We start from the raw sequence: 72,089 nt of genomic DNA, 5'->3' as shown, positions 1-72,089 counted from the left end.
TCTACATATCTAAACATTCAGTCGGGCTATTGGGGTAGAAACGCACAACAATAAAGCCGATAGCAGTGTCTCCGTCCAAGCGAAGGAAGGGTCACATGGCCTCCGTTCTGGAAAGTACGCCGCATTGACAACACGTGTATATCCTTTGGCGAACTCATCTTTTGTTTATCGTTTCGCCCAAACCTAGATGCAGACGTCTGTTCGGTTTATGCATAATTGTATCCGCCGAAAAATCCTTTCGATTACCGAATATGCCGTCTGATTAGTACATTCACAACAGCATTTTAATATGTATTCAACCCAAAGAAAAAGCAGATATAGAAAAGCGATTTTTTTCTCCACATTCGACGCACTTTGTATGAAAACATCATGGTTTTTTCTCGACCCATTTCAGTCTGAGGTGCAAAACGACCATACACCAACTGTCTATTGATTATACCTTGTGCAGTTGCGTTCTAAACTTTTGACAAAGTCAGACAAGAACAATGCATGATTGCTTCGCCATCAACCTATCCCCTGGATACAGTTTACTTCTCCTGTCTTATCGCAAACCTTTAGTGTATCCCGTTTTCTCGTTCATGTCATGCTTTTTGACCAATATGGTCGAGGAGTATGACAGCTTTTGGTGATCAGCAACAGAAAGCTAACCCATACCAGGACGATAAAAAAAGCGTTCAGTGCCCATTCACACAAGACAAAAGCGAGAGAAAAATCAGTGGAAATTCTTCCAAACCAGTCGTCTAGTTGCACCTGTTCATCGATAAAGCACTTTATGACAATGGTAAAGAATCGTATTAGAATGACACTGTTACACATGTGTTAGACAACACCTTGGTGTAGGGGAGTTATCACAACGTACTCTGCCTTCATAGTCAGTGGTACCAAGTACACAGATTGTCTTGCCCCAGTAGTGAAAATTCTCTATAAGAATTCGTAAAAGGAAGAGGAATAAGAAACTATTTTTAATCAAACCAAGTGCTGAAACTGGATACGAATGTCACCACGGAGTTCTTGATAGTTGAGGTGTAATTCTTGGCCAAATCAATCGCTGACTCATTCACGAAATTCGGGTAGTCAGACTGTTCTGGTTGAACAGTTGTTGCTCTTCTTGAGAACCTACAACTACCAGACCATTTGACTCCATCAACCAAGCAATGAACCTAAATTTCAGGAATATCTGATTATTTTTTCATTATAACCAAACAAACGGTCCATTCATTCAGGCCGAGATGGCTCACTAGTTAAAGTGCGAATTCACTGACCGAAAGGTCCTTGGTTCGAACCCAGCCTATGTATCGCGACTACTCCTGTCTAGGCTTTGGAAACCTGGCCATATCTCAGCCCTCGTTATTCCCTCGGGTGGTATAACAGCTAGACATTGTTATCTTATATTAAAAATAAAAGTGGTTCCAACGAATAAGGTGAAATGAAAACCGGTGATCTATAAAATAGGGCGAGGAAAGATTTCAACACTTTTTTGCATTAATATTTTAGCTTTTCGTAGTTGAAGATGCTTAGATTGAAGGTATTTTACCACAGATATGATATCTAGTGAACGAAACAGAAAAAAACTCTCGGGTGCGATCGGCGTAAGTGGTTACCTTTGTGTGTACTAGGCTACAGTAAGGGTTACGTCGTGGGTGGGTTCGGCCGTAAGCTGTCGAAGAGTTTTCAGCTACCTTACGAGTAGTATTCCTTAAGTTTCTAACTCTCCGCAACCCACGAATTCCTATTCTGTGGAATTCCTGACTATTTTTTCAAGTGAATCAACCAATTGGCGTACAAAGCTTGGTCGTTTCCGGAGTTGTCTTGCCTCGAATAACTCTGGGACATGAATTCACGTCATTTTCGCTTAAGCAACCGAGAAAGTCGGACCATCAACTGTGCAATTCACGATATTTTTGTCCAAATGTTCGCCATGGAAACGTAGACGGACAACAGGCTAAGAGTAAGAGGATATTTGAGCAATACGCAGCCAAATTAATACTCATTCAAGACTTATGGAATGGTGGGTACAACGGGTTTGTTACCTGAATGTTAGCGGAATGGTAATATATCCCATCGTGGCCAACCACGGGGTACCAAAAATGATCCCAACTGATTAGGGGCCTTGTTTCGAGAGCGAAGAGTTTAGGAATTGCTTGCAGAAGCTGCGCATCAGACGACTAAGGACGGCACCATACCATCCACAAACAAATAGTCCAACAGAACGTAATAACCAAACGATCAAGGAGTAGCTGGCAGCCAAAGGTGACCGGGAAGTGAACCTGCCAATGGTGTTGCTAGCTCACACAGAAAGTCCCTGTTCATGCTGATGTACGGTCGACATCCGCGCCTTCCGGTTGATCAGGAAGTCGGGTTGTGGCCGGCAACACACTTGTCTCCGGAGTAGCTATAGGAAGAAAGGAGAGAGCTCGAGAAAAGTTGACCGCCGTTCAGGAAAGGACAAAAAAGAGAAAACGGCAAGTGGGAAGGCACGAACATTCCCGATTGGCGCGAATGTCAAGTGGAAGGATCATCAGAATCCTGGAAGGAGTGGACTGAGGTCGCGGAGGCTGGGCAGTCGATGGCAAGATCTGTTTGTCGTTATCGACCACCGGCGGAACGTTCATACAATTCAAGACGGTCGGGGAGCAAAAAGAGTTAATGGGACGCAGCTTCATAAGTGGCATGGTACACCCGCAGAGCAGCCGAACAGCTCCCCTGCTGGAGCCAACCTGATGGAGGTAAATGAAAATCGGTGGCATGCGAGCGACCTTTAAATGGGGAAGGTTTGTAACGGTGGATACTACTTATGAGACATGCGACTAGTACGGTTTCTCGTAAATCCTCTTTGCGTCTCTTGAAAAGTGAGAACTATTACGGAATTTGTGGAGTCGCTTTTGTAGCATTTGCTTGCATTTGAGTAACAGTCAATGAATATCCAGTAAAGTTCAGGAAGACGCTTTCAAAGAGAAGATGAATATTCACTTTTGTAAAGAAACATGAGAGTTTTGCTTCCCTGTCCAATAGTCTGTAACTGTTCAGTTGGTGTTTTCTGATAAACCACTCCGCGGTGAAGGCCTTCTTCTCCTTGTAGAAAACGTGGCACCCCCTACCCTGAACTTCAAATTGCATCCCGCAAAGCCTACTCTTTTTTCGGATGTATGGTAATTTTAAAAAAATTTTGCTGAGGTGACAGACAGCGTCTTCCAAATGGTGTCGGTTAATTTATCATCTACAATAAGCTCTAGTTCATGGATTCAGAACCTTCTCACCTCTGGTGGACGGCACCTGATCTAGGGAATGCTCATAAGTCTTCATGAACAGTCGAACGATAACGCTTTGAATTTTGAACTGCGCCGTGCCAGTCACTGACAAACTTGTACATTTGTTGGCGCGCCGAACGTGAACAAGCCAGGTTTGTTGGATAATTTTGATTAATTTTGTATAAATGATACCGTAGGCCTTGAGACCTTGTTTGTTCCTTTGATATCTGAGCTACGCTTTACTCTAGGTTCCGCATAGGTAACCTCATCAGCAGGTACGTTATTAGTCGCACCATCGAAGCGATGTCCCAGTAAAGTAATTGCACTATACTGTTGCGTTGGGCGCTAGCAAACCTGTCATCAAACGAAAGACGCAGGTATGGAGGTGGCCAATCTTTTTCAAAAGTGCCATCTGTGGACCAGATTTACACGGTTTATCCGATCGCTTTTGGCTGACCAAAGTTTCCGGCATCCGTTCGGTGAACACGAAGATTTGGATGAACTGATGTATTCAGCTAAGACATTTTGCACGTACAGGCTTGTGCACTATCAGAAGGTACACATTAATGACTGGTTCACAATTGGTGCCCTGTTAATCTCAGTGTTAATCTGTTAATCTCTGTGTTGTGATGCCCCCATTTGAGATTATATTTGTTTGATCTGTGTGACGATGTGGATCATGAGCACAAAGCTTAGGTCACTGACCATTTTCGCAGGTCAAGTGACGGTAGGTGGGTCCGTGTGCAGTCACATCAGCCGAGTCAAATCTGACTGTCGCTAGTGGCAGCCCAGTCCTGCGTAGTTTTTTGCGACAGTGCTTGGGCAACAAGTCAGTCAAATGTAGTTGGGATGTCATCTCCCCGACCAAGCTCGCTTACTCAATTATCGATGGCGTTAACGCTAGTTGCAGCTCCAGCGAATCGGTATTTACCAGAAACAGTATGCGTAAATCCACGAAAACAAAATTGAGTGACGTGTTGCCAAAATAAAATCACTGTGGATGGAAGCGATAAACTTCAGTTCCTAATGTAATGGAACGTTAGTCGCGGGGTCCTGTGAACGACACTGGGCTGACTTAGACATGTAAGCTCCGTAGTCCTAACACAAGACAAATGACTAATGGAACAGGCCATTCTTAGTGACAGTAGAACAAATTTATAAAACCCTGATCAGTCTATGAAATTCCTTGCAGGATGGGAAAAGTGGATTTACCGGAACCCACTAATTTGTGAATTGCACCGGCGCTCATGAGAGACTCTAGTGAGTCCCTTGTATATGATAACAATAATAATGATTGGTCATTCAGCTATAACACCCCTTTGGTGCCTAGCTGCCATGCCACGCGAAGGAAGCACGAGGTAGCCCAGACAAGGGAAGTCCAGAGGAAGAGGTCAGGTTCGAACCACGAACTTTCCGGCCGGTGAATTCACGCTCTAACTAGCGTGCTATTTTGCCCGGTAGTACATGATATTCCTCAACTGAATACAGCCCGTTCTGTCTTTCACTCAACACGATATATGAGATATGGCGGCTGAATACACCCGTTGTAGTCATGAGAACGAAGAAGGTAGCGAACGAAGCTTGTTTTCTGTGATTGTTCCTCTTGGCTAATACATCACAAATTTATATGGTAGCAGAAATCACGTGGAGAAGGTTAAGATCGGGGCTACATACACTTTAGAGAAATAGAAGTCAAAGGAAGGGAGGTCGTGTGAGAGGGATTCAATGGGTCACGGAGTCAAGTAAGTGACGTCAGTGCCAGACAGACTTGTGGGACCAGATGTTTCGTGGGCCAGTTCAAGTTCAGAGGTCGCACAAGTTTCTTTTGGATGCAAAGTTGTGGATCCAGCAGTCGGATTCCTATCGCTTCTGCGATCGATAGTAGTTTGGATCGTACCAGTCGTGGTCCGTTCAGAGGTACCCGGTATATGATGGTGAAGGCTTGCTCCTTGTCTATGATATGACAGGTTTCGGCCAAGTGTGCTGCAATCGCGCTTGAGCCTGGTTTCTTTCCACTAACACTCAGAGATACGGGATTGTGTTCTCGAATTCTGTCCGACAAATGCCTTGTCGTACAACCAACGTATGATGCTCGGCACGAGCATACGAATGAGTACACACAAAAGCTGGTGGTAGAACGTGGCAATTTGTCTTTCAAGCAGAATCTGATAGTGGGGCTGGAGTTGAAGCTCAAACATAGATTAGCGGCCAAGTATGTCGTATCAACGGAGTTTCTAAGCCTTCTGGTGATTAGTTCAGCAACCGAGTCACCTTTGAATGGAAGCCTCATGTATACGGGCTTCTTTCTAACAGAAAATTCCGTAGGTTTGGGTTTAACGGCTTCCATAGTCTTCAGTACGAACCTTTCAGGATATCCGTTCTGCAGGAATGTGCGTCCCAAGAACTTTAGTTCCTCTTCTAAGCATTCGGGTGAGCATATCTTCATTGCTCTCTCGGTCAGGCATCTAATTAGGTTGCGTTTTTGTTGCAACGGAACGAAGCTATCAAAGTGAATATACTGTCCTTTCCACGTTTGCTTTCTGTGGACCTTGCGTTCTATGGTCCCGTCGGTCTTCTTTTTAACATTGACATCGAGGAAGCTTAACTGTCCATTTTGTTCTGACTGAATTGAAACTGCTTAGTACGTCTGTTGTGCTGATGGTTTCATCGGCAAGAACGAAAATGTCGTCCACGTAGCGGCGACATAATGTTAACCGTCCAATGAGTGCATCTAATTTTTGAGTCTCTAGCTTGGTTATGAAAAAATCTGCCAATATGGGACCTAGGGGAGACCCCATCGCGACCCGTTCTTCTGCCGATAAATTTGATTGTTGAAAGTAAACTGAACATTGTAGGTAAAAAGGAGCAGGAGTTCCTTAAGATCCGAAATGGGAATTCCAATATCCTTACCGTTGCACACAGTCAAGTCACAAACATAGTCTATTGTCTCGGTGAGTGGTATGTTGGTAAACAATGACTCGACGTCCAGGGAGAACATGGAGTGTTTATCAACCTTAAAATCTCTAATCTCTAATCTTAAACTGTGTGTCGACACTTCTCTCCCGATTGGTTCTAACAGACTGACCAGTCATCTGGCCAAAGCATGATAAGGAGAATTAGACATATCGAGTGTATGGTAGTATATGGTAGTATATTTTCCTTCAGCAACCTTGCAAGTAGTATGTTATGTCGAGAAGACCGCAGATTTATGATGTTTCTGTCACAAATCGACAAATATTGTCTTCTGATGGACCCCGGTACGACCAAAATTACAGGAAGAACTCATTCAACTGCGGAGTCGTCCGGCAACCAAAACAACCTGATTAGTTGAAAGATATCAGACACGAACTAAAAGCGTCATTTGCACAGTTTTTAAGGAGTAAACATCTTCAAGCTTCCCCTGGAACTTAACTGCAACTTGCATGAATATTAAACAATAATGGACGTACAGTGGCGTTTCAATTATTTCCATATCAATCTTCCATCAAATGTGGGGACGACACTTCAACACTTAACCAGACACCACTCCCATGTCTCATCAGTAGTATACACCGTTACACCAACAGCTCCAATGCGCCGCGAAGATATACACCAGCTCCGAGTGCGCACTAAAGTGAAAGACAGACCTAGTGAACAAGAATTTTGATCTCTGATAACATCATATGAATGATATACGACCGATCTAACATTTTCTTCTGGGTTACCGCCTCAGTTATTTACAAAGCTCCTTTTGTCAGCAAAGAGGGGTTACGCAGTGATACACTTCAACAGTATTCTGGTCGGTCTGTCGATGTGTCGCGCTCCACATAAGCAAGCCAGTTGGTATATACACATGGAGATGGCTAGACAGGCAAACTGGTCTTTCAGCAGTTATCTTAAAATCTGGTGACTAGTAAAGGTTAGACGTATTTGCGCCACGTCGGATGTGCATTTTAACAGACTGTCGAGTTTCTGACTCGACAGCTCGGTAGCTGCATCACTTTTAAAGGGCAGCCTCAAGTAAACTGATTCGTGTGGCAATTCTGTGGTGACAGGACTCTGGGTGATCGGTCCAAAGTTCCTTTCTAAGCTTATTTTCTCGTCTCGCCCTATGGCCAAGTGACCAGTAGTAAAAGCTTCGGTTATGGTCACGCAAAATTTTGATATTCAGATATTATCAGAGTGTCGCCGATGCATCTAAAACTAATTTCTAACAAAGGTATTTCTTCTCACAGCACCTTGTTCTCCACTTTGGCAGACCAGCACCAGACCTCAAGAAGGTATAAAGGGGATAAACGACGAGAATTATGCCACAAAATGGAACGCATCTAGGGCAAACAAGCTGGTACTAATATTCACATACTCATGGTAAATAACACTTCAGTGTGGTCTTATTACCCGTTGGACTATATGGGCGGAGTGGATTACAGTAATCTCAAAGGGTACCTAAGTTTGGACTGAAAAAGATACATGTGTATCTTGCACAAAACGTTTGGCCTGAGGGTGATCTGCATGTGGGAGCTCGTCTATAAATACATGGTGGCAGACCGTAACACCCTTCATCAAAGGGACGTTTTGGGCTTATGGTCAGACTTCGCATAGCCATTAAGGACACTACTGTGGGCCGGTCATGGACAGTTAAACACAGGCCAATGAAGAGAAGAAGGTCCTCTTTAAAAGGCTGGTATGTGTTTGTGCAGAACCATGCTATGTGAGTGTGTTCAAAAGGATTTCCTGTCTGTCTGACTTCATGATTATAAGGTCTGTTTAGATTTGACTTATGTGAGCCGATATAAGTAGGCTTTATTCCGGAAAATAGAGACTGCAGGCTCAGCAGTTTTGCGAGATTCTTTAGTGAGGTGTGCAAAGTGTAAGAAAAATAAGTGATACACCATCAGTTCTTCAGGAAGGCAATGACAGCACACCGGTCGGAAATTTCTCCATCACTTTCGGCTCCAGCATTCACCACGTGCAGAGGAAACTGAGAAGAATGAAGAGACTATCTTCTTTTCTGATGGGAAGCTTTTCGAATGCAAACGGCTGGTTGACTAATAGAGGCAAACACCTAAAAGAAAATAATACTAAGTGTTCAGCACTATCATCCTGTTGGTGCCTCACTGCCACGCCACCTGAGTGATGCATGGGAACCCAGATACCACGAGGTTGCCCAAGCCTTAACAGGAAGCAAAACCTCCACGATTTGACAAACGTTAGATCGACGATTTTTCGGCTAAGAAAAAAGACAGCACCAACTCCCGGAACTTTTGGGCTTGACAAAAATCTGAAGAAGTTAATGGTAAATCGGGAAATCTGAGTATGCAGACCTAAACAGTGGCCCTTTTCAGAAACACTCCAATCACCAGTGGATCTCTGCAGAGGGAATTTGTGAAGTTGAAAAGTTGAATGGAAAACATGGATGTTGCGGACATCAATAGTTTCAAAACAGTGTTCAGAATTTGGCTGATTCCGATGAGTGAAAGCCACATACCCTCTACTTCGTAGAGTTGGGATGCTTACTGAACTCATTGTGTATTGGGTTGATTTCTGGCTCTGGAAATAAGTTTATGATGTTTCGGGATGGTTTAGCAAATAACCGGTGAATTAAAATCAAGACATCATCCTGTAGAAAAGTCGACAACGGTGCTGCTGCTGTGTCATCCCTGTTGAGAGTCATTAAAGCAAGCCTCACGGATATGCATCGATCAGCAAATTCCAAGTGGCTAAGAATGGAATATAATCCACAAGTTGATGAACCTTCCATCTGAACAGTCATCACTCGAGGAACCAGTCAGTACATGACCACGTGATGTGAGTTCTCTGAATGAAGCATGAGTGGTGCTATATGCTGTCTAAGTAAGATCGGTCACGCTACTAATCAACTGCGAATCTGAGCGGTATGGTTTCGACCTATTGGCCGAGAAGACGCGTGTTCGAATCTCCCTGTAAACTCATGATACGTGCACTGTTGAACAGAGATGAAACAAATTTACAGTGCCTCTAATCTCATCTTCAGAGGCTGATCTTGCCGACAGAAGGAAATCACGTTATCAATAAATCTGTGAGTTTATTCCCCTGCGACGTGAACACAATACTAGGCTGATCAAGTTTTAACTCAAACGAAGTACGATTCAGGAAGATCTCATTCGAATAGCGTGTGAAATCAGTTTTGACTGTCGTTTGAAATTTCAGGCCAACAAAATCTTTTAGCCGACATTCAACAGATTTATTATGATAGCCGAAATAGATCCTAATGAGTCGTACTCCGTCTGCTTTGGAAGGTCACCAACCTGATAACCTACTCATTTGGGTTGAAGACGCTGTTTGTCAAAAACGGAGCTTTGCCCGTCAGTGTACATCCATATCGTTTACCTAACCTTTCCGGAAACGTTCTTCAGAGTTAACGGAGCCACATGCCTTTGGATATACCGAAGATTCACCTCTTTGTTTGGTCTCTGAATTCCCTCACAGTAAAGTGTGCGAGCTATCAGTCCGTGAGTAAGCGAGTTACAGACAACCCCGTAAATTCAGAGACGGATTCGCCAGTGAATTACTTGGAACTAAATTTGAAAGATTAGTCTTCTCCTTCACATTCTGTTAGATGGCAAGAAATTATCTAGAACTTGAGGAAGTATATTCGTGCACCACCCGGCCATGCAACGAACCTTCATTTGGTTTCTGACAAGCACACTGCAAACGGGTCATTCAAGATATCTTACTAGGCGCGTGGGTCAAGGTATATTCTCCACACTTCCCTATAAAGAACCCTTCCGATTACAAATCGGGCACCAATGTGGTGAAATCTGACCGATAGCCCAAATGGAATTAGTAGGGTGAACAAAAATGTTTGAATTGTGAAACAAGCCAAAGAAAACCAACCATCCGCTTTGAAGAAAGTCTATTCAGGTAGGCAGGATTTGCTCGTGACATATTACATCATCCATCTGCCTCACTCACGTAGCATCTCTGCGCAACCCTTGTTCACAATTGTGATGCTCGTTCAGACGAGCCTTTTATGTTCCAGCACTCTCTTCTTGTTGTTACATATTACTAAATTTGAGAATCGATTGACTGTCCCATCAGGATTGACGGCTTTTGGTAGTTGACAAATATGTATCTTGTTCACAAACGAAGGACAACATCATTTATTGAACACTGATCTGGTACCGCTTCAATTATACTGTCGTACACTTCGAGTGAAACAGAAAACTTCTGGACCAAAGTTTTTCAGAATAAAACTTCAAACAAAAATTGCGGTGCATGAGGGAATTCGTCCGAAAAAAAGATATTTGCACATATTTTATTGGACGCCGAAAAAAAGATATTTGCACATATTTTATTGGACGCCGGTATGAACGTCAAAATTTGAACCATAAATTAAGGCCGCAACAAAAGGTGTTAACAAAGGTTAAGGGTCTGAACAAAAGGACGAACTAGTTTGGCATTTGAAGAGTGAAAGCAAAAATTCCACATTTTTTTAATTAAACAAAGTTTTACTGACCGCATAATATTGAATAGTACGACCAGCTCATGCATGGAACTCCTTGCTCGCCACACAAAAAAAACGTGTCGACTAAGGTAGATTGGAGATCATCTGAATTGGTCTTGGTGATGCGTGGGTTGCGGAGTTTCAGTTGACGTATCTTGAAAGTGAGAGTCAAAGAGCCGTTTTATCCTTATTGGGAATCATTGGCAGATCATGTGTGACCTGGGCGTTGACCTCAAAATCAGTGAAACAGCAGTTCGGTGTTCCTTGGCTTTTTAGCGTAGACCGGTTCGTTCGCAGGATGAAGCCTAATTTGTCTGAGCGTTCTGCACAACGCTTGCTCAGTTCTCATACGCCCTGCCTTCATCTATTAGAGCCGCGGTTTTGTTCTACTCTTGTGCTCAACACCTCCAAACTGAATGCTGTGTTTCAGGTTTCGTAGTAGTGTTCCTAAGCACATGTTGTGAATGGGACTTTTCGATTTTATAGTGCTACAATCGACCACTTGTAGTACCTTTTCAGGGGTGATCTAGCCCAAAGTAAGCAGGCGGACAGATTATCTTAATCTTTTCGTATCGATACTACATTTCGTCGGCTCCAACCTTCACTTCTGATGACTGGAATTTCTAGGAAAAAGTGTGTGCATTGTATGCAAATAACTGTGAGGATAGCAGAAAGGTCAGTTGTCATCCTCATCCACTAAGCATGACATTGCTCGCCGGTTGGCCCAGAGAATTTCAAACGATTTGGCTCAAACGAAGGCGTAGTAACAGCTGTACCTAATATGGTTTTTAGTAGTTGCAACAACATTTCAGCATCTTACGGAGCTCAAGAAACCGACAAATTTGGTCCAACAAACAAAACGTCTTGTTGGAAGGGGCAAAGCCGAGAAAGCCGAAAGTGGAAATTGAACGTGTCTACATCCTGATAGGACGAGAAGCAGAAGGCTATCGGCCTGCGGGTGCGTGTAACGTAGGAAATGCAACAGAATTCAGCAGACCCATTCGTAGATAAGAGACAACGTTATGAAATCGAAGAGGAGACTGAAGGTTCCGCTGATCTTGTACAATATTGAGGTACAACTAATGATTGGTGCGTGACGAACACATAACTCTGCTTGTTGGTCACAGGGCTACAAACAATAGGGCTGAATTCCAGAGTAGGGAAATTTTAGTTAAGTGTAAATGAACCAATCTGCTGCTGACGCTAGTGGAGGAGCTTGATAAATCCAGGCCATTGTCGGCAAGTTTGACTGGATGGCATATTGGAACAGCCGAGTGGACGCCCTGAAAAAGTCAACCTGAAGAGGCTTTCTGTCCCGACGAAACAATAAGCCTATTTATCAGTAGTCAAACTGCCCGATTCGTCGTCGAGCTTGGCAGGGTTGAGTGGGTTGAGTGGACCCATTCAACCCTGCACTGACGATATCACCTCGATTGGTGATGAAACGTTTTCGATCCGACTGCCAAGCTCGGCGAACAGGCTAACAACCAAGCAGCGCACCCGAGCCACTTACATTCCAGAACATGACCCTAAAGTTGTTAATCTTGTACACAACGCAGTGTTTTTGTGACTACAATCCAGTAATTTGGTGAAAAAGCAGTTGATAGGTTGAGGGTTGCAGCACCTAACAAATGGATGAGTAAAAAGCCCTTTACATTTGTAGTTCGCAACAAACAAATGGAAGAAGTAATTTTACATGCTGTTCTGGGAAAAAGCTCTCAAAGAGTGTGCCTCTGACCACTTGTGTATTTCACCAAAGGGTCAGTTCGACTACATTTCTATCTGAAAAATTTGCTAGTCAGGCGGATATGAACCGTTCCCGAGTGCCATGCACGGAGTACTTCCAAATTCAGGAAACATTACGACAAAAACACTACTCTCCTGTGATGTTTTAGCGAGAGTGCTTTCTGATTTGTATTAGGCGAGTTTATATAAAAAATAATGTCCTTGATAATCTGAGCAGACTCGGGAATTTGTCACTAGAGATTTCGTTCTGAAAGTGAGGTATATCTGTGCCGAAAACCGAGAAGCACCGTTTAGCACAGTACATAGCACAATACGGAGGAACTTAAGGTTGATAAAAAATCGGCGACCACACCCATCTGATCAATCCAAAGAAGTGTGAAACCGATAATGGCTATTGATAAGTTTTTAGCAAACTTATGAGCAGTGTTCTTCCAAGAAAATACATTTTAAATGTTTCACTCTTTTAGGATTCATCGGCGTAATGTACCCGACTCAAGACAAAGTGGTCACAGCATGGCGCGACCCAGGATGTGCGATGGAAGGGTCGAACAGCAGTTTACGTTCAAGTTAAAACCAGAAATAGCTGTAGGCACAAAACGGAAGCAACCGTACGAGGAATCCCGTCGTACAGAATAAACATACAAGAGAAGAATCAGCAGTTTTAAGATATCTGTGCCATCTGCTGCTTTATTGCAATGTGCAATTCTCGGGCTTCTGCAAACAGGACACATGCTATCTTTCCGATTCGATGATACAGCGTCACCAGTTTATCATTGATCAAAACGACATAGTTGATCGGATCGTGAAGATCTATCCACACAAAGACTTTAGTCCTCATTGGGGCATATCAGGTGGGCGTGACTTTGTGGCAAACCGATTCGTTCTTTTACCCTCCGGAGCATGAACAAACCGACTGGAGTTCACGGTTGACTAACATGAATTAGGGCGTAATCCTGAGTCTAAGCAGTCGACGATTCATCCGGAAAGCCGACTGCTTGCCAATACTCAGTCTAAGCTCTGTATCCGGAAACGCTTTCCACAGACATCCTGTATGAAGAGGCCAAGTCTAGTCTTCCGACTTTGCGCAACACAAAAACCGTGTACCGATGCAACATTCGTGGTCTATTCAAAACATGGGGCGAAATTCGTGACAGTGGAAGACGTTGTTCTTATTCAACAACAATGTTAACTAACAACCATTTCAAAAGGTTATGGAATGATTATAAGCGCAATTTGAGGTTAGAAATTCCGGATCATCCCAGCTGCAGACATGAATATATATAACAATACAGTAGTATAATATAACAATATCCAATAATATATGTTAAGAATATATAATATAGAAAATGATTACGAACACGGCTGTCACCCATTTTTCGTTTAATTTTGGTTGCCAATCATTTAGACTGAGTGAACAGTCTATTTGACTTATCTCCAACATGGTTTTGAAAAATATCACCCTAAAAATGCCAACAAGATAAATAATTTAAAACAGAACAGTCAGTCCGAATTTCTGTCAAACTTTTGATCTAGCTCAACCCAGTTCGTATGAAATTCGCGATACACACTCACTTGCACGCTAATTTGGTTTTAACAGTTGCATTGAAACTAACCTGACGACATGGTAACCCCCCAGTTAGTCTGTCCACCCCGCCCGTGTAATTTTGATGATCACCGCTTTTGGGCCTTCGTACCTGCCAGTCACCTGGCATACTAACCTGTGTCTGAGTTGCTGGTCTTCATCCTCCCTCCACTGCGTCTGCTGTAACGTGACCTGCCCTGATTTCCGTGTGATCTCATCGTTAACTAGAGTTGGAAGGGACGACCGCAGCACAGATCACCGATCCAACACCCCGTTCGTCGTTGTCTGGTCTGCGGACGCTTTCACTGCACTGTGCAGGTCGGCAACAGTGTTTTGCGCGTTTTGACGTCACAAACCTTGATAACTTGTATAGTTTCGCTTAATTTGGTGTCAACAGTACCGCAGACTTTGTAACCCAATTCTTCTTTTGTTATTCAGAATCGTCAGACAGCGTGACGCAGAGTTACCTATCGGGAATCTCAACAGGCGGACTCAGCTGCACATTTCGTTTGTGAAATTTTTCATCTGAATATGCCGCATAAACGCCGCCTCATGTTTTAATTGGTACAACGTTAGAGACATCCTATGATATTTTTTGAAGGAAACTACTCATGCAGTTGCTGAAAATCCGTCGACAGGTCGTGAACGGTTACAACCCTCATGGGGCGGATTTCGTGTGATTTACGTTCGAGCTGAACATCAGGTTGACGGAATCTCGGGGATTGTGCTGATATGATGAACCTGACGTGGAGCGTCGGAACCTATCTTGAACTGTCGAGAAGCCTCCAGCAAATTTTGGTGCAGTTTCCCTCAAGGCTGATCAGGCTGAATCCAAGTTTGACCCTGATGGCTAACGTCTGTCACAGGAGCACGATTTAGAGCTGCTAGCTGATGAACTGAAAGTTATTCACTTGTTTCTTCGGAATGCTTGGGAAGTACTCTGCCAAAATTCGGCGAAGATTTTCGGGTCAGCGTGTCAGTAAGGATGGTACACAAATGTGGTCCTTATTGATGGACATAAACTGCTTCCGGTGTGTTAATACTGTGTGACTGTCTGGTGCTGATATGTTGGACAACCATGAGAGTTGTGGCGTTTTTCATTCAGTATTCCATGTCTACAAAATGTGTTGAGAACAAGCCTTCAGTGGCCCTTGTAATCCGTCTAACTAGTCGAGATGAAATCAGTCCCACTGCACATTCAAGCTTCTATCGACGTGGCATGCACCAATCACCGAATTAAAGGAACCAGGTGGTTAGATTAGCAAACTCGCTTTTCAGTTCTTTGAAACTTGGGAGAACCGATGCAAGTTACCTGTAGTCCAGCTGAGAAGAAAATGCATTTATCTGATTGTTTTCCTTGTTTCTTCTCTGGTTTAGCAGTTCCAAGACTAAATCGTCCTCGAAGTTGCAGCAGATTAAATGATTCCCGCTGCATAAACACTTCTGTGCAATTTTGTGACTGGATCTCGCGTCAGTTTTTAACTATCGAGCAGGATAACCGTTGCTGCGCTGTTTCAATGATGTTTTTGATTGTTAGAGATGTGTCCGGTCTGAAAATCTTCAATGTATTGTCAACAATAACTTACAACTCACTATCTTACTATAGAAACAGGTCGTCTGAAGCCAAGAGCGTGGGAGTATACTCGTAGAATTCTTGTACGACAGATCAATAAGTTGGTGACCAGTCAGTTCATTACTGAAGCGGTCAATCACGGTATTCAGAGAATCAATGGGAGGATAATACGGGCGAGAAATGTAGAGAAGCTCTCGAAGAATGTCCGGAGGAACAGCACAGCCCAAAAATATCGGCATCACTTTTGTTGATCGAAAGGTATTCGAAAGCATTTGTGGAAGCTGATCACATAGGTTTCAGAACAAGCATTTGATGGCGAGTTAAATTGTAAGCTGCTGATGAGACTACTTCCAATAAGACCCCTCTAGCTACCATATGCAACTTTGGGCTTAGTGCTAATCCACATGGATCGGGCAGTGCACATACTGGCTTTGTCACACTCAGAATCAGAGGAATATTACTTGTATAGCAAAGTCAAAAATATATGTTCCGGCTGATGAAATCAGACCACTCCTGAATAAGACTGGGAACGCGGATACCCATAAGAATTTCCAGAGAAACAGTTAACCCAGATGTTTCAAAAGTCTGCCCAGGAAACTAGCATATTTTTACCTGTCTTTCGGATATAATCCAGTCAATAAAGCACTTGACGTTTGTTCAGATCTTTGAAAGGATCTATCATTCGGCCGGAATGAGGATTTCCTTATCATTAGCCCCTTTACTACTCAGATTTGAGTGAAATGCTTTCTCTGCGGATCAGAACATGTGTTCATCAGTTTTTCCCACCTCGGCGGGTACAAAATTTTTTGGTGAACAAGTCAGTTACCTGTTTCCGTGTCCGAAAAAATTTCAGGGAGCTTTTAGAAAACAAAACCACCAGATAAATTTACTTGTTTAGATTAATTACGCGGTAACTCTAGGGACCTTAAGCTGTGGAAAAAAGTGTAAAAGTGTTTTGAAGGTAAGTGAAGAGAATTTTTGGTCCTCACATCATCATCTCGGTGTGAAAATCTCCAGATGGTTCGCACTAAGCAAACCGCCCGGAACTCCACTGGTGGGAAGGCCCCGAGGAAGCAGCTCGCAACAAAGGCCGCTCGCAAGAGCGCGCCAGTGACTGGTGGTGTGAAGAAGCCTCATCGGTACAGGCCCGGCACTGTCGCACTGCGCGAAATTCGTCGTAACCAGAAGAGCACTGAGCTCCTGATCCGTATAGTGCCTTCCCAACGCCTGGTGAGTGAAATCGCTCAAGACTTCAAGACCGACCTGAGGTTCCAGAGCTCGGCTGTCTCAGCTCTACAGGAAGTCAGCGAGGCATACTTGGTTGGTCTGTTCGAGGACACTAAACTGCGTACTATTCATGCCAAGCGGGTCACCGTAATGCCCAAGGACATCCAGCTTGCACGCCGCATCCGTGGTGAACCCTTAAATAGCTGGTTACAAGCTATACGACATAACTGAGATTTTTCTCATTATGTTGCTGACGGAATAAACGGTTACGGTAGATGAGCATCCTAATCCACGATCATCCAAAATACACGAGATTTGTACACGAAGCGTTCTCATAAGATGAAATGGGGTTTTTGACTACTTTGCTGCGATACCATCATTGCTTATACTCAGTCCAAACCTGACATTACTGATTGGATTCATTGTACGTCAGCACTGGATGACGAGAAAATATGAGCAGTAACAAATGCTTTACAAAGCTGTGTTACACTTGAAATATCGAATAGGCCTCTAAAGGAATATGAATTTGCTTTCTACTGTTCCATCTCGGAATAGAATCCACGGAATGTAACGATGAGAGGAGAACAGGAAAGCTCGGCTCTTTACGTGGTGCCTTAGAAGTTTCACTTGAAGTTTCAATCAAGATTCGGGATGGGTTACACTCAAAATTTATTCTCACATTTCATCCAATGCAGGGGATTCACAGAATTATTTCTATTGAATGTTTTACTGGTCGAATGATACTTTGACATTCCGTGAACTGTTTCTCGCTTATCCAGGACTCTAATCATGCACTATCGAAACACACACATTAGGAGCTTTTCGCTTCGAGCAGACCGACGTTTATGCACTTTCGCCGATGACGCTGTTATAGGCATTATATGCTCGGTTTCACAGACCGTGTGGACTATGCAGTCGTACACTAGCCATTTACACTAGGGCTCTATACCCGCAAACTTTGAAGTACCTATGATGTGCGAATGCGGCATTCTTCAGACATCCCTTGCAACCCACATATCGTAAGCAATGAATCTATAGGTTCGCGACTAGAGGTAACCCCACCCCTATTTTTAATTTATCTTGGAACAAACTTGTCATAAGCCACTCACATTTTATATCTGAAAGTGAGCACAACTTGGTTCACAGACTTATTCGTTGTTTGTTACCATTTGGAAATGTCGAACAACGTGACAAGTGGCGCGTGTATGCGATTTCTCACTTGTTCCCATTTATCATACGGCACACATTTTACCGCAACGATGCACTTGTTATCTGTATAGTGTGTGAGATCATGCGGCCCCATTAACTGATTAATAATAGCTTCACAAAACTACTCCGACCACCAATGTCCTGGCCGACCACTGGTTGCTTTTGGAGACAATTTCACACCATTTGTAAACATATAGACCGGTCAAAATGAGATTCAAATGTAATTTAAGTATGGTAGAAAAAAGAAAGTTGGAGAGGGTCACAAAATTTCATCCAAATCTTGAAGCATTAAACGAATTAGTCCAGTATTAAGCGAAGTTGAATACCCTATAGGACAGTCTGGTTGTTCCCCCTTGAAGGTCAAACGTGTGATATTAACCGTCCCCGTTTTGCCCAACATCTTGAGACAAGCGACATGCCTAACGATTGAATTTACGCTGTGCAGTCGTCCATGTTCCATTCTGTTCCATTCTTCACCTCCACCAAAGGAATTCAAAATTATCGCCCTTTCCGGATTCAAGTGACATCCACATCTGATCCACTTCGGAAACCACACAAGAGACTCACTGATGGCTCTGGAATAAAACCGAGTTACTATCTTGGACAAAAGCACGAGGAAGCAGTATGGAACCCAAGTGCGCACGTATGACACGGGTTGTTGTATACAGTAGTTCATTTAATAGATCAACCGCCCGGTAATTAGAAGGTCACAGGTTAGAGCGCACTTGGCTCCGTACTCAGGTCACAGAATTCCTACGCCATCCACCGCAGCGAACCCTCATGGATGTGACTTCCTACCACACAGGCTTCACTCCCGCCCGATAGAACGGTATTAGAGTTACAGTTATGTGACTCCCAAGTATGTGAAGAAGAATAGTCCGTCCCGTAGTAAATGATAAACTGCTGCAAAAATATCGAAACAGTGACCGCCGAAATTTTCTCTCATTTATAGGTAATAAAAGATATCCTTCTTCTTCTCCTCTGTCATTATCATCATCATCGTCGTCATCATCATCATCATTCTCATCATCATCACTATCATCGTCATCATCACCATCAGCAGCAGCATCAATTGTTCAAGGTCTATAAGTTCTCTCTCCCATCAGCATCATCTTCAACATGATTATCATCGCAGAACTAGTACCCGGAGATAATAGTCAGTGTTTCATGAACGAGCCTAGCAAGTGACTCTAAGAGTGTCGTTTGGATTGGATTTCCGCTGAGGGCTATTATTATTTTCTGCATGCACGCGGTGTGTGATAAGTGTGCGATGGAGTAAAGTGCCAAGATTTATGTGCCGTAGCCATCAACGCAAAGTGGCGAACGATAGGTCCAGCGAAATCGTTCGAATTTTGGGGATGAAATGTAACCTCTAGACAGAAATCCGTTAATCTGCTATCACTAAATGGCAGTCCTTGTCAGCGCACTCGTCAGCCAGTTGCTTTCCGATAGTGTTTCTCTGACATTATGACCTTTGAAGAATTCCCTCCCAGAATCCTCGTGGCTACTGCAGGATGCATCTGTGACCTTTTGAAACAGTCAACTAAGAGTGATTGTTCCTCGTCTAGTCTGGCCCTTCAGCGCGTATGATTTATTTTACGTGCTTACTTGTTCGAGGAATTTCTTTTGTTCTCAGCACGCTGCACCAAAAAGTTTGACGCAGCCGACAGAATAAGAAATATGGTTACTCAGCTGTTGCAATTGATTACTGGTCACATCATCAACATCTGTTTCTGAGGCTGAATATGGAGTTGCCAATAAGGTAGTATGTAAGGGCCTCTGTGTAGTAAATTTTTCAAGAATCAAACTTTAATCTAAGGCATTTATCAGGTCTTTTCTACGGCAGCGCTCCCGAAGCCCACCTAAGACTGAATACTTCCTCCTTTCTGTTAATAGGATAGTCAAAAGTTGTCTTTTCTTGTTGAAATATTGTTGTTTCTGATCAGAACTGCTATTGAGAAGAGTCTAGACGAAATCAGACGGTTTTGCAGCTCAGACATTTGAAATCACATGAGCGGATTGGATGCTGCTGAAAAACGTCGCGGTCGTGGGATAAAATTCAGAGGAGTGTCCTGTATCAGATAGGTAGTACGTCTTCCAGTCGAACGTTTCTGAAATGAATGCGTGCGGTAAACTTTATCTGTCAGGTGAGAATCGGTTAACTCCATTAACAACGAAAAGATACCTTTTTGTAGTGCACTACTCATAAGGTTGCTGAAAACTCCTCGACAGTGCACGACTAGTTTCGCCCTTCTTCGGGCCCATCAGATAAGCGCAGTTCCCGAGTTTCCGTCAACCTTATGTTCTACTTGAAACCAAATTGCACGAACTTAGCAAAATACCCTCATTTGCAAACTACTTTGGTTTTTCGAGAGACTCACCTGGAACCCAGCTGAATCTCTGGGTTTTGATGTTTACAGGAAACTTTTCTTTGGTGTAAGAAAGGATGTGTGCGCAGTTAAAAACAGTCAGCTGCTCAGTAGGAGTTCAAAAGTTGATCCAATAATAATATCGACACATGGGTTTTGGGCTTTTAATTACGTCAGTATTATTTAAGTAGTACTTCTCTTTTGTCGGCAGGTTATTCAGATGAGTTGACACTTATAGACTAATTCCTGAATTTCAAGCTCCCTCCTACGAGCGCATATCAGTAGTTTGTCTCTTCCGTTATGCCGAGCTGCGAACTTCGAACATATCATACCTGAGACGAACGTGCTGCTCTTTCTCCAACACCAGTATCAAACTTTCTCTCCTGTTAACCCCCTGATCTGCATGGTCAACTCAGGTAATACGTTGTACTTTCGGACTATCAAAGTGGCATTTCTATGATTTTTTTACTGAGGGGATTCGACATGATTGGATCTCGATATCAGAGATTCTAGATAGACTGAACGGTAAATATCAAACTTTGCATCCAGCAGTGCTGGGCCACACACACATACGAACTGTCACGAGTTTGTCCAGTGAAATTTGATGCACGTTCCGTTCCTTTGCGTAAGTTGACCATTTCACAAATCCAAGTGCGTGAAGCGTTCGTGACAAACTCTCCGGCCAATCCCACTTGTTCTGTTTACTCACCGCTGATAAACGGTGCTTGGATTAGTCTACGCCAACTTGGCATAACCTGGTACGCACGACCATCGTAGCTGCAAACAATTCCCACTGTCTTGGAGACAGTTAGCTTAAAAAGCACCACGGTGCCCCATTCAGCTAATAAACTGTATCAAGAGTGGGGTCATATCAAAGAAACAATCATAAAATGCGCCTTGTTGCTTTGGTGATTACCACAGAATAGCAATCATTTATGTGCCATTATCTCCCAAAATATTTGGACTTTACCGAAGGGAATATATCTTGAAGACTGCACTCTCCTGGTTAGCCGCTGTGATAATGTTTTCAAAATAGCTTAGTCGTAGGGAACTTCTATGAGTCTAAGGATAGCCTGTTTTAGAAATGGCAAATGCCCAGGATCTCATCGGTATTCAATTGTATGCGATTGCTGAGCTGGAACAGCCCTCAGACAGCCAGGTGCGATTATTCCAATTTGGTCTCCTCAAAAGGAGAAACTCTGATGAGCCCCCGCAAAGGAGAAGCAAGTTGCGGGATGTCGGAGTGTTTTCAACAGCTTTATGATTATCCGTAATGCACTACTCATAAAGTTGCCGAAAATTCGTCGACGAATTCTCAGCAACCCTCCTTCTAGAAAGACTCACCTCCATATTGGAACTCAAGAGAGATCGTATCTTTCATCGAACTAGATATCAAACTCTAGTCTTCCAACAAGAAACCGTGTGGCACTTCGTCATTAATTTGTCAGTACGAACCTTTTGTAACCCCATAATCACATTAGTTAGACAGAACGCAACCATATCGAAGCGTTCCTTTGGTCTGCCAACACTTGATGATGCTTCAGTATCAGTTCTTCAACTATGTACGACAATAAGAACGTCGAAAACAACCGTCTAGAACACTTCACTATTCTACGAGCACATACGACGTGGTCAAAATCCAGGCAAAATAAAGTTGAATATTCGTGACTCATAAAATGTGCCAGGATTACTAAGAAATTCTCCGTCAAAGCCGATTTGTGTTATGGACTGGTTTCGATGGATACGTAGGCCAACCTTATTCAATCACCGCATAGTGATAAGCCGGTTGGATGGCAAAAACTTCCCCGATTTCAGCCAAGACAAAGCGGATCGAGAATCCCGTTTACATGCTGTTTTTACATCTCCCCGTGGCTTTTAGTGGTGACAACAAGGATGAGAGCGAGAACGAGGGGATAAAGGGTACCGGAATCACACGACTAACGGTTGTTTAAGCTGTGCTAAATCACCTGGTGACAAGTTTTACTAGGTCAGACTTTCACTTGTAAGGCGCCCATTACAGCTCTCTTTCCNTCACTTGTAAGGCGCCCATTACATCTCTATTTCCCTCTACAATGAACTGATTTATCGGTGTGAATATGCGTCAAAAACACGTTCGAGGGACGCATGCGTAACACTGAGCTTGTGGTCGTCATCACACTAACATGGTCATTGTAATGGGAACCGAGACAGACGAGCGTGTATCGTGATCAGGGCGCCTGATTTCTGGAAATCCACTGACAGTAAGGCTTCTACTACTTTTCAGTGAATGGGAAAGAGAGAGCATGGTCACAGCGTTGAACAGTGTTTAATTGGAGTACGGTCCAGTGGAATGGTATTAGCGCTGCAGAACATTGGTTAACGTTCACTACAAACTGCGGGGAGAAAGATGCTTTCGAACCGTCGTCTTGAGATTGCCTATATATCTTCAGCGCTTCAGAGACTGTTCCACCGATCAAAGGGAACAAACTACAAAGGCAGCGAAGGCGGTGCATTTTGAATCCCGCTCGTACACATACTTTCGCAACATTTGTCCCAGAGGACATGAGTCTCATTATTCAGCTAAATTCATTGGATCACATCGAATGTCTTCCAGGCCCATCATTCAAGAAAATAGCTTGACTCCACTTCTGATTATTTGCTTTCAGTCTTTTATAACTTGCATAGTCTACCTGTTGGTTACGAAACAAGAACACCAATTTGTTTTTGGACATCCGCATTTTTCTAAGAGCCCGTTCCCAGTCTCGTTTGCCCGGCATCATCAAACTTGTGATGAATCGCATCATAACTGCACCAAAGACAACTAAATGGTGCTTAAGATCTGTTCGTTACCGTTGCGCAACCATTCCGGTCACTTTGAACAATTACAGGGCAGTGTATTTCGAGGGGCGGTAAGTGGACAAAAGTCCCTCCTATACCGGGCACAAACGGACATAAAAGAAAGCGCTTATCACGAATATTTGCAGCAAACAGTTGACGAGAATATGGAGGGAATGCTGGTAAATAGTTTGTCTTGACGTGTAAAATTGTTGACGGTGCAGAGTTTTGGACAGACAATGAAAGCCACAGTCCATATTATGTCAATTTTCCCTTCTGCGGGTGATCTGCAGCTGACAATCTTACTTTCGGTCAGCAAAACATTTTGATATTTAGGAAAAAATATGATACAATTACTGTCACAATGTGCACTTAGCGATCGGAAATGATGTTTTTTATTTGAACCGTGATTTGTTTCATCGACGAGGAGAACTATTGTATCCGATTTCACTGATGCAGCCCCCGCTTTATATGTCCAACCAATAAGAAGTTCTCATCCTTTATGAACATACAGTTCGATAAATGACGGATAAAAAACTAGAGACTTAGTTTGACATTTATGGTAGGTGACTGTCCGAAGACGCTGAGGCGCAGCTACGCTGAAATATCTTGTGATCTGGTACTCCCCCCTGGCGAGTGATTTTCATCTGATGATGGTGATGATGATGATGACGATGATGGGTAATGGTGGACATACCATTGCTCGGGATCCGATCTGCGTCGTATCCGTTCGACGGTACACGTTGAGTATTTTAAACCGGACCTACTTGACTGTTAAGGAGCAAGTCATCAACAGTTACACGCATCCGTACTCCTCTCAGCGTGTTTTCCGAACATCGACCACAACGAATTGACAAAAATGCTGGACAAAAACTTTAGTCAGATGCAAAAAATTCCGTTTTTCAAGGAGATGTTGTAATTAATGTGAAAATGTCCATCGAAACTTTGCTTCTTCCTGCTGGTTCCCAATATCGGTGTATTGCACATGGTAAAAAAGCCGGGATAACGCACAAACAAAACTATTTTGGGTCGTTGGATTATTCATTACTGACTGCCCAGCTGTTGGTTCGTGCATTCATCTTGGTGCTATATCCGTGCTATATCCGTGCCCAGTTATTTGTCCCACATACAGAAATACGCAATTTGGGCGTAAAAGCCGTACTGTTTGTTCTTTCACTGGGGCAAAAACAGCCACCAGCTAGCTGTTCTGTTAAACTGGACCTGCGTGTCTTGAAAACTTTGAACGCATAACCGTCACCTGGATACGTTTGTTTGCATATCCATTATCTCCTGTGTCAGTGGTTGCAGGTGCAATGACCTCTCATATATGCGCGTTCTCTACCATCACTCTCAGATACCAGGCGCCTCAAACTTCACGTCAAATCCCGATACAATCGATATTCGATTGGTTTGAACCGTTGAACCTCATTCATTTGCAGTGACACAGTGAGATTGACTAGAGTAGTTAGATTCAGCATAGGCGTTTGTCAGTGAAAGCTGCTACGTGTCAACAAAAAGCACGATGCTTCAACAAGGACAGTGCTCCTCCGTGGGGCAGTTGACTAATAAGAACCGAATCACACCATTCGTTAATGAAATGTCACTTTTATTCTGGTTTTTGAGACAACCTTGTGGATGTGCGAAAGAAAATTTCGCTTTGTCTGGAATCATACTCAAATGCTCAGTACACAACGTCATGTGTTTAATGTCGACATTCAAGTGAAAAGTCATGACCCTGTGGAGTTTGCGCCAAGCACATGTAATACCGGATTCCAGGAACCTGAATTTTGCCTAGTGCCCCAATGTGAATCACGAGGCAAAATAACTTGTTGCAAAGATGTTTTGCATAGCATGAGGAAAAACAGTGGTAATTACTGGTAACTGGGAGGGTTAGTATTCACGTTGCCATCACCTGAACATTAGCCATTCCACCCAGGCGCAGTTATTCTGGTTAAGCCACACCACATCACTCTAGTTTTGTCTTAATTAACTCTCTCCAACAGCCTATATCTTTGGTCGACTGTTGAATGTCCAGCCTGTGGGGCAAGTGTGCTATTGTAGATCTAACAGACCTAGTCAGACCTTGGTTATCGCATTCGAATGGACGAACGTATTTCGCTGTAACTGATCGATGCTTTTGCCTTATATCTCTCCAAGTGTTTTCGAAACAACATTCTGAGTGCTATCTGTGCGATAAAACTAAGTTTTGCCATTGCAGTAGTTCCTGTATGCACGGAGTAATTACATGGACTGTCAACAATCCAAGGGTTGAAGTTTACAAGAGTGAGGCAGCCCGGATGGTCACCCAAGTCTTGCCTGTTTAAAATTCCTCCCTACTTCCGGATGTCGGTATGCTGATGAGTCGATGCTAAAAGAAGACATACTGGACCCCAGTTTTGCGTTCACTAAAGCCATTCTAGGGTGATTCTCCTGGTGCCACATCGCTTCAACAGGACCGTTATCTGGGTGATTCCAGAACTATATGACCGGCTCACTGGAGTTCACATTCCGGTACTTTTAAGAAAATCGATTGCTGAAGACCTAGACTAGCAGCCACATGCGGGGTCTGTGCTTCCATTCTTTCAGTTCGAGGTTATCTGAGTTCTCAGGCCTGGAATGTAGGGGATTTTCTGAAACTACTTAACGCAGTAATACATTACTTCAGTTCAACAATATACTTGAAAGTGACCAGAGACCTATAAAGCGTTTTCATTGCCAGATCACATCAATGTGTGTTTGATACAAATCGATGACCAACTTGTCTAAGATGACAAATAGAGGCATAAACCCCCAGTTTGCGAAGAAAGAAATGCTGCTGTCGTGGGCTACCTCCATATAAGGATCGTTTATTGAGTTCCTTTAGGTTATCAAATAGGGGAAGATGTGCACTTTGATGCTAGCCTATAATCCGTTGACAGATGAACTAAACAAGCACCTCAGTTCCGTTTAGTTTGAAACCGCAGCCAAGACGACCACTGAGATGGACCGTGCCCTCTTGATGTTCGATTTTTCTTCAGGATTCCATAATCCTGAAACACGAAACATGATGGCGATCAGCTTTTTCTATCGAAAAGCCACATTCAGGTACATTCAGGCTTGAATATTTGAACTGAGCTAGTGAGTGCACCGGAGTTACCAAAAGTAGATAAATATTTGTGAATAGCGTTGTAGATGCAATCCAGAACCTGTCACACCTGCTCCGTACTGATGAACTTCGTACTCAGTTTGCAGGGAGTATAAATATCATGCACCACATGAGTACACGGAGGCATAAAAACTGCTTCATCAGTCAATACTCAGTCGACCGATTTCTAGTGGAACTATGCTTGTCCTCAGATTTCAACCCTGAATACTGCGGTGATAAGTGATAAGTGATATCGCACAGCTTGAGGATAATTTTTTTGGTGTTAAAGTTTCAGGAGTCGGAAGCAGTGTGATTCCCTTTTTTATTTACCTTCGTAGCTGAGATTATAAGAAACCCCACAGAAAATGAAGACCTTACTGCCATATCGTGACATAAAAGATGTTTGTAGAACTGTCCAGCGAACACAGGATCGAAGTATTGGTAGCTCGGATGAGTTTATTAAGTGTTGATTGTTCGCCGAAGATGTTTGTAGAACTGTCCAGCGAACACAGGATCGAAGTATTGGTAGCTCGGATGAGTTTATTAAGTGTTGATCTGTTCGCCGAGCTTGGCAAACGACTTGCAAACGTCTCGTCACCATAAGAGGAGACATCACCAGTGCGCACTGGTCAAATGATCAATCACGCTGGGGGCTCGAGCAGTGCACTTATTCAAGCTTTCATGTCTAGCGTTCGGATGTTCACGGAAAATCAATAAAATCCCGACAAATTTAACACGCCTGATGCCATAAAACCGAATTATCATCACTCGCAAGAAGGTGAATCAATGGTGCCCAGATCAGTCTTGTTTGAATAACTCCCGTTGCTGCGAGTAATCCAGTTATTGCACATCAAAGAGAACAAACAGCGAACTGAAGTTTAGTTCTTGTTTGGGTTTATTATAAAGTATGTCCTCAACCATGCAGGAGGTTGAACTAAAGACTTCTAGCATGGAAGACGAGCGTGTTAGGGTTAGCTCACCGTTGCAATGTGATTGTTTTAAACGCTGAAATTCACCGTCTCTACATGCGCGCAATTTTACATCAGGCATCCATAAATCAAAAATGGAACTGGAGTTCAAGGGCGGTATAATTAGCCCCGCAAACCCTCCAACGCTGAACTTACCGGATTCGATAACCTAGAGAGCATAAATCCGTGCAAACCATTTCCCCACCCTTCGACGATAAAAAAGGTCACTCTATTCCTAATGAAATGAGAGGGTTCGTAAGGTGGCCTGACTGGCAATGGATATCCCCCGGGAAAATGCATAAGGCCCAATTGATTTGGACAACTACCTTGGAAGAGACTCGATTAACCACACATAACTCACAAGGCATCTGGTTGTCTGTCTTCCATGTTTGGCTGTGACCCCACCATCAGAATTCCCTTCCAAAATGACCTTACATCAAAGTGGACAATAAAATGCGCAAAATAAATGCGTAATAAATTTGCCCGACGAATAAAATCCATTACCACGTGCGTTTGGCCTAGTGACCCAATATAAGTCAAGTGGAAACATACGTTAACTTTTGCGTGACCGCCGCCAGCCAATTCATTTGACATTTATGGAACTCGAATTAATGTGCTGTGCATTGGTGGAATGGACAGAAAAGGTAATGGGGATTCGGATTCAGGTGAATTCATGTGTGAATGTACAGAAGGTGGTTGAATCGCACTGCCATGAAAATGGTACTATTGTGGTTTTTGTTCGACCAAGGGGGTTGGTTTTATTGATGGTAGTTTGAGGACACTCGGTGATTTTCAGCTAAGATTTCCTTTTGTCAGCGAAGCCAATCTGTTCTGAAAGAACCGCGAAGTACTCTACAGCGATCACTGCATACCACTTTTTTTATGATGACAAAAGTATCATCTATGTATCGCATCGGGAATTACAATCCGTTCTAGTTTTCGTAATAAATCCGGAAATCGGTGTTCCTCGTAATTGTTCATAGTACTCTCCGTTGAACTCAACATATGTGATCACACATAAGTGAGCAATTTGTCCAGTTTTTCGGCAACCTTGTGAATAGTTTCCTTTTTGAAAATTACTGCGATATCTCGAATATCTTACCAACGGACACATGGGGCTGACTGTGCAGCAGATTTAGTTAAAGAACTTCATAAACGAGAGTTTCAGTCGAGTCTCCCGTGAAAACCAAATTGCTTTGCAAATGAGTTTATCTCTCGAAAACAGTCCTATTTGGGTTCAAGTGGATCATAAGGTTGAGGGAAACTCGGGGACAGCAACCTTGTGAAAATGGGTAGTTTTTATTTGGGCGACCTTTCACTTTTAACACAAAAGCTTCATTGTTACAAGCTATATTGCATGGTTTCCTATGCGTCACTCATGGGGCTTTCATCAAACCCACCCTGCTCGCATAAGAAATCACGATTATTTCATTCAAGTTGTTGTACGATTTAACGATTGATTCCGACAGGTAAAACACCAAGCTAGCGAACATCGCCACAAACCATAGTTGAAGCACCAAAGGCGTAAAGAAATGGCTTAAGTTGGATAAAACAAGGTGCTCAGATGTGCTGCTAATTAAGTGTGGGTAAATCGTGGGACATTGCAAGCTGTCTTGTGAATGTACTTATTCTGCTGGTAGAGTACTCTCTCGCTAAGAAGATGCCCTGGGTGGAGATGACGGTTCCAAACTACTCGATTGTGTACTGGTGACTAGCTGCACCTGTACTACGTGGTTTTGCACTGAACTAATGAAACTTGGTTGGTATCCCTCAGCAGATGTTTTGAGGTAGGACAGGAATGTTCCAAAGTGAGTGCCTGTCATACGCAGTATGGCGCAAATAATTTATCAAATTCTTCAGCTCCTGACATGTAAATCATAAAAATTGGTGGGTTTCTCATGCAGCTAAATTTCAGTAAGACCTACGATGAAGGTGTATTTAGAACGAGAAAATTGAGAACAGTGAGGCCTACTGGGCATTTGAGAAGTTTCCCCGCATCGCATGTACAATACTTCCAGTGATTGATTCATCTGTATGTTCCAACCAATGACGCCATGTACTCATCTGTGCGTAAGGATCCGGTCAAGTTAAGCCGATATGAGTTCACCGATCAGTGTATCATCGGTGCCCACAGAGTGACTATTTTGAAGTGAACTGTCAGCTATAACACAGTAACGTCTGTGGGCTCTTTGTAAAAGCCAGAATGGGCTCCTTATTGGGTCTGGAACCTTCGTTGTCTTGAAGAAGGACTGAGGTGAAACGAACTTCCGTTTTTTCAAAAATCGATGCAGAGATTTTCTCGCAGATGGCATGGTGCACCATAAATTTTCTATATTCACCAATTACGTTCATCTGAAGAGTAGTAACAAGGCGATTCCAAGAATAACGGGGTTCGCAACTGTAACATTTTCGTCCAGTTTAAATGGGGAAGTTTGTACCACTATACCGGGTACTTCTTACAAGAAGCCGAGTGCTCATTTTCAGGGTGAACTTTTGTTTGGCTGCTTGAAAAGTTCTTGTTACTTCCAATCCTGCTTCTTCCTTAGACAATCATCTGAGACATTGAAAGGTCGCTCAGAACCCGAGGATTTTGAGTTACATCGTCTGGACGGTCGTGTATAACTGCTGCAGTTTCCTGCCACTCCACGTTTTCCCTTGCAGACTGCTCCGTTATGCGTATGTGGGCACATGGTATTTTACTCTAATTTATGATTTAAAAATCAGAAACTTTGAATATCTCGGATTTTAACTCGGGTATTTTGCCATCCCAGGGCTTTCGAACAACTCGACTATGGCCACCTGAGCAGAACGAAGCCCGTGTGAGCACAGTTCACTTAGTCTAAAAATCATCTCGTAATAGAACTTGTCTGATGGCATCCAGAATGCATCAGTCGACCGAACTAGTGTCTGCTTTTATCAGAGTTTGCCCCGTTTAGTTGGTGCTTGATTTGAGCTCTACAGCATGTCTGTTAAATACTGATCTCTCTTCAATGTGGCCTTCTTGAGCCAGACAAATTCCATTCGTGACTATTGAAGGATGGTTTATTCAGATTATTTTGACAAAAGCTCTTCTAAATCGTACTCGTTCTCGCCCGAAATTAAATGACAGATTAATCTTTCACAAATGAAAAAGTAGACGCACACAGCGTTCTCTTTAGCGCGACCTTGGTACTGAGGTGTACTCACAACTGTTTGCTTGCGCTAGCGTATAAAGTGTTTTCCCTAGCAACCTAATTCGGGTAGCTACAACTTATGGGTTCCCAAACTCACTCCATTATGATATCTATGCATGTTGTCCAGCGAATTAAGGAAAATCCAGTCAAATTTCGGATTTTTCTCGAACTTGACCAATAATGATCTTTCAGCTGTAACGCTATTTTGATGCTGGCTAGTTGCAATGTTATCCAAAGAAAGCACGAGAACCGAGCTACTGTCCGGTTGCCCAAGCTCAGTCGATATGCAGAGGTTGGGTTCAAACCACGGACTCAACCACTGAGCCACGCCTAAATCTTGGACTATACTACGGCATGCAGTACGCAAAAAGAATGCGGTATCTTTCCTTATCTTCCACAGGAAAGGAGCACTCAAATTATCATGTGTTCGTGCCTAAGCGATATTTCCCCGATATCCCGAGTGTATGAACAGATCACTCGGTTAAACGGGTGATATCCAGTTTTCTTGATAATAAATGCAGAGGCGGATAAGGTGTACCAAGTCGCATACATAAAAATTGAAAGATGAACAAGCGATATGTGTCAGTTACAAACTCACATTGGTTCCCTGTGTCTTGCAATACCGTGGCACTTGATGCAGTTAACAGTTCCCTTTTTCCTGCATAAGGATAAGCCAATTGCTGAGCAAGCGATGAAAATTCAACCTTATCAGTTTGTGTCAATATACTTCTCATGACTGTTGGCGATTCTGTTTCTGAAGAAATTATATTGACTATCCATTTAGTTTTGGGATTAAGGGTGATGTTCTCGTTCTTAACAAAATAAAGCTACTCTGTCTTCACAGAGGTTTCTTGTGTGTATCAAATAGGCTGGCCATCACAATGTCAACCGGAATAGCTGACTCCCATTTCCAACAATTCTGGACTCGGACATTCATTTGAAACAGAGGTAATCACACTACTGCTGAGTAGTTCGTGGTTAAGTTTTCAACCATCAGTCGGGATGTCGCGGGTTCGAAGCTCTCTGAGCCTCGCGAGATGAGCGCTATTTATGATTCCCAATAAGGATGAAATATCTGAGTAATTTTTCTCGATCTTTCACTAACAGGACATGCACTCATCTACTGCACGAACGGCACTCGTATGAGCAACACTCGTTTATAGTGATAGAAGCGGAAAATGGGTGCAAACAGGTGAGACTATTACCTAAATTCATTCCCTGGAGAAACCTCTATTCGCATATGACATACACGCTTGCGATCTGGATCATCTCAACTACACTTTCCAATATTGTGGATGGTATTCACAATAAACAACCATGTTTCTCCATGATTGCTATTAGGTTAATCCATATTCCAGACTACTGACAGGTCAGTGGTGGTCACGTGACTGCCTTAGTATTGTGTGCACTATCCTCAATCTCTTCGTCCAAGAGAGACACAAATCTGGCAGAGTTGGTCACACTTCAGAACCGTTTTCAACGAATATAGACAAATTTTTTCCTGATGAATATTGTAAGAGATTACTGTATCTCATCAATGGGTGGTCCAAATTCCCTTACATTAAGCGTTCTCAAGCCTTGCTCACGATTCCGGGATGAGCGCCGTCAGGCACACAGTGACACACAGTGACCGTCCCGGAGGAAATAAAGCTTGGTTAAAATCTTGTCCGCTTCATTTATGCAGCTTCAACCTAAATAAACGTTACTTCCAATTCAAGTTTTTTCGCCATCTGGGCTTTTAGAATCGTCAGCCCGGCTAGTGCTGCGTCAGACAGAAGCCAAGTTTTGCCGTTGACAAATGCGTTTTAGTCAAATAGAATATTCATAGACTAGTACAGCTAGAATTTTGTGCTTAAGAAGTGAACAACAGATGCACACAATGGAAAAATAGTGGGGTGAGAGAGGGGGAGTTGTGGTCAGAAGTTGAATAGAAGCGGAACGTTTTCGCCAACGGTGATGTCCCAAAGGACATTGAATATTCAGCGTGTACATTTGTGGCATGGGGCAGGACTGGAAAACAGCCGATATAGCATTTTGATACAGTCGGATCGGCAGAAAGTACGTCTTGAATTTTCAGAGGAACCTTCGTCGGAACAAGGCACCAGACACAAGAAGACCGACGGGTGTCCACATAGCCTTCAAGTCAAATTTCATTTTGAGTTTGAAAAATTCATTTAAAGTGGAATCCATACCGAGGGAAAATATCATCAGTCGTGATGATAGCTTATGTCATAGATGTCCGATTTGGTAGAAAAAACAAGTAGGCAGGAAAGGAGATATCGATAAAGTGGTTTCATACATGATATTGAAAATTTCAGGAACTTCATTGGTGTTAGTTTATTCTTGCATAGAGATGGGTTCGCATTTTAGAGAAATAAATTACTGATAAAACAATGAAAACCTGTGAAAATCATCACGAAGCAAACAATGAGGGGATGACTGAAAAAATAAACTGGATGACATCCAACTTCGATAAAAACCCATGTGCAGTTTTTGTTTTTGATTTTTTTAAACGTATACTGATTATGGTAATATCAATAATCACGCTCTGCCAGGTTGATTCGAAGTTGCTGATTCCCTTTCATCCGATGTTATCAAACAAAAATGAATGACCCAGTCCCACGGCCACAGGTACAAGCTCGCTGAGGAATACTGAGCATACGGAATTTGCCATGGCAATCCGCTGTCCTCAGAGCTCTCCAACGAGTCTCAATATTAAGTAATCCGGTACCAGAACACCGAAATCCAAGCTCTTCTCGCATGTAACTTGGGTAACACGTGACACATATCTGCTGTCCTTGTTGCAAAAGAGCCGAGTGGGTTGTCCAAGCTTGTCTCCAATCCTCAGAAGTTCCAAATTCCGCTGGATCATCGTTTCCGAATCTACTTGATCTAGTAGATCTCCGCACACGTCTGTGGGCTGCCGGCATATACGGATTACGGTTAAATGTGTATATGTCTTCTGGAGTTCTGCCGTTCCGAGAAGGCCATCCTTGGTTTCGTCGACCCCAAGCGTAGTCATTCGGTCGTTGGTCGTACAATCGACTCGGTCTGTTGTAGTGCCAGAGGATATTGTGCATTTGACAAGCCGGATTTGTGTGTGTGATTTCGTACACCGCGCAGTAGCTGTCAATGCAAAGAAAAGATTTCAGATGAATAACTACTGAGGAATGAATTATTATAGTCATTCTAATTGAATATGCAGTTTGCCATTTCCAAAACGAGTCTGTCGGCTAATTACGATAGTCCAGTTGATCGCATTTATGGATTAGTTTCTTTACATCCAGAGCATACATTATTCTTCCGGTTATATATTTTACTATGGAAATAGTAATCAACCATAAGTGACTGATCAGTCGGTGACGTTTGTCGTTTTAATTTCACCCGAACAGCTGACATCAAATCCAACACCATCCTTCTCAACTTCACTCAGCTAAGCTTCCGAAATTGGAGTTTTATTAGAGTTCTCGTCCAGTCAGGCTCGTGTATTCTGGGTCCCAATTGCCTTCGCTTGGAACAGTTCTTCCCCAGCCCGAACTCGAATAGGCGGACATGTGGTGTATGAGGACTTCAAGATGAGAGGGATGGGAGATAGATTACAATAGCCCCTGGCCGAAATCGCCCTGAGTGCGTTACTTAGTTGGATCGAGGTGAGATTTATGACAAAATAAATGTGACCCTGGATCCACCTCGTGAAAGTCATTCACATTTAAACTGATTCCTTTCGCCGAAATTCACTGGTATCAAGTAGGCGTTCCAGGACATATTTACGTGATCGCATGGTGACCAAATAGAAATATAATATCTGAACATATCCAAATAAGGGAACCGGGTAGCTGGACTATTTTATTACCACCATCCTTGTAAGCTGTAGAGGGGTTGACACGAGTAGATAGCTCAAGAATGACAACTTTTTTAAATAAGCTTGCATGTTGAATCAACAAATGCGATTAAAATTAATTTGCTGGGAGCCAGAAACAGAAGTAGCTTAACCATTTCAGGCATTTCTGGAAAAAATCTGCTGTAAACGAAGAGCGGTAGGTCAAGTTTCAGCTCCTGGATTTAGCAAAACAATAAGGATTGTTTGAGCACTTTGAGATAAAAATGATAGAAACAAATGTCCACAGTCATATTAGATCCCTTGTGTTCTCGTCTCCCTCTATATTTTCCAGTATGGCTTGATTACCAGAGACCGCTTGCTGATAACAGAGCCGACGTTATCACCTGCCTGTCGGATACGGTGGAAGCAGTACCCACAGCAATCTACGAAGCCACATTTGCGAAAGCCTTTAGTCTATAAGCAGATAACAAAATGGAAGCATTATTTAATAAAATGCCATATCTTATTCGTCATCAGAGCTTTTTAGGAATTCCCGATATAGTATAAACGAACCTGTGCTTTATGACTAAAAAACCAATGCTACTCTGATATGACCTTGTCCAATGTCATGAAATGCCTTCAAGATGAACATGTGAATTTTGTTGTACACCAATTAGGACGTCTTGAATTTCCATGTGGGTATCTCTGTTTTAGCATTTTTTCTGTTTTCAAGACAAATTCAACCACATGATGACATTTTGCACTTTTAATGAAATTATTCATCCAATGTGAAGAGTGCTGTGATTGGGTCTCGACCTTTAACTTAAAATACACCATCACTATCATAAGATTTTTACAGATGAAAACAATCATATATTTGTCCAACTGCGCTTTTTATGAACATCAAGACTTTACTAAAATCCAACAATAAACTGGAATCTATGCCGGAATGTGAGTTAGCCTTCCCATAATTCGGAATGTCCCTCGCAGTCTGTCAAGAGTTGAATTTAGGGAATCCTGCTGCAGCTTGCTTCCGGGTTATATCTATTTTTTGGAAGTGTAACCTACCTGTCATCATAGAATCAGTCTATTTAAGGACGGCTTGTGTGGTTTGCTAAAAGCGGTTCGGTTACTCCTCATACTCAAGCCTGTCTGGCTAAGACACTTTGTCAAACAGCTTGACCTCTCCCGCCACTTTGTAGTCCCGGTTGTCAGTCTAAAGGCCTTCTGCTAACAGGATGCTGAATATGGATTTACGTTGCATCCAACCCCTTCATCCTGTGTCCACCATTCACTTACACAGAGCTGTTTCTCGTCGCAGACGATCAAGTGCATCCGGACGCTTAAGCTTGAAGCTCCCAGAAAAAATGCTATTGCTTGGTTTCATTTACTTCTGATTGAGATATTTCTGATGCACATTCGGATGGGGGAGTTCATTGATAGCGGAAGTCGTACGTACAAACAGTATATAACTTTTGCTAAAATGTACAGTTCCAGATTAACCAACAGACTTCCCTGCACGAGAGTTGGGCATATGTTTACCGTTTCAGGTTTCCTTCAGCCGAAAGAGCTAGAAGGACTGTGAAGCTATCTCATTCTTGTTCGGAATCATCCGCGGTGGGCATTGCACGAAGCCACATAATGATTCGACTCTTGAAGGAGGAAATTTCAACTGAAATTTCAAGCCCCCCGGCGATGCTAACAGAATGTACCTAAGTTGCTGAGATGTGAACAAATCCGACGAGTTTCATGGGTCCTTCATCCGTAAATTCTTCACCCGAGGATTAAGTTAGCATTTGACGAGTAATGCAGCTTGCGTGATTACAGGATGAGTGGCGCTTTTTTGATGCTTGGGTGCCAGTGAATCGTACTGTTCGTGCTCAAACGTTGTAGTTATAATCCACCAGTCCGGAAGTCGCGAATTCGAATACCACCGAATCTTCGTGAGACTCGTACTGGTGTTGATGCTCAATAAGTTGAAAACAGCTGCATAGTGCTTCTCAGGTTTTCAGCAACAGCTGACTTAATTTGTAGATGCGACCTTGATTGAAACTTCAAGATCACTCAAGACCATACAGTTTGCGTTTGGAACGGTCGCACAAACGGATTCAGGTTTCCAGCTTTGATAGTTTAAATAAGCAGAGAATTTACAGGCAAAACTCATGAGATCACACAACACATCATGTGGTAGTTGGTAGTGTATGCTTTAAAAACATTTGTCAACGTAGGTAGCTGTCAGGTGTGTAGCACTTTTGTCCTCATCTGTCGTTTGAAAAGAGTCCATCCTTTCCCTTGTTGGCTCAGTCTGAACATCGCAGAAGACGTTGAACGCACTAATGCCTCTTAGTATGAGCATTCACCAATGCATATCTTCAATCTGGTCGTTAATAAACGAGGCAAGCGTTGCAGGACCGTTCACGACTGGTTGTTGTGCATTTAAAGCCAATTTTAGCTTAGTACCGTGCCATCCGAAAATCCAATTAAGAAATAACAGAGTCACTCATTCTTCAGTCGTGTAGTGCAGGTCATGAACTGGTACTGACGTAGCCTCAAGTTAGATCCAGAAACCCCCTCACTAGTAGCAAAAAGTACAGTTACTCTAACCTTAAACAAAGCGTCGCCTGTTTTTGGTGGGCTTCACTCCCGAGAAGGCAACACTCAAAAGGCCAAGCAACTTGATGGAAAATGTGGTTGAATCCTGAATGTTATCACGCCTTGAACACCCAGGCGTGTGAGTAAAGATTTCGTAAGTAGCTTAGATGTTATAGACAGGGTCCAGAACTAAAAGATCAAAGAAATTATGTATATTAATACCTTTTCGCTCTGCTTGAAATACTGACCATAGTGGGTTACACTGAAAACTTAACATCGTCAAACGGGAATCTGAGTGATCCGGTGATGTATTCAAATTTAATACCAATGCTCGTTTTCTACCAAACTGTCGGAGACACCATGTTGCAGATTCTTTGGTAGTCCCTCCCTCTAGTACAAATTATATGGTCTTCAGTGCCAAGACCTTGGAAAAAGGATCATGCCCAAAGTGACATTTTTCATCGAGACAGAGCACTGAACCTCTGACGATATGAACCTATTAGCGCGCGGAGTGCCGTTCATGTACCGCAGTCTGTGATAAGGTTGGTCAATGTTGGTTGATATGCCTAGATGAACCGGTTATCGGTCACTACATGCTTGCTGTCCACTCAGGCGCACAACAACAGATTTTGGCGAAATTTCTGCCACCGAATTTCAAAAGCAGGTGATTTCTTATCAGTTTTGTTCAAATACCAACAAGGTATAACAAATTAGAACATATCTCAACGAACCCGAAACCCGAATACTGGTTATTTATGGCGTGCTCTTTATTAATACCACTAGCCAACCAAATATAGTCGAACAAATCAAAGGTTCTGGATTTTGTACTAGATTGGAATTTATGTTCAGACGGAGGAATTTCGGTGACACTAAAGACTGAACCGTAAAACATCTATCAACTATTTTCAATTTCAAATCTGTCTGCTACTTCCAGCTGAAGCGTAAAATTTAACGGCTGTTTTCAAGTTTTCTTCGATATCCGAAAAATTAGGAATCCCATAAACTGTGGGAGAAAAAAACACCCTCACAGTGATTTTTTGGTTTAAGTCTGCTGCTAGTGAGTTACGTTCAACGTCGCATTGCTTTTTATGCCCGTTTTGAGCGAGTTAATGCACTCTTTTGGTTTGTGAATGTTTTGAACTTTTCTGCATAACATATTGTTTGATTTTTCTATTGAAAAGGGGTATTCCCTTACTTTTTGACTTGGGGCTACTCCTCAGCAAACACAAATTGTCCTGTATACTTGAACTTTCCAAGAGTCGGCCAGACTTGTTATGTGGAAATCAGTCTACACTCTTACTTGGTCAGCATTAAGCCCTGCTTTGAGATGAAGCTATTTATCAGCAGTCAGAATGTCTGGGATTTGATACAGTCGCAGACTCGGAGTAAGAAATTCATTTAAAACTCATGCACACAACTAATCGTTATTCGAGTAACTCACGGATCGGGCTCCGGTTCTTCCGTCTTGTTCTGTTGGATGAGTCGACCGAGGTAGAGTTTACGTCGTTCATCAAAACGCATATCCCATCGTCTGGTCAAACGGAGTACGTCGCTGCGCATCGGAAGGAGGTGGGCGACTTCGGCTGGACAGCAGAAAACAACAAAAAATCGGAGTAAGTCTTTCGCAGTTATGCAAGCATGCTGAAAGCGGACCATTTTGCTGGATTGACTTACCATCAGACTGCAAAGACAGGAAAATGATGAAGTTTGGTGCAGTACAATGCATACCATTAAGCGTCTTTTGATCTTGATGGTCTTTTATTAGTTAGTGAATCTTTTTCAACTAAAACGCCAAACGGCACATGTTCCGTAAACTTGAAGAGATCAGTCAAATTAGTCAGCTCGGAATAATGGAAAGAGCAAGGTGTGGTCGTAAGGACTGGAGCCTGGAACCAGAAATTAGCCTGGTGTTTTGTCGCACCTAACGTGACTGGGTCGGTCTGACATGGAATCTCAACAGAATGTGTTGTCAAAGGCTCAAGGGAAGACAATGAACAAAATAGTCAGTTAATTTGCGCCCACCGTATTCTGGTGGATTACTGGTAACACGCTCGTCTAGTACGTCGGATGTCCAGGGTCCAAACCCGTATACGGTTAAATTTATCCATACTGCTTTGATCCAATGAGAGCGAAACTCGAGCCGGTTGTTTCTTTCTCTTTATGTAGATTCACCAGGGTAACTGCATTGGGACAGCAAGAGGACTGTTTAAACGAGCGTAAAATGAATGTGAATTCTCCAGACCTCAGAACCACCAAAGAACCACAAGGTGTTTGAAGGATTCTTGCACTCCAAAAGTCCTTTTTTATACTCCCCCCGCTTTGACTTGAAAGTTTGCAGTTCTAAAGGACTAGTCTCAACATTGAAAGATAACTGCCAAATAAAAACAGCAGTCAACGCAGTCGAATACGGTCAGTTTCCAGCGCCAGTTTTACCACCTGCAAGAATCATTCTAGCAAACGGACTTTGTACCAGGTGCTCGTCAGCCGTCATTCCACAGTAAACTAAATTCTGTTTCCAAAAGCGAATAAATTCCCCACGACTCAGCACCTCATCTGTGTAGAGTCTTACTATGGTTTTCCCGCAAGCCATAATCCTGATAAAAAGGCACTTCATACTCTTCTCTCAAATCATCCCTTGTTAGAAAAAAGAACGTTGAAAAGGAAAGAAAACGTGATTCTTCCTCGTTTGTCTGCATATCCACGTGTGCAGAAACATCGAAGTGCATTTTAGGAAACACGTCCATTCAACTTTGTTAAGAAAAATCGAAGAAGGAGGACATTCATAAGCTGTCCCACTCGATGAACAAAAGACTGCAATAACTATGGCCTACCCCGTCCAGCCGGTTTTTTCGATAAGGTTATACCTGATAACGTGTCTCGGTAGGTAAGGATATGTACAAATCACAATCTACGTGTCGCCAGAATGTCAAAACCTTCACAGATCCCAACAAATTCCCGTAATCGATGATCAGAACCCTCAGAAATCTCATAACAGATTACTTATAAAAACTTCGTTAGTTTCCAAACAGCAAACAAGATAACAGTACTCGGTCTACGCGGAACGTCTTCAGAACGGCCTAAGGACAGATTGTTTTGCAAGGATTCAGAATTAAGAAGCTCAAGACGACTTATCTAATACACAGAAAACCTGTTGACCTGTTTTCATCCGCGTACAAACACAAACAAATCACGCATTTTCGATGTAGGTTGAAGAGAATGAAAACAGCACTCATTTTCATTACCAAGACACTTCAAGTTATGTCTTCTCGTAAATAACAGCCTCATTTTGCTTCGATATTTTCAACACGATAATTCAACCAGTTGACTTGTGCCAACAGTCTGTCCCGATTTCGCTCTACGCAGTCCTCGCAGGCACAGTCTTTTTCCTACAACATCCAGCTCATTCCTAGTGGTGCTTTTTCCTTGGCGATCATTTACATATCCATTCACCAGAGGACTGGGTTTAATCATGAATTCACAAAAACTGGTAAACCATTTCAAATGCACACAACTTTTTTCCAAGACAACCTGAAGACAACACACGGCGTAGATTTGGCTCCTTTTTTTCCTCATACACTGTATAACTTTTGTATTCAAGCCCTTTGAGACCGGGATTGTGAAAAGTGACAGCAAAACGATTGTCTGTCTCTGAGTGAGTAGCATTCGCTTTGCCCACACTCAGGTGATAAATGTGTGACCGGGTGAACTGATGATATCCACATAACTGTTTACGAAAATTCCTCGAGCAACTTGCCACGCTAGGCGAACCCACCAATGGGCAACTGGTCTACAACCAGCTGACACTCATGAACTACTAATATTTCCGTGTATTAAAAACTCCTGTAGGACAATCCACTCAATCTCGGTTTTCTCGTTTCACTGGTGTTGGAATCAAGGATAACGAACGGCAAATAAGTTTACCAGGGAAGGTTATTCCAAAACTTAACAGCGTTGATGCCACTTACATCGTACTTGGTTCATGAATGGAATCATCAAAGTTCCGGAACGCCCAACACGTCGTGATATGCATTTCGTCCCCTGACAAGGCATGGTTTCTTCAAGAACTGGGCAGTGACGTCCTCCGTTCACCGCAGGGTGGGTAACACGCCTTCGTCGAATACGAACTCCAGCGCCACACTGGTGGTTGCACTCGCTCCATGGTCCCCAATTGCTAACGGTGCAGTCGATCGCTATGGAAAATAAGTGAAAATCCATTAAAAACCTGTGGAACAGCGACAACCAGTTGATATGCACGTAAGTATCACTTAAATTTGTTTATCTTGAATTGTAAGTGAAATATACAGCCCACGTTCAAACGTTTGTTAGAGCCGTAAGACATGAGAGCATCCGAGGTATATAATGACAGTTTTCCCTCGAGGAATGCTGCGACCTTCGGGACTCAAGATTATGTGAGCAAAGTTCAAAGAAAATAAGATGATTCAATCCAAGATCACCAGCGTTGTTAACGAAACTTCTAGATTTTCATCTGAAACAAGCATATTTTCACTAGTTTCTGTTCAGATATATGACTCTGCAGTTAGATCTCGGCTGCTCTGTTTTCAGCTCAGATTGCCAGTTGAGAATGTGGACTCACTGTTGCTGAAAATAAATGATAACCTGTGCACCTACAATCCAGTTGGATTCGTTCTGATAATTACGAGAAAAACTTGACGTTTCTTGCGGTTCATTAGTGGTTTTATGGAACATGTTAATCCTGAATAAAGTGCGGACACACTTCTGTAGCCTACTGCCACAAAAAGGACAACTTGGCAACTTTTTCCGCCGAATACCTGTCATTCCGTCTCAGCCTTAAAATTAAAGGTCAAATGATAACCGTTTTGTGGTCAAGCTTCTGATGATGCGGATGAATTACAGTAGGTCAAGCAAGCTTTTTAATCCACTAAGTTTTGGATATTAAGTGGATTTTTATGAAAGCAAGCTCGACCATACGCCGAGTGTTATTTCACATCAAGACGGTTGTGCAATCGAAAACACATCTGATGGATCTAATTTACATAAAATATCAGTTTAGCGTGCGGTCAAACGTAGCTGTGCACCAAGCCAAAAATACATATTTAATTTGCATTCGAAACCACCCAAAAAGCTTAGCTGATCTCACGCATACGTCATTAGGTTTCTGTGGATTCACTTCCAAAAGAGGCCTTCATTATTCATAAAATGAATCAACCGAGGACATCTATTAAAAATTCCAGTGAACTTGGGCTCAGCCAAAGATGCAGAGTGCTTACAACCAACTGAATCTTTGTGTTAGGTCCATACAAACCTCGGGAAGGGGGAACTTAATTATCCGGCCAGGGAGGTTTTTGTATAAGATATATAAATAGCTAGCTTCCGAATAGGATTTATTGGTTAACGGTAGTCAAAACGAATGAAGCATGCACATAGTGAAACGTCACAGATAACTTGTGCGAGCTCTTGGCGCCCGGTTGAATAAAATCTGTAGGGGGCAAACGTGCAAGGCTTGTTTCAAGTCATTGGCCTTTCTAAACATGAAGGAACAACAGTGGATACTTGCATTAGTTGCCTGTTTATCAATGAGATACCAGCGGCATCTGTAAACTCCTTTATATTCCAGTAAAGTACCGTGCCTCCCAGTACAGCACTACGCAAAGGTTGTCAGAAGCAGTCCGTTAATCCACGTTCAAGACAGCATAGGATGCAATGGCGATTAATGATATGGTCATCGTTAGAGAAGCAGTCAATGTAAAATATGCATGCGTGTTTCAACAAAATTACTCAAATGGTATATACGCCTACGTAAGTTTTAAATCCCNCGCAAAGGTTGTCAGAAGCAGTCCGTTAATCCACGTTCAAGACAGCATAGGATGCAATGGCGATTAATGATATGGTCATCGTTAGAGAAGCAGTCAATGTAAAATATGCATGCGTGTTTCAACAAAATTACTCAAATGTTATATACGCCTACGTAAGTTTTAAATCCCAGGGTTTATCATCAAAGTTTAGTTTTTGATACCACTTGTTCATGCATTTGGATTTCTCAAAGAAACGAATGATGTGGGGGGGGGGCTTGAAGATTTCAGCTTCTTATTCACTTGCTTTAATATAGTCAAGTCCAAATGAGTAGTATTCAACGGGATAGCAAGCAATCGAGTTTTTTGCTAAGGCTTGACCGTAATACTGAACTTTTTCGTTGCTTTGGAACCGCATCAATCAATAATTTTATGCTCGGCTGATACTCGAACAGTAGACTTTGGTTCTGAAAAGGCTTAACAAATATGTAACAGCCTTTCGATGCCCGAATGAAGATGACAGATAAGGTTTGGTTTAATGAAACAACCTCCCATGTAGTATCGCAAATCTCCCATTGCTGCAGTCTCACAGCCGTACTGAATAACCACACCCCAAGATGAAAAGCAAAGTAGATGGAAAATCAAATTTCCCGAATTCGCGTAGCCGTCCCAAGCAGTCAAGGACAAATTCGTACTCAACAGAATGAAGTATTATCTCGAAAAATAATGTCGATTGTGTGCTGTAATTCTAACCAGCTCGCTCTAAAGACCCGAAAAGCATTCTATAGCTGTTTCATTCTTATTGGAACTCGTCGCCAGAGAGTTTCTTAGCCACAGCGACCTGGCTATCTATAGCTGTTTCATTCTTATTGGAACTCATCGCCAGTGCAGACCCAAGAGAGTTCCTTAGCCACAGCCACCTGGCTCTTAGGTTGAACATTAACCAACGGGCGGCTGACTGGCAGTTCAATTAGCTCTTTCTTAGACAGGACACTGACTGTTCGAATAAAGAATTCCGAAACAACTTCACAGGCTACTGGTCGGGAGACCACGGGTTCAAAACACCCTACTGGAGTTTCGTGAGGTGCGCAATTTCGATAATTCCCAAAAAGGATGAAACAGCTTCCGGGCTCTTCATCATAGAGATCGCCTTTATTCACAAGACGAAATCTCCACTAATAATCAGACGGTTTTGGGGAAGTCGACTTGGCTACTTATGAATAACCAGGAAGAGCCAACACTAACTGCTACTGAAGTTAATACGTCTATGATTATGACAGGAGAATCATATTGATTATGCACGCTGTGAATAAATGAGTTTTCAAGAGCTATATGCATATATCAGCCAAGTAAAACACTGAGACGTAACATGGGTGTCAGTTCTGACAAAAAACGATTCGCACTGGCCAGTGCGTCCGTACTTGGCGTGTTAAACACCTCTATCCACATTCAGATATGTAGCCCTGGTTAAATGCAGACAGCTTGATGTACAGCCAGATTGGAAAGAAAATCCTCGTAAGTTACCCTAGTTTTATGGATGACAGTCAGTTAGATTCTGAGAACTTCGAACGATAATGAAGCTATCGGAAATACCGAATAACTTGTGTCAGAAACTAAAAGTTAAGCAAGGATAACTCGCGTTTTTGCAATAGACCTCTGTCGAGTAGATTGTTTGAAGTGCCTGCGAAGTGAGTCTTCGTCTCAAAAATCCTAGGACGGAGAAGCAATCAGGAAGGAAAATGTTAGATGTCAGTATTGACTGGACACTTGGCTTGAAGGGGTGACCTGCTTTAGACTCTCATTTGATGTGTGGCTGATCAACCGTATCAAGAACTGAAAAGTGCGTGGATTCCCCTACTGGAATAAAGTCTTTGATAGGCGGCATCGTTGGCGAAAGAGGACTACAAGGTTAGTAAATCCCTTGAGCACAGGAGAATACGGTTTACATTTATGATGCCTCGCGGTCCTGTTTTTCAGCGTTAGTGGCTTTTGCATATTTTCATCGGACCCCAGAAAGAACTGGTAACATGAAAATTATCCCACCGACAGATTTTCACTTAAACTCGCTTGAGCGACTGAGTTTCTAATGAAAGACGCTAAATAGGTTGGCCCTGGTTTGTAGGACTTTTGACGACCTGGTATCGGGCTAGAAATGGACAAAATCAATTTGTTTACTGGTATCTCACACTTTGTACCACAAATAATGACATAGAAGTAAGTGTCTCATCGTTAGATCACCTAAGCAAACTGTCTGATCCAATCTGATGGCAATATACCATTAAATGTAAGATATTTAATAAAAGAAGACAATAAGCGAACAATGTTTCAAAATATGATGGCTTTTCTCAGAAAACTGGGTGCTCGCCTCGTGCAATTGCTTGAACGCAACGAAAGTTCACCGGAACGTAAGCCGATCATTGTACTAAAGAGTTTTAGAAAGCTTTCCTCCAAGGTCCCTTGTTCCCTCCGTGTCCAAGTTAAGCGCAAACAAGTATTGTTTACATTTGTACGAATTGTTTGTGTCCATAGGACTTCATAAACACGGGAGACCTACGCAGTTTTATGAACGACAACTCGGCCACGTAGTTGGCAACTGGGACACAGGCATACATTTAAGCACTCATTACTTCGGCGCACGTTTTACTCGTTTTTTTTGCAATCAGGTCCACAGCCTCAATTCGCACACGTTAGTATGAAATCAAAAAGTTCAAATATTATTCGTATTTACACAAAAGCGTTTTGTTGTATATACTACATTACATTAATATTAGTAATACTTGACTTCAAATATTCTATATTTTTACCAAATGATTGCTGGAATTTATCCACATTTGCAGGAATTTTTGAAGTGGTCTATCAGTATGTTCTCTATTACTGAGTAGTCTTGTTCAGATGAGGAATCCAAAGTGCACCAACAAGGAACAGGCTTTATTGTTTCCTACCCAGTGAGCTTGTGAAAAAGTTTTCACTGATGCGCTACTCATATGGTTACTGAAAATTCTTCGACAGTCACGAAACCCGATCGGGGCTGTCGAAGAATTTTCAGCAACCTTATGAGTAGTGCTACACGTATCCTGATACCTCCAATATCGAAGCGACTGAAACATGAGGCGGCCTGGAAAGATCACAAACGAGCAATTCAGCTGGGTCCGGAGTGTCTCCTTCAAAACCAAATTTGTTTGCAAATGAGTGTATTTCGCTAAGCTTTCTCCGAATTTGGGCGATGATTGGTGAAGCAATGTTTATTCCAGTTCTCTTCAGAACCGATGAACGCAGCACTGGCATTGATAGCTGTGTTCTACAAAGAGTGTGGAAATCGTGTGCGTATCGCTCTCGTTTAGTTTACTGTTTCTGTGAAAATATGTCACATGAAATGAAGCGAACTTTTCGGAACAGGTGTCTTCCGTTCTGATCATTTTTACAGGAAACTTAATGTTTAGAAGATCCTCGAAATATATTATGATAATCAACGTGGCTGCTACACATTGCCTAAGAGATAAAACTGTTAAAAAAACCGTATCCTTAAGAGGGCGGCCACATTGTTTCACGGTGCCGAATCATTACTTACGGAATTTACTCGGTTCGGTATGCTCGACATTTCAGACTGGGCTGTCTACAGAATGACCTTCGTGCATATTCAGTGGGAGTTTGAATAAAAATCATACACTAGGTTTGGGACCAATCAACATCGCTTTACGCTCAAAAAGAATCGCACTGCATTCCGCCTTAGTTTGAGTTAAGCATGCTGTTGATTATCTCATTAAAACTCTGAATTCATCTTTTGCCTGAAAGCATGTTGCCATGAATCTAGTCCGAGACTGACGGCACACACTACAAGAACGGTGGTTCCATGGTTTGTGTCACAGGTTGGCTCCGCGTCAAAATTCACATTTGAAACTTCAAATATCTCATACTACTTTAAGTGTAATGCAATTTGCACTGTTATACAGTCAGAAGTTCAACACATGTGGAATTTTGTTGAAGTCAGTGAAGTCTTTATATGTTGCCTAAAAATTACTCGTCCCAAACTAAGGGGAACACTTCTCCTCAGGTTCACGACCTGGTCGACCGATAAGCAAAGTGACGAATGCTTAACCGACCAACTCCTTCAAAGTGAAAACTTCGTCTAAAACAAAGCCAACACTTTGTCCATTAACCCAGAATAGGGTTTTCTGGAGCCAGTTTTGTTTATTCCCTTGAGTCCAGGGTGCGCCACGCATCAATGGAACACGCTGATTCTCTCTCACCGTGTTTCTTAGTTGAGAGGTAGATGCATATGGTTTGCTCCGAGCACCCTTTTCGTTATATCGTAGAAGGCCATTCTCCTCCATAAATGTGGTAACCTAAACAAAGTGCTAAAGTTACTCACACTTAACAAAGTATAATTGATGTTTACCTCAAAACTACACTGAGAAGAACCCGATTTGGAGAGGAGACCACTACTGGCTGGTCCCTCAATGTGTGCACTCCAAAAGCCCTAAATCCTTACAAGCGCAGTCCAGAGAGGAATGTGGATATAACAGCCGAATGATGCTGATTCGTTCACTGGGCTGGGCGCTTTGGTTGTAAACGTTTGATTACCAGTGGGTTATGAGTGGGAGTGCATTGTACCCAATTCCAACCACATTATACAATCAAATTGCTCATCAAATACATCGGGGGGAATCACGAAGTATTATTTTCTGTTCAGTGGCACAGCAATCAGTTTGTCATTTATGGCCCCAAAGTTGCTCCGTTTTTCTGGATTTATTCGTGTTCTATCTGCAAATTATCTCGCATGTTGGTCGGTGCACACAAGTCATGCACATTTGGGCGCTAAAGTTTCCAAGTTTGTCTTCATAAATCCCACTTGTCAAAGAAATCAACTGATGCATGTATCAATTCGATGGAAAAAATGAGGCGGCTAGGGCCAGTCTCAATTGTGTATAGCAATTCTAATGGAGATGACGTTGACGCCGAAATCAAATGACGGTTCCGTAAGCTGTTATTTGCAGGCTGCTTTTTACTCTCCTCGCCTGCTAGCGACCGCGGATTTATTGAGCTCACACCTTTTATTAAGATCTAACAGACTGCTATGCGTCCATTGTGGATGCTTACAACGGATGTAAACCTGCGTTAGACGTAACAAAAATGAACTTTGGACCCGCTGGAGAGCCGGAAAACGGTAACGTGACGCCGCCAGATTACGTCGTGTGGCAGTGTCGAAGTCTGCCTCATCACATTTTGAGTAAACAACCCAGAGGACTCGAAACCCCTCAGGCCGAAGTTGAATGTGGAGCAGCTTTTCGTGTGATTTTCTCCAAGGCGGTTTACTATTCGCCTCCCGTCTCTTCGTTAAGTTGGTGTCCGAATTGCAGTGCAAATACTCGTCAGGTGAAGCGAACAAAAAAGTGGTGAGGATTTTAAGCTTTTGGATTAGTGGATAGCCCGAGATAACTGAATGTGTTTGACCTTTGAGCTTTCGTGACACGCGCATTCATTTGGTTACCTTCGAAACAGACTAAAGTACAAAACAAAAAACGTGAGTTTCACTGTGCACGGTTCAACTATATCAGCTGCTATAAAGATGCGAGCGTCTTTATAACCTAACAAGAAGAATTCCGGAACTAGATCAAAGTAATCTGAGAGATGTTACGTAATAGCAGTTAAAAATCGAATTCGTATTGTGGGTTTCGGGGCTTAGGATAGCCTATTCGGTTAACTTTCACATGTTGTAATGGAAACCATTCATCACCTTGCAGGAACTGTAGAAAGCATCCGGTGCCCAGCAGCGGACTGACATGTTGTTAATACATAGACGGGAGTCGAAACTGCTACGGATTTCTCGCTTATTTCTCGCAAACATTGTGCAGCTTCCCGTTCACTTGCTATCCTTGTGAATAGACTGCTAAATGCACCAATATGTTGTTCCTTCTGGCTGAAACAAAAGTTTGGCCACTTGGCGCGTGGGCATTCATAACGTCGAATATCTGCTTGTCGTCGCCCTGTCGTCCGGTATCTGGATCTGTGGAGAAATTCAACACCATTGTTGGCCGGTTTCAACTCTGGTGCACGCCAGGTCTGTCCTACCAGGGCCAAGCTATTTTTTAACCATATCAAAAACTTCCTCTGAACAACCTCTTGTATCGAGGCAGCTACGATCCGGTGGGGGACATTGGTGCAACCCGTTCTGTCTCCAATTTTCAAGCTGCAATATACGAGTCCTTGATTAGTAAATTTTTTCTCCAAATTACTTTAGGAAAAGGTATATTAATCCTGGCTAAATAACAAGATTAGACACTTCAGTGCCCCGGGCTGCGTCTTGTGGCTCTAGTTTTTGTAGTGGCAGCTCAGCAAAGAACTTGCGTTTAAACCGACATAGGTTGCTATAACGATGCTCCTAGCTGGGCTCGACCACATTAAGCTCCTTGAATGCGAACAGCGACAAGGTTGATAAAAAATACAATCACTTTCGGGGGTGGATATCAGTGAGAATACCCAACCATCTTTTTGTTCTTCATGGGCCTTTGGATCATTTCACAAACTGAATAAGATAAACAGAGTGGTTTCTGACGTCGGAGCGTATTTATATGAGCTGTTACCACTGGAAAGTGAAGAAATCAGCCCTTTTGAATCCGTGAGATCAACCAGAAAGCATCAGAGAGAAATTGTGATTATCGCAGAGTGAAAGTATTTGAGAGATTTCACAGTAATAGTTCGCGTAATTCGTTTTTACAGGATTCAAAGGGAACGACATGTATCGTTCACCGCACCAAAATTGCGTGAACAATGCGACCAATGATTTCTTGTTCTTTTTAGTAGACTTTTGGGCATCTGGTTACCGTGAACTGAAGGTCTCGAAGTTGACGAAATGCTGCAACAGAGGGAACTCAAGTCACCCTCACTTCTGAACGACATTTGGCAATCTGCTGAGAAAGGCACTTCTGAACGACATTTGGCAATCTGCTGAAACCCTCACCGCCCTTGAGAAAGGTGTGTTTGGAAAGAGGAAGTATGTCGTAATGGGCAGTTGTTGTGTAATCACATTAAGATCACTTTCGTTTCAAACAGCGTTGCTTGAAAATGAGTAAAGGCGTGTGAAAAAATGGGTTTAATGCATCATCCATGAGCTGGAGTTGAACTGTTTTTGGACCATCAGTAGTGTCTGGGATAAAACTCGAGACCAAAAGAACTGATGCTCAAAGGTGCATCGTTATTCTGTGAAAGTATAAAACACTTGAAGAGATGCGAAATTTTCAAATAGGAGTTTCCTCCTGTAAATTAGGGTGAAAAGGCATATTGGGAATCATCAATAGTGCGAGCCTTATGCCTCCACAGGGGAATTTGAAATCCCAAACTTCCTGCAGGTAGTTGAAGACTCAGCTGTTCGGCCCCATTCGGCTGATCAGCAGTGTGACGTAGCTCCACTCATCCTTCGGTCACGAAGTTCACATCACCTGATCGCCTGTTGATTAACTTCTCAGATGGAAGACTCACTCATTGGGGGAATTGCTATTCCTTTTGAGCTTCCGGACAGAGAATGGGTACTATCGCAGCCTCTCGGACAGCATACTTTCTGGTGTGACTTAGACTCCAGTGGGAGAAAAAAGTTTTAAGATGCACTGAGTTTTTAAATGGTATCCACAATTGGTGTGCCTCCGGTATGCAATTGAAGCTCAACCCTGATTTGTAGCTTATGTGATCAGATAGGGGTTTCTTGAATTCGGTTGGAAAAGTAGTCGTTTCTTAGTTTGAGATGAATGAGTTTAACAAGATGTAGTTAGAATTCCATCAAATACTCAAGTGCGTTCACTCTTCTGGAGGTAGGAACGTCAACAGAACGCTCACAGTTTCGGCCAAAATCGTCAAAAGTGAGAGGTATCCTTTATTCATAGTGGGACAGTCTACAGCTTTTTCAAAAAGATGGCGATCAGTCAACCACGTTATGCTTGCTGCCAAGTGTAAGTGTGTCGAATTAAGGAGCAACAGGCCTCCTGCAAGATCCATCTATATTTGGCATACTGATGGTAGAACGACGTGGAAAGATTGTCCATGATCGATAGCAGCTTTACCGCATGACAGCCGACAAACAGGTAAGCGTTCAGTCAGCGAGAATCATACGGAACCGTACAGTATGCTTTCAGTGACTTTTTTCAATTCTCAGATTTTTCCACTATTTAAATACGGTTTTGAACTACTGATCCACCAATTTAAAGGACGTACATAATACACATTCCCGTAGGAAGATACCAGAGATACTAAAATAGTACCTCGATGGAGGCGTATCCTTTCGGGTGAGACAATAAGTCTATGATCGATAGCAGCTTTACCGCATGACAGCCGACAAACAGGTAAGCGTTCAGTCAGCGAGAATCATACGGAACCGTACAAAATGCTTTCAGTGACTTTTTCAATTCTCAGATTTTTCCACTATTTGAATACGGTTTTGAACTACTGATCCACCAATTTAAAGGACGTACATAATACACATTCCCGTAGGAAGATACCAGAGATACTAAAATAGTACTTCGATGGAGGCGTATCCTTTCGGGTGGAGACAATAACGTGAACCGGTTCGCACGCCCACCGCACTTGGATGGCCAACTGTCCAATGTGTTAGTTTACCTTTTATGCATGCACGATCGAATAGTTCCCCTTAAATGGAGAGAATGTCCCGGATATCCCGTAATATTGCATGTCCGTTATCGACGCAGAGCGTGATGGTTCACGTAGTGGTTTCAGCCCACGGTACCTAGGTAATTACAAACACGTTTCGTTTCGGTCATCTGCCTTGACTCGAATGAGACTCACGAGATAATATTTTTTGAAGATTAACAAGTTTCACTCATAACAAAAACAACAACAGTAACATATGAGTGCTTAGGAAATGTCGAGTTATCGTGTGTCGTTCCATCCAGGTTACTAAATTTAAACCAAATCGATCCTTTTTTACAGTTACCGGTATTCGCGCATCCTTGTGAATGTCGGTGAAAACTAGAGCTTGTACCGTTGTGCCTACCGGGGAGGACGCCTCACCTCAGAAATAAGGTTTTGCCCAATTTGAAGGGTGTTTTCTTGAATATACAACAAGCACACTAGAAATATTCGGTTCGTAACAAGCAAAATGCCGCAATTCCAAGTGCTCTTTTAATAGCATGCATCTATTACCATGTCGTGTACCCATAACTCTCCATGCAATCAACGCCTTTTCATCACGAACGCACAGGCGTGCATGGCAATGGCGAGAGGCAAGCTGGTTGACCTCCCTAGTACAGACACATTAGATTTATTTTCAGGCCCCCTCTGGAGGAACACTTGGTACAAGTGTGTACCTTTGAGTTACAAAGTAATCACGTGTCAACATTTGTAAACCTCGTGATAAGCTGATCTGCTGTTTTTTCTTGTGCATAAGTAGCCGCTTGATGAAATAGGATATGTCATCTCTACAGCTAAACTGTAAGACTGTAAAGAACACTGTGGCCGAAATCCACTTGAATCAAGTGTTTTTCTTTTGACGGATAGGTGCTGTGCTCTACTGGAAAGAAGTGATGCACTTGTTTCATCATGAATTTTGTTTATTAATGATCCTACAACTTGTGTGAGTTTTTTTTAGCGGGAGCTAAACTACGTCTCAGAGCCGCTCATGTTCTGTCCGACTTTTTATCGTATTCGGAATTTGGAATCTGCCGCGCCAAAAAGTACACATATAGCACAGCACAAACAACTGTGCCTCACTTTCCTTTTTACAAAGCGTGTACATCACCCGGACGGTGTATTTCCTATCAAACACAGTACTATCTACAATCACCCATTAAGACATGTCTAAATATGGTGCATCGATCGGCTGTTAGGACGGCAAAATTTACCGTAGCCAAAACCGCACAAAACGAAAATGAGACCTTGTGAAGTCCTCAATTAAATAATATGACAGAATGCCAGTTTGTCTGCAACTGACGTCTAAATCCTCTATCGGAAAAGTAATTTGATTCGGAACTGGTGCCATCTAATCATCCATTTACCAGAAGTAGTTTCACGAGAATTAGTCAATGAGTTTCTTGCACTGATGAACCGAACCGATCAATCCCTGTGCGTGTTCATATAGATAGTCGTCTGAACATGGCCTAGTTCTGGTCTGTCGGGTTCATGGAAACTCTGACGTGATTATTTGGTTACGTGTTACTTAACATTCCACTCCATTGCATAATACATTTTCCTAAACCTTCTGTGAGCGTTTCACAGCGTATGGAACATGAGACTTGGCAGTGGATATAGAAAGAGTAGGAAAATCCAAATAACTAGATGCAAGCAGATCCGTCATGTGATAACCTACACAGCTAAAGTGGACAGTGATTGAAAACATAATCTATTGCACATCCAGAGTACCATGATATCCTGATTAGGTTGAACAAGTCAGCTGAAACAACAAGATTGCTCGGTGGATTCATCTCGTGCACTAGTCGTGGTAAAACGTGTAAAGCACCGTAAGGTAGATTATGTAGTACAGCCTGCAACTTTTAAATACTTCTAAAACAAACGAACCGGGCAATAAAATCAAGCGAGGCCTCTCGTGACCCCTAGTTCTTTCTAACTACAGAGGACAGGTTTAAAAAGATTAATCAATATGGTCTCAAGGAACATCAACTTCTGTGACTTCCTGCTTCGTTCTTAGACATCTGATCAGCGATTTGATCCTGGGTTCGATCAGTTTCGAGTTAGGATCGGCGTTACCTCCCAAATTCGTGCGACTGAATCATCTGTCAGGTCCACACTCCACTCACTCGATCTAAGTTCCTCAGAGGCGCAACCGCATTTTTGAAACGAGTGAATTGCGAACATCAGTTTTTCCTATCACTCTGACTGCTAGAGAGTAGCAGGTGATTTTCAGCAATCTTTGCAATAATCGAATTCGCTCTTCACACAATGGCTAAATGATTCATTGGTGGGCGGAGGGAACAAATAATCCAATAAATTTTGCTCAAATTATAAAACAGAAGATGGCATGTCTCTAGTGGGTAATTGATCCAGTCAAAAACATGAGTGGGATAAAGAAATAGTCGGAGTTGGAAGGGGACCGCCCAGGTACTGTTCTTTAGCTCAGCCTAAAAGACATTACCGGCGAAGATCAAGGAGTCTGTGGCTAAACGCTTAATTATACTAGAGCTAAAGCTGACCTCATTGATCTAGGTGACAGGGATCGCATATGAAACTGATGTTTCACCCTGTAACTCCTCGTAAACCAAAGGAAGGGTGACCACATATTAATTGTGAGTCGTTGGTATTGGGTGACCGGAAACACCACCTCACGCTCTGTCGTTGATCACGAACAAATTGGGTCGAAGTTGGCAGATCTGCATTGTGATTAAACGAAGCGCATTTATATTATTCATGTTTCAACAGCGGGACCAGCTCATGTGACGTTGAGTTGTTCGGTTTCATAGTTTTGTGATTTTTGGAAGGAGGACCCATATTGACTGCGAACCACCTAAGTGTGTATTCTAACTGATTGAAGCATTAAACAAGCAGTGACAAGCAGTGCAACTCCAGAGTCATTTCAGCTGACTGACCACTAGCAGACCACTAATTCATAGGAATTTACCGGATTCTCAGTGACCATATTCTACACCACTATAGTGTGCAGTTCATGAAGCATTTTTTCATGTTATTACGTGTGGCAAATCTCAGGTGTTCTACTTTGGACCGCAACCGGAAGCCACGTAGCCCAGAATACACGCAGAATTGCTACTTGACGTTCCACACAGTTCCCAAGCACAAATGTTTCCAATTGCACAGCACAACACACTAAATCAGTAAGACAAACTACTTTCGGGTTGGTGCGGCGCCCATATTTTCTTTCGCTTACGCGAGTTTGGGCAAGAGGATTTTTGCTACCGCAGGTTCGTCCACTTTGTGACCTCGTTGCATCCTAACAACCTGCTCTGTTGTATAACAAACGCAACGCACCCATGTCTAATATTAAGGCTATATAATGGTCGTCAGGCGCGAACAATCATCCCGATATCCTAGCTATGGACATAACCTGCCGGCACATGCCGCTCGCACCTCACAGGCCGGAACACATGGATGGGCATTGCTTTCATGGAGGTTGGGAGTTGCGGGCATAATCGGGCCGTTGCGTAACGCTGACAATCTGGTTATTCAGTGCTTATCATCCCCATGGGGAAGGGCAGACAGACCACGAGGTACGTGAATGGGCGCCAGGCAAAGGTCGTCTTGTGGGTTGTGTGGTTTCTATTCCGCGCTCACGAGCGCACACTTTGCGGCACAGTCACCGATTCTCATCCCGTGAAATTGGTCCGTCAGTTCTAGCATAAAATTGACCAAATTCTCCTCTCCTCAAACTCGAGCATCATTTTTTGCGCCATTATTCCAAACAATGACTATTGAATTAGGGAAATTGGGGTGAAAAATAGCTTAAGAACATTGGTGTATTTATAGACCATCTTCTTAGGTTCATTCGCCGAAATGCAACAGCTGCAAGTATTGATTGTTGGAAGCGATTGTCCCCTGACGATTGTGCAGTGTTTTGACAAAAAATAGTAGTCAAAACAAAACGAGGATACAAATAGATTAGCTGACGAAGATAGAAAAAAGTCAACATATTTCTGAACTGAAGTGATATTTTGATTTTTGTAGATAACGGAAAAACCTAATGTAGCGTCACAATTAGTCATAAAAATGCTCCCATCACCGTCATCGCGATGTAAAAGTTCATGTGATGGGTCAAAACAGATGTTTACACGGCGGAGGGTTTGGTACTTCAGTAAACGCGGATGGAAGAGGCTGGTCAGCATTGAGACAAGCGCGTCGAAGGGTACTTCAGGATTTACAAGTCTGGAACTTTATTTGGCAAAAGTAGTCCAGGTTGATCACATCTGGATGGTTTCGTCAGTTCAACTATTGTGATTTGTAGCCTGAACAAGTTGCAGCGACAACAGTCCTACGTCTTTTCTGGGTCACTCAGTTCGTTTGTTTCCACTAATTGTTAATGAGGTTACTTGTTCCACGCGGAACTTGACAAAACGAATACATCCTTCTAGAGTACGCCCCACGGGAAGCATTTTTGGGGCCCACTTTCATTTTCGAGGCTCCCATGACTCTCAACTTGCGTTTAAAATATTAAAATGTCCGGAGGATTTAGCCCCGAACATCTGAAACTGTGGGTGTCATGAAATTAGCGTCTTAGGACAAAAATCCATCCAGCAACAAAAACAACAGTAATTGTAGCTTGAGGAGATTTGGTAATTTTCAACATTGGTTTCATTTTGTCACTGAAACCCATCTATGCTGGCAAGTCGAAAAACACCGTCCAACTACTTCGTCCTTATTAGAAATCATCAGCTTTGCGCATCTCACGAAGCTCCTGGTAAGGAGTCTCGAACTCGGGACCTTCGGACCGGTGGTTTGAACTCCTAACCATTTGTTCGCAAGCAGCTGAGCAGTAGTGAGTTTGACTGACGCTTAAACAGAAAAGAGCGCTCCTCATTCTTCAGTCATGGAATCCAGAGCACGTGGTTTACTATTGACTGGTGAGGAAACCTTTCATGTGGAAGTTTCACTCATCTTGTGAAGTCATTCTTCCTCTGAGTCACTCATGGACGGGTCACAGTTTGAGGAGTTTTGATTATTTCCGGTTAGGATTTGATCCTGTAAGTGAATCCAATCTATGCTAGAGAAACCGAGAATCACTGTATTCGGTTGGCAACGTAGATAGCTTGAAAAAGCCTCACTAGCTGGGGAACTGATGCATCATTGGCGTGTCCGGGATCCCATGAGTTTAGTCTCATTTGAAACGAAAACAGTTTGTTAAAGGTGGGAATTGCTGTCGCCCGCGAAAAGCGATCGATGGCAACAGGTAAACACACTAGTAGCCAATTTTGGTTGTCAAGCCAAAATTTTTACCCACTGTGGAGATGTGGAAAGGCGATTTCTCATCATTTATTCCTAGAACCAGATTTTTAAATTTCATGTTATGATAAGACTTTTCAATACGTGGACTGCTGATTATACGTATCACAACGACTGCTCAACAGGTGATATCCACCATCTGACACGGCTTTCATTGGTCGGATTTCTTGGGTCTGTCAAGGCCGGACTGGCCACCTCTGAGTGCAACATGTTGTGTCGGACCAAACGAAGATATCTTTTAACTAGCTTCTTGAATGCATTTCTGTTCTGTTACTTAGGCATTTAGGAACAAGAAACATGGTTCTGCACTGACAGTAAGCTGGATGCACCGTCTTTGTAACGCTGGTTTCCAACGTGACCAACGAAAACTGTAGAGAATAGCGTGAACATTGGGTTATGTTTTAGATGAAGCACTGTTCACAATCAGCAGGTCATCGGTGTATGTAAGGCCAAGGATTCATTTTATAACGGGATAGTAATTGTCGAGATGATTGTTAAAGATAGGCTACTGATATCTCAAATTTTAGAGCAAAGACCACTGTAGCGTTCAGTGTGGAAGTTTGCAACTTCTGTAGAATGCTGATTAAATTTATGGACAACTCCAAACCGCCATCGCCTACCGAAATTGAACTGCACCCTATTCAACAAAACAAAAAAACGACGGATCTGATGTGGTACTTCTTAGGGAGTTGGTGGAAGTTCTGAACGACCTATTGGCGGTTTTCCATCTTTTGGGCACCAGCAAACAGACTTATTCCCCGAATTTTTAAAAGTATTAACGTCTAACTGGATGCATGTGCGGATAGATGGCAGGCAGGGAAAACGAGGGATTCAGCTAGCTTTTGGTTACATCTCTCCTCAACACGGGTTGCTAGCGTGTGTACACATCTGTACATATAGCCAATTAGAGAGTAGCAAAATTTCGTGGACTAGGTCAGCTCCACACAGAATAATGTATTTAGTGGCTATCCAGTAGCTCTGATCAACCTTGGAAAAAACCAGGAAACTTACTTTGGCATGTTGCATACCTTTCCGACTAAACCAGCTCGAGAGTAGTTAAAGCAAGAGATTCATCTGAAACTCACTTAAGTCTTCCATTGAACCCGACTTGGTTTGCAAAAGAGGGCTTAGCTTTGAAAAGTGTGAACTAACTTCTAGCCTCCAAGTGATGCTACAGGTCGTGACAGAGCAAGAAAATCGTACAAGGCAACCACATTTCGGGCAGAAACATCGGTTTTGTTGGGTTTTTATGAAGAAGCAAGCAAGGCATAGCTAAGTACATCACCAAAATTTCCAAAAAACTACGATTCGAACGGGAAACAAATGGGCACTTTTACATCCTCAACTCGAGCTATTCATAAGGCAAGTTTCTAGCACAAAATATCAGATGTGGCCGACTGGTTAGCTGCGAAAAGAACGCGTCTTAGACAACAGACACAACATCTGAAAGTTGGAAAACATGTGAGAGTCAATATCATTCTGTGCATAAACGTCCGTCAGCAAAAATCGCGCTGTACCATTACCGAGAGCGTGCTTGAGCAGTCCAACGGACCATAGGGTCTGTGTCTAGCTCCTTAATTCTCAGATTAAATCGTTCCAACATCGTGTGACCTCATGTGTTAGCATGTTCGTGTAATCAGATCTTGTCGGATTTCCAGGAAACAACACAAAGTTGTTTAATTTTTAATGGAGCGGATCAAACTGATTAGAGATCATAAAAACCCAGTAATATCGTACATATTTACGTTTGCCCACAGTCTAAATAAACCATTATTTTTTTGTTTGACTGAATTTCTCGTGGGTGCACACGTACCCAGGTCACTTCAGGTGGATAAACGATGAAGTCTTGTTCCTTCCTATGTTCCACCATCTTTTTTCCCAGGCAACAGGCGAAAAGGTCAGTGGATACGGGCAAAGGTGCTGACTGTCGTGACAGCAACTTTGTTTCATTCTGCAGATCACGGATCACACCAAATACTACACGTAGACAGACTGTCTGGTCACAAAGCTTGCGGCATGAAATAAGTATTTAACTAATTTGAGTTCACGACCAACTGTGTGGGTTGCGAAATGTTGGGGAATCACTTTGTTATCTCCGAGAAACTGTGAATTTGTTCAGAGCAGACGAATTAAATTTTCGTGGCCACCGCATCGTAAGACCATGGGTGTATTCCCTTCGCCTTGAAGTTATGCCGTCTTGGTAGCTCCATACTATTTCTTACTATGCATATTACAAGATATTGCACTTTTTGTATGCTGCCTATGGTGTCTTGCCCATCCACATAGGACCGTATTTGTGAGGCGTTTTAAGTAGAGTTAATGTCCAGGCGAAACTCGTTTGAGAAGAGAACACTACCTTCGAGAGTTCAAAGAACCATTGAATAGCAGGAGTAATTCCTTCTGTAATCTCAAATTCGAGGCTGACAACCCTCAGCCACCCTAAGTTACCAGTTGACCTGAGAGCCTCCATAGTTGTTGCATTCATCACTGGCATACAGGAAACAGTATCTAATGAGGTAATTTGCCATTTAGATAAATATTTTCTAATTTCTGGAAGTGTTGGACAGAAGAACCCTTGGAATGAAATTTTAAGTCACAATTACAGTGCCACAGTACGTACTCGGAAAGTTACAGTGATCTGCTGTTGGTAAGTTCGAAAAGAAACTACCGATGAACTATTATCCAGATCGGATATGGCAATATTGGGCTACCGATGTTCAACCAAGACTAAAGTTTTCAGCTGAGATGTCGCCGTTCAACTGACGCCAAACTATGTTGGGAAACAGCTGTTTCATTCTTATTGGAAATCATCATTAGCGTGCGTCTGACGAACTTCCGGGGAGGTTTGAACCCGCGACGTCTCGGTCAGTAGTTTGAGCACTAAACCGTTCGGCTTAGGACTGCTGATCGGGAGTGTATTTAACTCGAGCTTGTTTTTGCCCTTCACCTTCTTACAATCCGATTCTGTCACTTGATTTGAGAGACGTTTTACAATAAGGGAGACGTTGCAAAAGGATCACCACTGTAGAATAAAATATGCTTGCTTGGCGAATGGTAATACCGAGTTTAAGAGTAGTAATATTGAGAGAAGAATTATAACAATACTTACCCGGTTTATGACACAATTCCCGGTAGTCGGGGCAACAGTCGTTGGTCAGAGTGCAGTGTTCATCGCAAAAGCATGTGCGCAAATCCGATCTCAGGGAGAACACAGTCCCAGGCGAGTAGCGACAGTACTGATACCGGCTGCTGTAATTTCCCCCATTGTCATATGTGTAACTACAACAGGATGGTTGTCTTCCACGACAACACATGGCCATTCCTGAACCTGTTTTGCAACTAGCCTGGACCTCCAATAACGACCGGTCCCCCAACAAGAGTATGGCGGCAGCAATAAGCCAGTACATTGGATTCGATCCGGTTTTGATGAGCAGTAGATGGATGGGATCACGTGACGCTGAGTGCTTTCAGTTTTTAAAATTCCAGCAGTCTCTTTTCACAGTTCCAGAGTTTATATTTTTATTCGTATTGGCTTTAATTTCCAAGCACAGTGTTTGACATGCGTATGACGCACAGGTCACAGCATACGGTTGCGGGCGTATCGATGTAGAGATAAACGTCACTACCGACCGAGAGTATTCACACGCGTACTTATAAAGCTCGAAAATTAGCGGGCGAAAATTAAGTGTCCATTTAGTCCCGTCTACTCTCTTTGTAGTATATGCAGGTGTGTTGATGATGTGTGCCTCTATGGTAGTGACCACTCGTTGCTTTGTTGCTCTACAAGCACACAACTTGTGTGCATACCTTTGCACACCTTCCGGATTATTTATTCACATCAAGGGTAGCTAATAGCAGCCCGAGAGCAGCAAGAAGAACAACCACCATTGCCGAGGCAAGGTAGTGCAACAACGGCAACGTCATTGCCTAGGGTCATGCCGGACTGGTTGGTGGTGCTGTCTGCCGACTGCTCAGCACCAATGGACGGCGACCAGCTGACAACGGGACGGGTATGGCCTAATGCGCCTATCTGGTGCGGCGAATCAAACCGGGTATGTTTTGATTGGACGGTGGACCGGCCGGTACAGTGGTAACCTTAACGACATGGCAAAGCTGACACACTGGAGTGGTGGCGCATTTTGTGTGCTCGCGTAACGTTCGTTCGTGAGGGTGTGTATGGGTGTTCGTGTCAATGAACGGGTATACCGGTAAGCTTGGGAATTAAAGCACACCTCTGGAACCGACTAATACAGACTGATTTAGTAAAAGGCAAACGAAGCACATGATTCAGATGAATCAGTCATCACTTTTTTGTTGCTGCGGTAATATTTCACCCCCAGTTGAGTTCGCTGTCGCCGAGGCGTCTCAGCAAACATGTCTTCCGCTGACATACACCATAACTGGCAGATGTCGAGTTTTTTGTGCTGGTGCGTGTTCCGATAATGAGTGGAATGACTCATTGTGTATGGTACACCAGTTCCGTTCACCTAGTCAAACAGCTGGAAGTAGGGTTCAAAGGTGAAGGACACTCCCAATAATAATGAAACGAAAAATTTGTCCTAAGTATTAAGAAATCGTAACAAATAAATTGAAAGTTATCTTCGTGTGAAATGAATTAAAAACAAAACCAACAAGCAAGTAACCTCGCCTCCAAAGAATTACGTAGGGCCAGGCCATGATCTGTGCAGTTCACATGGAAAACGTCACCCAAAAAGCGAAAGAAGTGCATCACTGGAATGTGTCAGAGTATGCAATCAGCCAAATGAAACAACCAGTTGTGGTTATCTCGCTTAGCTTCGCTTCAGAAAAGGGAATGATTTGTTACGAGGAACCAATTGTCGGTATGGGTTCGTCCACGTTCAGGTAGGGACAGGAGAGGCATTTTTGGAGGGTCAGCTGTGGCTTGCCGATGCCAGATTCCGCCACACTAGAACTCAACTACACGCTTTGTTCAAGCTTAGCTGGTGATCGCGGGATGCGTCAGGTGTCTTTCTGTGATACTGCGAGTAATGTGTTCGGTCAGAAAATCGAGCCTAGGCAAGACCACATGAATCCACTTGTAGGTACGATTTATTGGCGGTCGCCTGTCGAATTCGGTTTTATGGCCTTCGGCTTGCGTGGCTCCGGCTGGCGATTTGCTAAGACATCCAGGCAAGGTAGTGGCTTCCTTTTACCCTTAATGCTGTTTACCCTGTTAACGATGGGACCATCATCAGAGCAGACCTTGTTTGTCTTAACGATCAGCACTTGTACTTTTTCTGTTCTCACGCTAATTGGGTGGGACGGGAGGAACTTCAAGTGCCGACCATAATGAGTTGATCCACGACTCACGGCCGGTTAGATTTGACTTCCAATGAACTAACGAAAAGGCCCGAAAAAGCCGATTGTGTGCTGATTTGTTTCGTTAAGATAGTTGAGGAAGACCAAAAGATCCCCGAAAAACTCTTGTCTTGTGAACACAACATTGGTATCAACAAGAAGCTAGTAGACGATCAACTGAGACTGATTTAGACCTCGAGAATTCCGGGAAAAGTGCTTCTTCGAGACTGATGAGATCAGGGAACTCAGCTTATTTGAAGTATGTTTGTGGTAACGTAGTCTGGCATTATGTAATTCAGTAAGCTGAATGAAAAAATTACTCCTAATTTGGTATCACTTCTCTAAATACTCGTCTAAAATTAGATCACATACAATATCGAAAATCTCCAGTTTACTTTGTGACACACCTGGGTACTTCTGCGTTAAAACTAAGTGAGGTTTTGGTCCATCCGTCTAACGTGTCGAGAGATAGAGCACTTCGCATTGATTTTACCGCTGACAGGAATACAATCGTTGTAGCTAAGCCAAGTGTTCAGTTTTGACTGGTTTGACCTTAAGTTCGTGAAGGTTACGCGGCAAGAGGAACAGTGCTTCCACACGTATTTGCAGAGTGCAGCTGCGTATCTCCTGGTTAGTCGCCTCGTTTTGCTCCAGTTAAGTAATCGTATTTCAGAAAATTTATGATTCTAATAGTTGTGAAATGGACCTGTTCGTCAGGCACGTAAGCGCCGAGCGCTGCTCGCCTATGGGCCTAAAGCGCAATTAGCTGAACTGAAAGGTTTTGCAGTTTACATATTGATAGACCCAGGAACACTGTGTGACGTAAAGTGTATTCCCTCTATTTACCAAGCGGATGAAGGAAGAGCAAACATCAGAAGACGTCGACGAATCATTCCACACCAAATAAAGCCAGTTTGGAAACCAAATCTTACGAAAGCACAAAAGCCAGGACTCGAAGTAAACTCTCATTAGGAGCCATGTATGGAGAGACTGTCGGTAGATCATCTCAAAATTGCTTAGCTGAACAGGATGATATGAATACGTGAGTTTTCTCATGAACTGTTCAGTTTTTAGAACCTGTGGTTAGTTTTAGGTGTGATTCCATTCTAACTGGGCACCGACTTTTTCAGAAAACTGATATCCCTTCGGAATAATCAATGGTAATATGAGAGACTTTGTGATTCAGTGAGTTTTGAGGTCAGAATAATAATCAGCTGTAACCGATGAGAATATTTACGGATTTCATCAGCCTCAGCCGCACAAGCCCCTTTCCACCAGGACTCGGTCGTTGGGGTTACAAAATTCATTTGCCCTTAACACCTTCGTCGGAATGTTTAGGCATACAGAACTTCCTTTCATAGAGAACTCTGATTAGATGTAGATTTGTTCTGTTATGGCGATCATAGAACGGTGGCTGGTTGATTTTTTCCACAGTGAGAATTACAAACCCTTCTCTGAATATCGTCCTCCCGAAGATCGAACCCGCATTAGAACATCGAGAGAATTGGAACTCAGCACTTACACTTTCCGAAAACCGGGGTACAGTCTGAGAAAATATTCGTATCTTTATCACAGGTACGATAGTTCGAAATGCTGATTAGTGTGATTACACGACCACACCGATTTGTCCTCCATTTGGTGCGATCGCAAGAGATTCTCTTAAATAGGCCCACATACGACAACCATCACATGATTCGCCTTTAGTTCGCAACGACAGTTGTACTAGTTGCGGATGTATCCGTCTGAGAACAGAAAAGAAGTACCCGGAAATTTACGAGTCAGTTGATACTTTTGTGCATGATTAGCTTGGAGTTATTCAGGGCTATTCTGGTTAGTTCAGACGCACATATTTTCCAATAAACTTTCAACCTGTTCACAAAGATTCCCACTGAATTACACGCATATGGGGAAGCTGGTATTGACATTTTTAGGGGACGGGCTAGGCTGCAGGCTCTTTGTAAGTTATCAGGTAAACATTGTCGAGGAATCCCTTTCTGTCATTCTTCTTATTCAAAATGAAAATATTTTTTTTAGAATTCAACAGCTTATGACGGTGACCTGTCATGCGTCACCTTTGATGCACAAATGATGACAAGTGCCAATGGAGACTATATGTAACGACAACTCACTCAGACAACTCACTCGGTCCGCATCAGTTGACGGTGTCAAGTGTCTTTGGCACAAAAGTCAAAAGAAGTACAACTCCAGAAAATTGCGCGGCTTCGAGAACCTTCGGTAAATCAATTTTACTAGCGCCCATATGCCCGTAATAATGCAGAGGAGAACATATCACACGACGTTCACGTTCTGAATCAACTCGGGCTTAAATAGACCAATAAGTCAATACACAAACTTCTGAGTGCCCCGGCTGAAGGGATTCGGACTAGAAGACTAGATGAGACCCTAACCCTAACCATCATCACTCTAGAAATCACCCAGTCATCACCACTTGGAAAATCGAGAGAATTGGAACTCAGCACTTACACTTTCCGAAAACCGGGGTACAGTCTGAGAAAATATTCGTATCTTTATCACAGGTACGATAGTTCGAAATGCTGATTAGTGTGATTACACGACCACACCGATTTGTCCTCCATTTGGTGCGATCGCAAGAGATTCTCTTAAATAGGCCCACATACGACAACCATCACATGATTCGCCTTTAGTTCGCAACGACAGTTGTACTAGTTGCGGATGTATCCGTCTGAGAACAGAAAAGAAGTACCCGGAAATTTACGAGTCAGTTGATACTTTTGTGCATGATTAGCTTGGAGTTATTCAGGGCTATTCTGGTTAGTTCAGACGCACATATTTTCCAATAAACTTTCAACCTGTTCACAAAGATTCCCACTGAATTACACGCATATGGGGAAGCTGGTATTGACATTTTTAGGGGACGGGCTAGGCTGCAGGCTCTTTGTAAGTTATCAGGTAAACATTGTCGAGGAATCCCTTTCTGTCATTCTTCTTATTCAAAATGAAAATATTTTTTTTAGAATTCAACAGCTTATGACGGTGACCTGTCATGCGTCACCTTTGATGCACAAATGATGACAAGTGCCAATGGAGACTATATGTAACGACAACTCACTCAGACAACTCACTCGGTCCGCATCAGTTGACGGTGTCAAGTGTCTTTGGCACAAAAGTCAAAAGAAGTACAACTCCAGAAAATTGCGCGGCTTCGAGAACCTTCGGTAAATCAATTTTACTAGCGCCCATATGCCCGTAATAATGCAGAGGAGAACATATCACACGACGTTCACGTTCTGAATCAACTCGGGCTTAAATAGACCAATAAGTCAATACACAAACTTCTGAGTGCCCCGGCTGAAGGGATTCGGACTAGAAGACTAGATGAGACCCTAACCCTAACCATCATCACTCTAGAAATCACCCAGTCATCACCACTTGGAGTACCAGTGAAAGGAAGAAGGCCTCCGCTGCGGAGTTATTTGTAAGGAAGCGCCAAGTGAACAGTTACAGACTATTGAACAGGGAAGCTAAGCTCTCTTATGCATCTTGTTTACAAAACTGAATATCCATCTTCTCCTTAAACGCGTCTACCTGAACTTTCCTGGATATTCATTGACTGTTGCCCAAAGGCAAGAAAATTCAAATCCACAAATTCCGTAGTAGATCTCACTTTTCAAGAGACGCGAAGCAGATTTACGAGAAAACGTACCACTCGCATCCACCATCAGTAGTATCCACCGTCACACAAGTATCCTTGTCATCTCATCTGCTCGCTTGGATATAATAGATGTATCATTCGAAAGTGGTGCAGCTAGTCTAAACGATGTGTAGACACTTTATGGCAGATTTTTATAGTAGGACAATGGAATTTAGTGAGCTGCAAGAATATGAAAGTAGATTAGGATGGTTTTTTATTTGAGCAAATAAGCAACAAAATGCGAAATCTTGGCGCAAAAGATTCTGCTTCACTCGTAAAGGATTTGCAGCTAAGAGCACTGTGCGGCTGATGAGCCCCTATTCAAACAGCTCACTCTTTGTGTTCGTCAAATGCCTTGCGAGTTTCCTGCAGTTCATCACGAATGTGCAACGCCTACTTTGTTTTCAAAGGATACTTTCTACTGTTTGAATAGCATTCATAATGTGGATGAGGAGATCTGTAGTCGGATGTTCGCGCTGACGAATGGATGATTTATGCGGACAACATTGTAGTGAGCTATGTCGCATTTCGAGTGAAAAACCAATCCGGTGGTCATTACACTTTCAATGCCGTATTTTCTCAGTCAGTAGAAGATACAGTTCGTAGTGAGTTGTTTGCATACAGCTTATTACGTTGCCACATGTATAATCGCTTGCTTCGAATGAGACACCGGCTTGCATATTTGCCAGCACAACCCGTATATTTTGGTGTGCCTAGGTTTTACTGCCAACCTTAAGAAGTTCTGCGTCACTGAAAGCCCAGGAACACCACTACACAAAGCATACGGCGTTGACACGCACTCAGCTGAAGTAAGCGAACTCAAGACTCACAGCTGCCCGGTTCACCATCGAGCCATCGGTGACAGCCCAACTTCTTAACCTATCCAAATTAGTCATTTTGGAGCCAAAAATATTCCAACAGACTCCCACCAAGAAGCTCGCACTATGGCTTTTTTGCTGTCCAGTTGTGTGACGCAATCTATTGATTTCACTTTTGTTCAGCAAGTTTTGATCAAATTCTGTTAGCCAATGTGTTTAAGAATATCCAGTGAGTGTGAGATGGTCGACACCGGATTCGAAACGTTTTGAAACTCCGTGAACTGTTCATCTTGGCTTTCTACTGTCAAACCTCACTGCGTTTTGTTGAGCGCATTTTGCATTTCAGGTGTACAAACATTCACAATTCTCTCCCCGTTTTTCAGAGAATAGGCCGAAATACATTTGCACATGTGGAAATAGCGTTACAATTCCAGGGGTTGTTTTTTACGATCCTGGAAACTCCATTTCTGGCTGTTTGTTTAAAGCGTGATTGAATTGGCTTACTACATTGTTCAGAAATCGGTAACGCAGGGTGTTTACAACAACAACTCTAAAGACCAGAAATCTCCATTTAGATTTACGGTCAAATCTCTTTTTAGTGTCATCGAAGTCCGTATGCTCCGGTCCCCCAGTGGAGACGGCCTGCCTCCCACTACAACTAGCTATCAAGTCCTCTCCTGAAATTTTAAAATGTGAAGCTTAAGACGGTCAAAATAATGGAAAAAGGTAGCGCCACCGGAAGCAGACTCTGGCGAAGCGTTCAATGCCGTAGTGCTATAAGTTACTCAGGGAATAGCGTGAGTAACAATTTTGGACTAACTGGAGATTTTGCTCGCTTTTTTGGTGCCACATGCATGTAGTAGGTAGTATGACGGAAGAAAAAAGTGTTCAGCTGTAACACCATTTCGATGCCTAGTTGCCCTGCCACCTGAAGGGGGCATACCAAGATGCCCATGCCTAGACAGGGGAAGTCGAGATGCAGAGGTTGGGCTCAAGCAACGGACCTTTCGGTAAGCAAGTTCGCGCCCTAATCACTGAGTTGTTTCAAGCTCTACGATGGAAGGACCGAGAGACGAGCTTATATTTTAAAATCTTTTGTTTAGATTATTCCGAATAAACTAGCGCTCGTCATTTTCTTGACCGTAATACATGCCGTGGACGCATTCAGGGTTAATAGCCAACGAAATGGGGGCTATTCGGTGTTGAAAGCTAGGGTTAATTTCATGGTCATGGTGGGGCTAATAACACCACTGTGATACATGTCTGCATCCAGAGCCCCAAAGGCCAATCCGACCTTGAATATGACCTTTGATCCTTACGATTACATAAGCTGTGTACGTATGCCGGTGAGGTTGTCTTCAGTTTTGCTGTTTACTATAGGTTACCCGGGTAACCGGGTGATAAGTTTGATGGGAATGACAGTTTCATTCAGCCCGATCGATGATCATGCTATTCCTTGATTTTATGAAGTATGAGGGGTAAACTGAAATACATTCTTTACGGAATATTACTGAATCTTCGTAGCTCCTTTCTGTGGCATTTATCTACTCAAAGTGATCATCTTGCTCTTTGAGTGTCAACTTCAAAATGTTTCTACTTTACGGCCACTGTGTTGCTGAATACTGTCGCAGTGTTCATCTCCATGGGAGGTACATGTTTGTAGGTTTGTTATACTGTCCTAGAGCGTCACGTGACGCTTGCTTCCACTTTTAGAGTAAGTATCTAACAGTGACGTAATGGATAGCTGCGACACTGGACCAGTGAGTAGATTATACCGTGTTTTACTATATTACTACATACTATACCATACCATATATTACTATATTATACCCTGCTATACTATGCTGCATTGCCTGCTACACTATTCTACTCCGCTTCACTCTGCTATGCTATACTATACCATACCGTACTATGCTATAGTTACTACATGTCGGTACGCTCCTGGGCTTTTGTACCTGAAGTTCTTCAAGGAAACAGTTTACACTTACGAAAACCTGGTGAATTAAAGGCTCCCGGTTTAAACCACCGGAAGCGATGAAGACTCTATAGTTTTTTAAAACGTATTACATGCCCACATTTTCAATCCTGTTGAAGAAATCAAAGAGAAAATCGACTGGGCATAATTCTTCGTTTTTTCGATGAACTCCACTCTTGTGCTTCAGTCAAACTTCTAATAGCTCGATGGGAGAGCGCTTTTGAAAAAAAAGAAAGAAAAAAGACTGGCACACGATCCAGACATGCAGCATTTTTTCCCGAATAAATCGCACTCTGTGAGTCAGAACGTTGTTTTTTCTCCGAAAAAAACCAACCGTTGTTGTTGATTAAACGGATGTACCTATTCCATGGGGTGTCTGTTGCGTAAGGACTTATCATGGTATAACTAATTAACCGACAAGCCACTCGAGTTTTTACCGGTCGGTCACAGCGGGATAGTATACATTTGCTTGTCTGTAGGGCTGTTTTTCTCTATAAAAAAACACAGCAGGCTTGGAACGATGTTTGGTACGCCTGTATGTGGGTCAATGTGTCCACAAATTTCGAAAACTGAGGTTTTTTTTCCAAATTCATTGGGCTTTGGTATTGTGTAGAAATATTGGTAGCTCGAGTTAGTTTATTTGTTGTTGATCAGATGGCTGTTGATCTGTTCGCCGAGCTTGGCAATTGGCTTGCAAACGTTTCGTCACCATACGAGGAGACATCATCAGTGCGCAGTTGGATGGGTGCCATCTGTTTGCCTGCGTGCGTTTACATGCTATGCTATGCTATGCTATGCTATGCTATATATATATATATATATGTGTGCTATATATATTCTATATAAAAACGCACGGAAGCAAACAGAATGTACCAATCCAACAGCGCACTGAAGTTGTGTCCTCGTATGGTGACGAGACGTTTGCAAGTCAGTTGCCAAGCTCGGCGAACAGATCAACAGCCACCTGATCAACAACCAATCACCGGGCCTTGTCGTTAAAAGCTGGACAGCATCAAGGTTGCTTAGACTAACGATTTTTCCACAGAAAATACGAGTTCCCAGGTGCTGACGTGGCTGGGGCTTGAAGATTGACTACTGTTATGTCTTCTTTTGGATTGGGTCTGCGGATATGTGCGAAAAGCTTGCACCATGCGACCAAGTCGCGGAAAGGAATTTTCGCTGGATTTGCCAAAATACTATTTCTAGGAAGTCATCCAACCTGGCTTCAGCTTCCAGTGTAATATCATCGTGGAACAAACATCTTGATGCGCCAATTTATTACAAGTGCTTCAAGATGCAGCCGGTGATGCTATGGCGATTATGATCAGTATGGTGACGAGAATACCGATTATTCCCATTAGTGTTAATGACAATATTTTCAAATTAACGCAGATTTCGATGGTAATTATGGTGTCGTTAGGAAAATGTTGATAGCCACTAACGACGATGATCACTATGACGACAGTGATGCCGACGCGCTTGTTATAACCGTATGATAATGATGATGGTGGTGATGATGATGGCAACGATCAATAGTATTATTGTAAAGTGCCAGTGTTTATTCAACCCGACGCGCCAGGTGTTGTCAGTAGCGTAGTCCTTAACCAATTATCCTGAGCATGATCATATTCTGTCTCTCCAAATTGCGCACCGTAAAGTATACTTTTTCCAGTCTCCATGGTTCATAAAACAGGATTTGACGAATCACATCTTAGTTTCGTATAAATGCTAAGTCAGTTAGAATCTGTAGAATTGTGAAGTGGCTTGGGGTACGCGAACATTCTATGCTCCACTTCTTTAAATAAATCAAAGCGGTATGTTGAAGTATGTTGAAGCAGAGTGAAGAACTAAGCTTTGTCAAAGTACATCATGTCTACCAACGCATGCGATGTTTGATTCCTCATGAAAATCTTAGCGAAATTTGGGGCTACTTATTGCCTTGTCAAGCCTGAATGGTTGGGTGCTGCAGTTGGTTATCTCTAGAAATACTATTTTAAAGTGGATGGATGCCTGGCCAAATTCGACGCATGCGAACTTGAGCAAACGTCTTGATGTTATCGACGGTTACTGGTAAATTTAGGATGGGGACAGTGTAGCTCTCTGGATGGTGTCAACAAAACCGTGAGAAACAAGGGACTAACTGATATCAATGCTTCCGGTCGTCGTACAAAAGTACACTGTGAATTCGAAACACCCAGAAGTTTTGAGGTCGTGTAATCTTTTGGCTGTAAGCAACGCTAGATATTTCCTAGGCTTCTTAGGGTCTTCAAACTTCTGTGTTGAAGAGATGCGCCAATTTTTCCTCTATTCAGTGGCAACATAGTTGATTTTTTTCACACAGATGTCAGAGCCACGGCTGTGTGACACTTGTCGACTGTGTAGTATTTTTTTGTTGGCCAATTTCCTAGGCTTCTTAGGGTCTTCAAACTTCTGTGTTGAAGAGATGCGCCAATTTTTCCTCTATTCAGTGGCAACGTAGTTGATTTTTTTCACACAGATGTCAGAGCCACGGCTGTGTGACACTTGTCGACTGCGTAGTATTTTTAATCTTTGTTGGCCAGTTTATGACTCGAGGTTTGTGGCTATTATATAACAAGAATGAAATTAAATCATATCTATCGAAAACGGTAGGCATAATACCATATTTAGGAACCCGTTACTAAGGCAACAGCACGAATTTTATTGGGTTCTTTAATTCCTTTTAGAAATCGTGTTTACCACTCCCAGTCATGACTTTATCACACATTCTTGACAGACCGATCCTGTAACTTCGTGTAACCTGGCATTGAACTTACCTGCGATCTGTAATCTTCAAATCTTGATGCTAATGTTGTTGAAAAACCGTTACGTCAGATTGCCGTACCGGTCATAATTCGTCCTAAATGGTCCCGCTCTCCAGTTTTATTCAGTTTCGCTGAGGGGAAAATTCTGACCGCGACTCTAGTTCTTTGGGACTGCATCACCTAAGAATGGCAAAAGTAGCGGAATACACTAATTTGCAAACAAATTTGATTTGGCGAACGACTCACCTTGAACCCAGATGAATCTCTCGTTTAGGGTGTCTTTAAGCCACTGCACCAGGCCGCCTCATGTTTCAGTTGGTAGGATCTTCGAGATACATGTATAAACGACACATGAATAGACATGATACACTACTCATAAGGTTGTTGAAAAATCGAAAATATCGAAATTTTCCCGGTGATTGGACCAATGAGGGCGACATAACTTGGCCTTGCAAACTCGGCTTGCAAAGCGGTAGAGTCTCCCGTAAAACCAAATTTGTTTGCAAGTCAGGTCATTTAATCTGAAGGTCAGTACAATGCATCTAATGGGAGCAAACACTACTGCTGAACAAACTAGGTTCCCTTTTCACCGGGCTAATAGTTCGACACGAGCCCCCCATAGATTGTGTTCTGCTAAGTATCGGCAGAATTAAACGCTCCAATAATATTCGGAGAGATATACTTTTTGCTACGGAAGTGAAGTGGAATGCCATCTGTATGGTGATGTCTGCACACGATCACACATGCAAATTTCAAATCGATGCAGTGCTTGCACCGGGGTGCACTGCGCGTTTCTCACAAGTTGCTCCGGACTCTTAATTGAAACGAGCTGCACTGACGGCATTTCGTCTGTTCGCAGGCCCGTGAGTTTCATTCGAAATATGCTAATTACCCGGAGAAAGCAGATTTGTTCGTCATGGAATCAGTGACGTTCG

General features: G+C 42.8%; 1 protein-coding gene across 1 annotated transcript; it reads right to left on the bottom strand.

Annotated features, from left to right (window-relative positions):
• Positions 1 to 32,285: 32,285 nt before the first annotated feature.
• T265_10826 (hypothetical protein) lies at positions 32,286 to 60,444 on the bottom strand (the record flags this gene model as incomplete). Its single annotated transcript, XM_009177305.1, has 4 exons — positions 32,286 to 33,624; positions 38,352 to 38,493; positions 40,876 to 41,100; positions 59,696 to 60,444. 4 exons carry the CDS (start codon positions 59,991 to 59,993, stop codon positions 33,093 to 33,095), a joined length of 1,197 nt encoding a protein of 398 aa, XP_009175569.1.
• Between the last annotated feature and the right edge of the window lie 11,645 nt (positions 60,445 to 72,089).

Source organism: Opisthorchis viverrini, assembly GCF_000715545.1.
Source record: "Opisthorchis viverrini unplaced genomic scaffold opera_v5_412, whole genome shotgun sequence".
NCBI classification, from domain to species: Eukaryota; Metazoa; Platyhelminthes; class Trematoda; order Opisthorchiida; family Opisthorchiidae; genus Opisthorchis; species Opisthorchis viverrini.
The sequence above is the reverse complement of the archived record's forward strand: the minus strand, read 5'-3'. Positions and strand labels throughout refer to the sequence as shown.